Below are 72,089 nucleotides of genomic sequence, written 5' to 3'. Positions count from 1 at the left end.
GCTCTGTTTTTGCTTGTACCCATCTTCTGATAATAGAGCCCTATCTTTTACAAATCACCTCTCTCTCACTCTTAAAACATGCTGTTTTTGTGGGGCTAACCACACTCCTCACTCATGGGAGGGCTAATACTCCTCCTCATCATGACCATCACCATCATCATCGTCAGCAGCAGTAGCATTGTGACAATTAAAGTGTCTAATTTATTGAGTGTGTAATATACACCAAAATTTGTACTAAGCACTTTATAGCTCTTTTGATTTTTGCGATACTCATGTAAGGTCAAACTCTTGTCTCCATTTTACAGATAAAGAAAATTATTCACAGAGCTCACATCGAATGTACTGAGGAAGTAAGACTTGAATCCTGTCTATCTGGTTTTGCAGTGCCAAGATCTTAACATATGTTAAAATGCCCTGGCCCAGGCCAGTTACAGTGTTTCTTATACTTGGCCATGGCAATTGTTTGACATTGGGGTATACAGTCCAAGCCCGGCCAGTGAGATCCTTCCCTAGGACTTAGGCCGGAGATGTTAAAAAAGAGATATACATTTTTGTTGTTGTGTTGTTGGGATGCTAAGCTGGTATGATGTGAGTTTAGAGCTTCTTGTGACCTTCTTTCCCCTTCTGGGGAACTTTGTGTCTGACAATGATTAACCAGTGATGAAAGCGGAGCTTAGAGAGAAAGACTTTTCCTAAGAACCTCACTTAAGCATTTGGATCTCTACATATTCAAAGCTAGACATTGATTATTTTGCTTGTAATAATTGGTTTTCTTTTCTTCAGCTAGATTTTTAACTGATACATACTAAAATATCACCTGATATACACATTTACACACTTTCCCCACATGACAGTCAAAATACCTTGTTTTCAAAATACCTTGCAGTTCCAGCAGTTTATAGGTCAACTATTGTTGGAAAGAGTTCTTTGGTTAAACGCAATTCTGTTTATCTATAGCTATCACCTGGTTATCTTCATTATTTCTGGGATGAATCCTTAAAGAATCCATTCAGAAGCCAGCTATCTGTTTGTAGATTAGCATACTTACAAATTAGTCTCTCCTGGTCTGATTCACAAAAACCTCAGGTTCTGCTTTCGTTTAGTATGACCAGTAACAGGTAGAGTCAGGAGGGCTCAAATTGAAGACACCATCTAGCAGGCTTCAGCTTGGCTTGAATCATAGTGTCTGCAAGGCTTCCGTGGAATTGAGGCTTGACAGGCAGAGACTGACCAAGACAACACCAGAGGCAAGGCAACAGATCAGACAGTCTGTGGGTTACTTATATACAAGATTCAAGACCTGATAACAGCATGAAGCAGGCGGAGGCTGAAGCTACATCAAGAACACAGAAACAAGTGTGGCAGAAACCACGGCCTGGTTCTGTTTTTGCTGTTTTTCCCACCCAGCATCCATTCTTCCTTCTAGTATTACAGCATTCCTAATCTACTAAGAGACCTACTCTTCCCTCACTCCTGGTGCATGTATTTCCAGAGAAGCTTAAGCTGACTCCTCCCTAGGATCCAAGGTGAAACTTATGTGCTAGGCTTAGCCAGTTAGTGCATTTTATCTCCCAACTACTGGGGTTGGTTCAAGGATGGCACATGACCTAATTTAGGCTAATCAGAGCCAAGACAATAAATTCCAAAAAGATTGTTTGAGTAGTTGGGAAAGTAGACTCAATATTTGCAGCTGGACCTGAAACCCAAAATTGTGTAAGGGCTGATCTGCTGCCACCATTTTGTCACCATGGATTCCCTGGGTTTCAAGTCCACACAGAGGAAGATAAAGTTGTGAAACTGAAGGAAAGAGAAAAACTAAATCCTCGCAAGGAAGGTGGTTACTAAGTGAAGCAATTCTGCTGCTGGGATTATACCCTAAGAACCCTGAAACACTAATCCAAAAGAACCTATGCACCCCAATGTTCATAGCAGCACAATTTACAATAACCAAGTACTGGAAGCAACCTAAGTGCCCATCAGCAAACAAGTGGATCCAAAAACTATGGTATATTTACACAATGGAATTCTATGCAACAGAGAGAAAGAAGGAGCTTATACCCTTTGCAACAGCCTGGGTGGAACCGGAGAGCATTATGCTAAGTGAAATAAGCCAGGCGGTGAGGGACAAATACCATATGATCTCACCTTTAACTGGAACATAATCAACAAAAGAAAAAAGCAAACAAAATATAACCAGAGACATTGAAGTTAAGAACAATCTAACAATAGCCAGGGGGGAGTGGGGAGGGGACAGTGAGGAGAGGGGATTACAGGAAGTACTATAAAGGACACATGGACAATTCAAGGGGGAGGGTGAAGGTGGGGGAGGGAGGGTGGTTCAGCTGGGGTGGGGTGGAGGGATGGGGAGGAAAGGCATACAACTGTAATTGAATAACAATAAAAATTTTTTAAAAAAGAAAAAAATTTAAAAACAAAACAAAACAAAACAAAAAAAACCCTAAATCCTAATGACATTGTTTGGCCCTACATTCAGCTGAACTTGAAGCCATCAACTCTACCATTAGACATTTTTTGTTTTGTGTTTTCAGTTACACCCATTTTTATTTAAGTTAGTTTTGGTTAGGTTTCTATCATTTGTAATCATATGGGCTCTTGCCTGATACAGGATTGCACAGACTCTATCTACTTACCATACTTTTTATCCATGTACATATTTTGATCCAGGATGGCTCAGGCTTCATATAAATGCAATTGTTGTACATTTTAAAAAGTAAGTTCATAGAGGTCATGCTCTCTGGATGACAGCACAGAGAGAAGGCACAGTTGAACCTAGGACTAGGTTGATGGCATGACCATGAAAATGATGTAGGAAGCCCTCAAAAGCCAGATACCTTCTCTAACACAGAGCTTCTTAGATAGAGATGGTATGAGTGATGCTTCCAAATGGATGGCTAGCAGTCCTGAAGAATGATTCAGCATTCAAACTCGGAATGAAGATGATAGGATGTTCAAACATGGTGTAATTCCTAGACACAGGATCCCAAGGACTGTGAAGAAAAAGAGGGGTTGTTTGAAGCCTCAAAGGGATTGTCAGCTAATTGATGAGACCATTGGATATCAGTATTCACTGAAAACTTTTGAGACTCCTGTGTCTCAAGTATCCTTTAGTCTATTGCAAGTCCAGCCACCCCATGGCTAGAATTTTATTGCCTAGGATGCATGAGTAGTCTGTGAGGTATACTTCAGTAAAGTCCTCTAGACTTTCAAGATTGTCTCATAACCTTGGTCTTAGTGTTTTCTGACCTGGTTTTTCTGTGGTTGCTGGTTCAGAGCATATGAGGGATGTAACCCATTGGAACCCTGCCCAGTTAGCTGGCTCATATGAAAACTCACCCTGCATGGAGGAAAGAGATGCCTTGTCCACAGCTTCATGAAAACTTCATCCTGGGCTAGAAAATAAACTGAGCATTTCTGGGTCATATTGTACTGGACTCCAGCACTGGTACAAAGGAACCGGGGTTAGGACTCTACAGCCTCAGTAAAATGATCCTGAAAGGTCTGGCCATGGAGTATCAGGTGATAGACCTGGTTTGTGCTCGTGGTCTTCTGTCTTGTACCAAATACAATGTGGGAACTGCCATCCCACCACAGAGGGCTGTAATAAAGGCAATGTTTAGGGGTGGAGTCAGCAGTCTGAGTCACAGTGGGCTGGAACTGAGATAAGGCAGGTTGTTGGCAACGACAAAGAGGAAGGAATTAGAGTGGACATATTCACTGGTGGAAGTTGAGTGATGGCTTTGTGTCATATCAGATGGACAAGATATAGAGGCTGGGCTCTATATTTAAAAATCAAGGCCAGGGAGTGTATAACATATACTGGGCTTGGTCAACAAATTAAATGAGCACTGGAGAAGCTGTAGAAACAGGAGCATGATTGGAAGCAAAACAGGGACCAACTCTAATGAGCAGACCAGTTGCTTTGCCAGCACACTGTAGGCAACTGCAGACTTTTATCTTCCCTTATTCCCCTCCTGGAATTGTTCTAGGCATTAGAAATCGAAGGTCCTACCTATTTCTGAATCACTTTTCCTCAAGAGCCTTGTGTGCTGTTCGGTCATCTCTAGATGGACCGCTAGAAGGCTGCGCTGGGAAGTTTGATTCCTGTGGATGCTGGGGAGGGAGCAGGGGCTTGTTTTTCTGAAGCCTAAAATTTCCAGTGGATTCTTCTTATCTATACCCACTTAGTCATGGGATGTGAGTTCTTGAAATCTTGGTGTTTGTTTGTACCTTGGCTATTTCTGTCAGAGACATTACTTTTAGAGCCTTGTTTTCTGGGGTAGTAAGACTACTTAAAAAATATGAAATTTCTCAATGACCATAATTATTTGATCATTTTAAGTGACAAAATAATGTATAAATGCTACAAATGGTTTAGGGTTTCTATCTTTCTTACTTACAAATAGGGTTTGGGGTAATTTGAAAAAATAAACATTCATAAACTGAGGCTGCTGAACTGGAAAAAGGAAATTACAAAGTATGCAGAAGGAGCAAACCAAATGGGTTACATTATCTGACACATCTAAATAAACCAGCTCCTTGGGAGATACAATCTTTTTCCTGGTACTAAAAGGAACATATTGTATATGTATATGTCCAAACACAAGGAACACAGAACCACTTACTAAACAATATCTTCAACAGCAGTTTTGGAGACAATGGAATAGAGTTCATGAGTATGAGCTCTGACGACAGGTGGCATAGTTTAAATCCCAGGTCTGCTGATCTCTGCTTGTGTGACTCCGGGCAAGTTGCTTAGTCCTTCTAGACCTCAGTTTTCTTATTTATAAAATGGAGACAATAATAAAACTTCTTTCATTTCAGTGTCAGGAAGATTAAATGAATTAATACATAAAAAATTAGAATACTGTCTGGCACATGGTGAGTGTCAATCAATAAATCTTCATCTTCTCCTTGTTATTTTTTATATTAGTCCTAAATAGAGACTAAGCACTAGTCCAACAGAGCACTAGTTCAAGAGTGGTCCAAGGGTGTCTACAGATATGCTGAGAGGCCCTAGGTTAATTATGTCTTAGATTACTTCCATACTCTTCTTCATCCTCCAACTTTTGGGGGAGCTTCCTTTCCAAAGCTTTTCTTCTTTCCCACAGCCAAATTCGCAGTGCCATGTGCCCTCACTATCCCTTTCCTGGCCTGGGATTCCCCTCCACAATATTAATTAATGCTTCCTATTGTCAGGTATTCCTGTCTGTTTTTCTTTTCTCCCATCTCTTCATTTATGCTTTGTCTAAACAAGCCTTTCTCAAGTACCAACCCCTCAGGAAACGACAAATAAATGTGATGAACTAATTCAAGCCAAGTTGTTTGTAATGGTTAATTTTATGTATCAACTTGGCTAGGCTATGGTGCCCAGTTGTTTGATCTGACACTAGTCTAGATGTTTCTGTAAGGTATTTTCTAGATGTAATTAACTTTTAAATCAATAGAATTTGAATAAAGCAGACTACTGTTTGTAACCTGGGTGGGCCTCATCTAATCAGTCAAAGGCCTTAAGAGAAGAGACTGAGATCTTCTTAAGCAGCAAGGAATTCTGCCTCCAGATCATCTTTGGACTCAATACTGAAACACCAACTTGCAGAATTCCCAGCCTGACGACCTGCCCTACAAAATTTAGACTTGCCAGCCCCAACAGTTGCATGAGTCAATTCCTTAAAATAGATAATCTGTCTCTGTATATACACACACATTCTATTGGTTTTGTTTTTCTAAGGAAGCCCAGCTAACAGAGTATCAATAATGGCTAAATGTCTTAGTGTTCTAACATTTTAATAAGAGCTCAACTTCAAAAAGTGAGCAATGTGTGAACATTTCTAAATCCTAGTGAATTTGGAATTTCTTCATACAGGCCCTAGCAGCCTATTCATGAGACAGGCTCTGGGCTGGTCCACACTTGGACTCATTTCCTTCTCCCATGAAGCCAAGCATGGGCTATGGAACAGTGACTTTAGCTATTGACACATACCACACACTGTTCTTTTAGTCTGGGTTAATGTTTGGAAATTATATATGAATAAAAACAGCCTTCCTATTGCTCTGTGTCTCTGCTTTGAATGTGTAATACACCTACTCTCATTTATCTTCATCATAATAGCCAGGTAAACATGGATCATTTTTTCCATAAGAGTCTGAAAAGAAACAGAATCAAATGTTCCTCTGAAATTTCTTGGAAAGCAGCCAATATTCCCATTATAGTAGAGCAGAAAAATCAATCAGTCTAAAATCAAAGTCTTTTTCTTTTATCGCTTTTCATGGGGGAGACTGTCATTAATATATCTGTCAGACTCATTATTGTTCTTAGAAAGGTAATATCACATTCTTTCAGAAATGATGAGCAATGATAATGCACGGGCAAGGTGGACTTTAGAAGAGAAATGAACTCCGCCTGGGATGTGATAAAATATCAAATGGTTTTGGTTTCTACAATACAGACCATTATTATGGGATGGTGTTTTCTCTACATTAAAATGTAGAAAATTTGTAGTCACTGATAAAACATAGTTACCACATTTCTTTTTTATTGGTGCTTTGACAATCACTTATCCTGATCTATCTTTGCTTGCTCATTGGCTCTTTTTCAAGTTTTGATCTGCCTGTGAGATCACGGAGGTTCATGTGCTGCAAGAAGCAGAGGTTGTGATTTCATATCTTCAAACAGAAACAGGTGAACTAGGCAATCCTCTCTATGAGAATGAGGAAGCAAGTCTGCAAAAGAGGAACAACAAGCAGAGAAATATGAAGAAAAGTTTACTGCCTTGGGACCATGACTCACCTTTGGAAGAAGACTTAACTAACCCTAGAGCTGGTTGAGAGTTAACTTTTCTGGGAATCAACAGGAAAAGGTCAGTGTTGGCTAACAAGGAGGTGCAGTAGGAGCAAAAAGGGAAAATGTAACGGGGAAAGATTTGGGGTGTGGTCTTCAGCCTGATCCCAAGGGGGAGTGTAAGGTATTGATTGTCAAGTGCTGTGGAGCTAGCCACCAAAAGTGAACTGTTGTTTTATAAGAAATAATTTAAAAGGTAAACTGTCTTTAATTAGAAGTAACATGTTGGTATAGTTATGCAAAATACTAATTAGTAAGTTTATCCCTTACCTCTGTACTTGACAAATCCCTTTGCGTAGATCCTGAAGGCCTCTTGTGCCTTAAGCCTGTAGATAGTGTCATTCATTAGCCACCTACTGTGGCAGCAAAAACAGAGGCTACAAACACTGGACAGGAGCTAAGTGAGAACCCCAGCATCTGGAAGCAGATGGTTGGGCAGGTCTTCCCAGCTCTCACCAGACGGATGCATGGGGTTGAAGGGTAGGAGAGGAGGGAGGGTGGTGCAGAATGCCCCACCTGTAACAAGGAGCTTCCTTTGCCCAAACTGGCAGTTTGGTGTATGCTAAGTGGCCACCTGCTGGCCCCTTGCTGTTTTACTATGGACAATGCCCATTCCATGACTTAGTTACTCATGGCACCCGATGAATAGTTAGTCTTGTCTAGCCTGGAGGGCTGCTGTAGCTCCTATACTAACTGGTCTCTTGTATTCCCTTTCACCCTCCAAAAGTCAGTCTCCACACTGAAACAACAATGATATTTAAAAAAAAATGTCCTGTGCTTAAAACCCTTTGGGTCTTCCCATTTCCTTAGGATGAAAACAAAATCTTTTTCTGTCTGTCCGACCCTGTGTGAACAAGCTTCTGTGAAGACTGCTCTCCCACAATCATCCCTTTGTCTTCTGCGCTCCAACAACTCTGTTCTTCTTTCATTCTTCAGGTAGGCCATGATTCACCCAGCCACATGGCCTTTCTTTGCACATGTGGTTCCTCTGCCTGAGACTCTCTCCCCCACATAATCTCCTGGTCAAAGCATAGTGTTCCTCTATTTAGACTGAGCATCACTTTCTCTGAGAAACCTTCTCTGTCTGCTCAGAAGGAATCAGGCTCTTCCTGCCAAATGCACCAGTAGCAGTACAGAGGGCTTCTTACTGGCCCTTATCACAGTTGGGATTTTATACCTGATTGTTCCTCACTTGTTCTGGGTTGTAAGCTGTGGGAAGCAAGTATTAATTGACTTCCTCCCTGCTCCCTCCTCTCTTCATTTTCTTTCCTTCCTTCTTTCTCTCTTCACTTTTTTGGACCAAGTCCACATGAGTTTGCTGAGCCCGAACTGTAGCTACCCCTCCTCCCACCCCCAGAATACTGTGTCTTCTCTTTTGGTTATTTGTCTTTCAACCAATCTCCCTTTCTAGCAACCTACCATTTACTCTTCCTCCCTTTCTGTGGGCTAAGAAGTTTTTTGAAGGAATATTGAGTTCTGGAAAGATGCCACCTAAAACTGTCTTTGTGGGACACTTCCAAGGTGAGGGGAAAAAAATCCATTTTTCATTCAGAGCAAAAGGGATTGTGTGCCTTCCAATCACATCTCAGCTATAATGTTGCTCAGGGCTCCAGCCTGTGTGGCTGATGATAAAAATATTCAGACTGGAGAGAAAGGAGAATCTAAATCATTGCCTGATATTTCAGGCAAACTGCAGGGCTTTTGGCAGTAGGCAAGAGAAAGTGTAGTCAATGATAATGGCTGATAGTGGTATTGCTGATGGGTCGTGAACTTGTCTGGCTCCTCTGTTTCTGGTTTGTGGTTCTATCCCAAGTCTGTAATGACATAAAATAATAGACCGCTTATCCTGGTCCTTCTTGTTGCAAATCACATTTCACAACACAATACGTGGAATTTATAGGATGTAAATATGTCAGTAAAAATGTATATCATGCAATAGATTACTACTGATTCAAGACCTCACACCTCATGTTCAACTTAGACCTATTTGGTTCCACTTTAAACAAGCTTTCCTGGTTTCCATTTTGTCTTCAACAACCTTCAGGGTGTTGAAATTCACTCTTTATTTCCAGATGAAAATGTCAGAAAGTGTCTCTAAACCAGAGAGTAATGAAGCCAGGATCTCTTCCAGTATTGAAAAGACAGTGCAGGGGATATAGAGCTAATAACCATAGTGCAGGAATAACAACAGGGATTGTTACAGATCTCTGCAGGTTATAAGGCACTTTTCGCATCCATTATTGTATCACAATGACACTGACGGATGCTAAGCAAAAACTGAAGGCCCCAGGCAGAGATGGGAGAGATGTTCTCAGCTGAAAATTCCATTTTACTAGAATTTCTATCATAAACACCCAGGACCACATTCTTATTTACTTTACAAACTCAAGGAGAAATGATACCTGAGAAAATTTGCTGAAGAGCTAGAGTGGGAATGATGCCCACTGTCCTAGTCTTTGGTTTAAGCTGCATGACTACAGAGACTGTTCTTAACCCCAGAGCCTTGCCAAGTGCTCGGCATTTCACATTCGCAGCAGACGTCTGTTCAACTGTCTATGTAGCAAGTAATACAATATGGAGGTGGTGGGAGGCCTCCTGTGTGGTTGGGAAGTAGGAAGGAGGAAATGTGAAAAATGAGGAAAAGTGGCAACAAATGAGCTTACATTAATTTATTTTAAAACATTTCTTCTCCAGTTATATTGTCCTTCTTAGGCTGTGTTTAAGACACCTTCTTAAATGATTGCTATGATTTCCATTTTTTTCACAGCTGGGGAAAGAAAAGTACCATATGGTCAACCTAGTCAATCCTTTTTCTGTTTTAAATATGCTTGTTTCCTCTTATATCTGAAATAAATTTATGTCTGTCTAACAATATGAGATGGTGCTGTTAGGGACAAGAACCTGAAACCATTATCGTCTAGCCTAGTGTGAAGAGTGAAGTTCAGTCATTAACCTAAAGGAAGCAACTGCACTTACAGGGATGATTCATTCTTAGTTTGTGTGAACAAGTCAAAATTTTCTTTTGACCTTCCTTGATACTGGAGGCCTCAGTTCTGCTGGCAAAATTTTCCTGGAGTTTGGATGTCAGGTTTATCCACCATTTTTCCCTTCTCCACGAGCCTATGGTAGATAACACCACAGAAATATTTTAAAGTTTCCTTAAGAGAGATGTTTAGTAAACACTAATGAATTGGATGTCCAGCTCTTTGGCATGTAAGGACCAGGAATTGTATGGTCTACTTCGTGGAGCTGAAAGCTGAATATAAAGTGAACTATCTAGGTGGGGGAAGTGTATTTGCACAATAAAAAGGCTGTGGTCTGACTCTCCTTTGAGACTCAACAACCATCTCTGCTGTTCAGGCTTCTTATATCCAGCACTTCTGCTTATATAACTTCTTTCTCTTTCCCAATTCCCAAGTTATGCTATGGCCCTGAAGATACAAACGCACACTGACACAACACACACGAAGCGATTCCATAGTTAGCCTTTGACAATTGCACAGTCTTTGTCTGCATGACCTGTTAGATCCACTCCACTATTTTTGAGTCTAAATTACTCACTGCTAACTTGTAGTGAGTGTGTCCATTTATTTATTTTTTTACATTTGTGTCTTGAGGATGTTCTTACTTATGCCATAGTATAGATCTAGAAGGAGAAATGTAGGGAGATATAAGGAGGATGATGCAAGTTATGTTTCTATGCCCAGGGGCAGCAAAAGTAAGTTCACAATTCTGACCACATTTCTTTTAATATATATTACCGTTGTTAGGCTAGCAGTACTTATGTACTAAGAAAAAAGCACTGCCGATTGAACTATGACACAATGCTTTCTATCATATCAATTTTAAGATACATGCTAATTTTAGGGATGTTAAAATGAAAAAAATGGGCAAAATGGATTATGTGTATCAAACCTCTCACCAGTGATGTGCCATGCCCAATCCATGCTACAGTGTCAATGAAATGAACTGTTATTTTTAAAAGCATTCTGTTTTACTACAGTTATTATCATGTGAATCTTGAAAGTACTGAAAGTCCAGAACTTGTGACAGCTGTTTTCACGTGTATTGGATGGACACGATCTAATGCTCAGCATTTGACTCATATTACTGTTTCACTCAGCTTCTATGAGCCCATTTATTTATTTTAAATCCAACATTCTTTCTATGAGAATTTCTTTTAAAATAATAGCCACTCTTTATGCCTCCCACAAATAACCGTCCTTGCACGCTTGCTGCTGAGTCGGCACTGGCAGTTAAACACAGTCTGTTTCCCAGGGCTGTCCTGGCTCTCGTATCCAGCAGGAGGGATGGTGAGGCAGCATGGGCCACAACATTGCAACTCCAACTGGCCTTGGTTATACAAGCTCATCAATCAGACTGCTGTCAGTCTGCATTTAAAAGTGCAGTGAGGCTTATGTTTTCTGAGAGAAAAATTATAAAAGTAAAGCCTGCTTCTGTTTTTCATTTTATAATGGTAAACTGCTCAGTTAAGAATGTGTACATTCCAAGTTGTGAAAGATGACTTAAGAGCCACTGTGATCACCTTCATATGAACTGTCACGGAATTTTGATGGATTGCTTACATATCAGTCAGCCCAACTCTCCTTTGGGAGCAAGGCAGGAACCATCAGGAGAGGGGCAGAGATAGAGAATATTCTACATTATGTCGTTTGTGTGTGAAACACTAGCTATTATATGCTGAGCACTTACTATGGGTCATGCACTGTTAAAGGCATTTCATAAGCTTGAGCCACTTATTTCTTACAACATATACAATGGGTGGATAATATTACTAGTGACACCTCACAAATAAGGAAAGTATTGAGTTGTGTATCCTTAAAATTCATGTTGAAGTCCTAACCCTCAGTGTGACCATATTTGGAGATAGGGTCTTTAAAAGGTAATCAAGTTAAAGGGAAATCATTAGGGTGGGGTCTAGCCCAGTAAACAGTTGTCCTTATAAAAAGGGTAAATTTGGACACAGAGAACACTATGTGAACATGAAGATGGCATTCTGGAAGCCAAGCAAAGAGGCCAGGACCAGATCTTCCCACACAGCTCTTAGAAGGACCCAATGCTGCTGACATCTTGATCTTGGACTTCCAGCCTCCAAATCTTCGAGATGATATATTTCTGTGGTCTAAGCCACCCAGTGTGTGATACTTTGTTATGGTAGCCATGGCATACTAATCCACTGAAGTAATACAATTTGCCAAGGATCACCTAGATATTGGGGTCTGTAGCTCACATATGAACTTCTATGTCTGAGTCAGGAGAGTGAGCTCCATTTAGCACTACTCTCTTCAGACCCTGAGTCAATGAAAGCTCTTCCTGGGCTTCATCTTCCGTGAAAATGGACAAGCACATCAGTGTGGGGTTAGTGGTTCCTATGTAACCTCAATATTACACAGTTTAACTGCTTGCCTGTCGTGTCATACTATTGGTGCAATGTTCATTAACTATTATTCCCAGGGAGAAGCCAAGGCCAAAATGACCCAGCCCATCTGTCCTACAGTCTGTAGGCCCACACTGAAGCCAGAAACAGACTACAGGGATGCCGTTGCCCAAGTCATCCTCTGGGTCTGATGATTAGGGTCACTATGACTTGCAACTGGGGTGCACTTCCAAAGACATTTTAAATCTTCTTAAAGTTCTAATCATGTCATTCAGCTGATCAGAAACTTGGATGACCATCCACCGCCTTGACCCACAGAATAAAGTCACTTATCCTTTACCTCACATGACATTGCCCTGGCTTATATATTCAATCCTTGCTAGAACACCCACACCTTTTGTCCCCACACACGGGTGCCTGCAGGCATGCACACACACACACAAATATTCTGGGCTCACAGTTGGGCTGGTTTATCCTCTTCATCCAGGATTTAGAGTCTATTCTCTTAGTCTTGGTGTTTCTTTGACCTGAAACTTCCTTCTTTTCCTTAGTTACCTATTGATGGCCCACTTACTTTCAAAGTCCACTTCAAACCTCACATTCCCCAAAGATATTTCCCCCATCCCATCAAATAGAATTATTTCCCTTCTAACTTGAAATCCCAGGGCTTCACATGGAGATAAGATGACCCTGTTATCCCCATGAATTCTTGGGGTCAGGGCCTTTGTCTTGTGAATTTCTGTGTATCTTCTATAACATCTAGAATACTCTTCTTTATACAGTAGGTATTCAAGTTTTTGTTGTATTTAATGTGGTCTCTGGTCCACCCCAATGAAGGTTTCTAAATAGTCTCCAAAAAATTCACCAACCTTCAGGAACAAAGAGCAAAGACTTGAACCTTGATCTTGATTTTCATTTTAAACAGAGCCAGCTCCTGAAGGTGGAGAATCTCTTTCTCATGTCTTTACGCTAAGACAGAGTGTAGGCCTACGATCACCAAGTGTGCCTTGGGGTCTCAATTTTGTTGTCTACCAACTTCTGAGGTTTTATTTTGTTCTGTTTCTAGAATTAATTATTTAGCACTCTAGCAGTTGATAATACAGCATATACTGTTCCTTAGGTCAGGTAACAAAATGCTAGCTCAGACACCAAGGTGGTCCCAAACAGAAAAAATGTTCATTGTCAAATTGGAAGCTTCATGTGCTCAAGGACTATTACATTGCTCTAGATTGCTTTCTTCTTAAGAAAGGCAGCACACCATCAGCAAATGAGTGGATCAAAAAACTATGGTACATTTACACAATGGAATTCTACGCAGTAGAGAGAAAGAAGGAGCTTATACCCTTTGCAACAGCATGAATGGAACTGAAGAGCATTATGCTAAGTGAAATAAGCCAGGCGGTGAGGGACAAATACCATATGATCTCCCCTTTAACTGGAACATAATCAACAAAAGAAAAAAGCAAACAAAATATAACCAGATACATTGTAGTTAAGAACAATCTAACAATAGCCAGGGGGGAGTGGGGAGGAGACAGTGGGGAGAGGGGTTTACCAGAGCTACTATAAAGGACACATGGACAAAATCAAGGGGGAGGGTAAAGTGGGGGAGGGAGGCAGGTTTGGCTGGGGTAGGGTGGAGAGATGGGGAGAAAATGCAGACAACTCTAACTGAATAACAATAAAAATTTTAAAAAAAGGCAGCACAAAAGAAATATGCTTTTAATTTTAATTAATTAATTAATTGTTTTTCTTTTTTTAATAGTTATTCAAGTATAGTTATCTCCATTTCCACCCCACCACTCCCCTCCCACCCCAGCCATCCCCACTTTCCACCCTCAATCCTACCCTCTTTGGCTTTGTCCATGTATCCTATATGCATGTTCCTTGAACCACTCCTGATCCTGTCACTTGATCTTGATAGCAACAATTGTATTAGCAGCATGATCAAAAATGTATATTCCTTTTCTTTCAATCAGTTGGTTTTGAACTTGATAGCAATTATATTCAGTGAATGGAATCTGGAACCATCTGCTTGGGGACAAATACTGCTTATACTACTTACTAGGTCTTAATGACCTTGGGTGTGACTTGACTTTCTGGGCCTCAGTTTTATTGTCTGTACAATGGGGACAGAGAACTTTTTTTAAGGACTGTTATGATGAATTAACCGAGTCAACACATAAAAAGTGCATTGCCTACTAACCAGGACATAGTCAGCATTGGATTTAATGTTAACTGTTATTATTTCAAAGTGGTCTCTTCACCAAAGGAAACAGTAGAGAATATTGCTGGTTTCTATTATGGATTCCATCTCAAACTCCTTCCTCTCTGCTTTTTTTTTCTTTTCAGAATATGTTGGAAATAATAAGCAAACATGCAAGGGATACATGTATATTTAGTTTCACATATAACCTCGTTGTTACTTCCTGACATCTTTCCAAGATATCTTACAAGTTATCAATCTCTCCAGGACAGAGTGTGTTTTCTGACCACTTCCCCTTTGCAATTAAGGACTGTGACCACTCGCTTACGCACAGACTGAGACCAGCAGCCTTAACCCCAAAGGAGGTCAGAAACTCCCAGCTCTTCCCGCCGAGGGGGCTAGCTGAGAACCCGATACCGTGTGTTTTAAGGCTGTGGCTAGACTGTGACCATAGGAACTGGGAACACCCACTAACACCCTGTTTCCCCCAGCCCCACTTCCTTCGCTTCAATGTCATTAAGCATGGTTGCAGTGTGTTTGTGAATGTTTTGAGTGGAGTTAAGTTTCTGGTGTTTATTATTGAATTGCTAAAGATTTGAAGAGAAGACAAACAGACAAACAGACAAGCGAAGAAACAGACAGAAAACACCCTTAGACTTGCAGAATGAGCAGACATGCTCTGGAAAACCTGGGGTCCGCAAAGCTCTAGGCTTGCACCAGAGCCCTAGGATTTGGTCAGTTGCTCTGCAAATAAAACCTGCCCTGGACAAACAGTGAGGAGGCTTTATTTGCATAGGAAACCTGCCAGTCTGGCCTTGCAGATAGTAGGTCACACTCAGGTGGGTGGTGAGTTTTCCTGCTTACCATCTACCTTCATGGAAGTATTGAATGTAGGGCCTGAAAGGGGTTGGGGAAGGCCATCTTTTGACTCTGAATAATAAATTAAAGGAGCTATTTCAAATAAGAAAAAAAAAAGATTTGCTGTCTCAGTTAAATCCAGGACTTTGCCTCTGCTCTCTGCATCACCTCTTCTTCATAGTATGTTGAGCATATGGAAGATGAACTAAAAAAGACTTCTCATCTGAGTGCGGGAGTACTTGGGAGTGGGGCTAGTTAGGCTGGGATTAAAAGGTCAGGTGGCATTGTGTCATCCACAGGCTTCCCCCTCTGACTTCATGGTGCCTCTTACACATACTCACCCACATAAACTAAACTCCATGTGGGTGGAGGCTGTGTTATGCTGTTTCCATCATATGCCCAACATCTACCACAGTGCCTGGCACATATCAGACCCTTAGTGCATATTTGTTGAATAATAAATGTCTATTAAGAGACATAAATGCATATTAATGGTGTGGTCTGCATTTAAATATACAGTCCCATTGTTTTTGTATGTATACTTGTGTATAGTCACACTAGCTTCTGGTTTAGTCAATATGATCACTGTGTCTGTTTCCTCTTTTTTACTGTTGCAGTAGGGACAGCAGTCTTCCAATGTCTATGGAGAGAATACATTTGAAAGCAGTCTGTGAAGGCTGTGTGTGATTTCAGAAAGAATGGACTCCAAAGACTCTTCCATCATATTTGAAGAGTCTTGTAGTATGCAGGCTCCTGCATCCAAGATTATACATCCCTTGGGAGTCTGGAATCATTTCACCCCTTTGAGAGCAGCTTAAAGTTTAAAGAAACTGAAATTGCTGGATCTGGTGAGGAGGAAGTTGAATGGCTCACTTTAAGAATATGAAAGTTTATGCTCTTTGAAGATGATGTTGAGTTCAAGAATATAAATTATACCTTAATATATGAATCAAGAGCCTTAAAATGTTATCTTTTCATTGAATAATTCTAGGAATATCGTCTAAAGACAAAATATAAAAATCAGTGGAAGTGTAAGCTCCATAGCCAGGAAAGTTCCTCATCATTATATACAGAGCCAAAAACTGGAAATAATTTTAATGTTCAGCAATGGGCAATGGCTATGAAAATTATGGGGTGCAGCCATTAAAGTGAAAAATAGAACACTTTGTTGTGGCTGTTTTTATACCATGGATATTTTTTGTCCCTAAAGAACAAACCACTGAATTTGTAAGTTGAAAAATACTTCTTTCTACCTTGATCTTACCCCAGAAACTTTAGTGATTGAGTGGGTTTTAGAGAAATAATGAGGTTATCTGATGTTTAAATAATTTATAATATAAAATCAAAAGCTTAATGATTTATTTTCAGTGTCACCAAATAGCTATGGATGTTATTGATAAGATAAACATGGCAACCAAAGAAATAGGTTCAAACCTTTACTTGTGAAGGTGATATTTATAAAGAGTATCTATTGATGAGGAGGAATACTTGTAACACTATCAAGCAAAAAAAAAAATAGAACCCCAAACTGTAGACACAGTATAATCTAAGTAATGTAAACATACTTACATAAATACATGCAGATATTCATATGCTAAATTATTTATATGGATTTTCACCAATGAGAGATTATGAGTGATTACTTTCTTCTTTATATTTTATATATTTTTCATATAGATACATATTGCTTTCATATTAAAGTAAAATTTTATAATAAAAATACTGAAAATTAAAATGACAGTATGATGGTTTGGGTTAACTATAAAGAAGAAGTTTTTTGTAAATAACTTTATTTTTAGAACAGTTTTAAATTTAAAAAACAATTTAGAAGATAGTACAGAGAGTTCCCATATATACCTCTTTACCCAATTTGCCCTAATATTAACATCTTATATTTGTATGGTACATTTGTTATAATTAGTGAACCAATATTGATAAGGTATTGTCTAGCTTATTCAGATTTACATAATTTTCACCAAATGCACCCTTTCTGTTTGGGGCTCCCATCCAGGATACAATATTACAATTAGAATCATATCACTTTGGGATACTCTATACTGTAACAGCTTCTCTGACTTTCCTTGCTTCAGATGACCTTGACAGTTTTGAGGCATTACTGGTCAGGTATTTTTCTTTAACTGAGGTATCATTGACATGTAACATTATTTTAGTTTCAAGTGTACAACGTAACAGTTAGATGTTTGTATGTGTTGTGAGATGATCACCACAGTAAGTCTAGAAAACAGCTGTCACCACTCGTACACTGTTAGAACTTATTGATGGAAAATGTTTTGAAATACTTGAAATGAGCTCTTCAGGTAAAATGTGCGGCTACTTCCTCACTGAGAGTTATGAGAAAAGGATACTTGCTTTTTTCCTGAAAAGTTAATGAATCCAAGGGGTGGGTAATTTGGACTACTGAATACCTCATGTGCTCTGAATGTCTGTTAAATTGTGCAGACAGAGCGAGGACAGTTTAGTGCTGCAAGAAATGGCCATGGTTCTTCTGGCAAGTGCTTTGCTAGCGAATACCTGTCCTAAGGGGGGACATAATAAATTTTCACATTATAATAGCATAATAAATTTTCTATTCATCACCACCCTGCTCTGTTCAAGCTCCTTTCAGGATAAGCCCCTACCCCTATTGTAGATGATGGAACCCTGAGGGCTGGAGTTGATCTACTTCTTTGTTCTGCCCTTACTCTTAATCCCTGAGGCCCAACTCTCTCAGGGATACAGATCTCGACTAAGAGAGGTCTTAGGAGAAGGCAGGAGAGTCTCCTGTGGTCTACAGTGGTCTTGGGATTCTCAAAAGATTGCCACTGTTTAATGTAGTGGTAATAATAGGACAATGTGTAACAAAAATTAATAATTTTGACTATTTTGGGACAGTATATGGAAGAGGGTGTTTTATGGAGAAGGTTGCAAGTCCCATGATTCCTAACAAAATACTACTTGGCTCAGAAGTATCTGGTAAGAGCTACTTTCACAGCAGCCTGGGTTTTCCTAAGGCCAAGTTTGGAAGAATTGGCCTGAACTCTGGGAACTCCTTACAGCTTCCCTGGACTTCCTGGGCGGAAGCTGGATCCTAGAGGTGTTTTATTGGGCTAAAAAGACTCATTTATTCTGGGAAATGGGAAAGGAAGGAGCAAAGTGAGAGAGATTGTCAAATTAATTGACACTACTTATTTGCTACAATTTGGATAAAAGTGTTCAGGAGAGGAAAAATAGCAGTAACCTGGAGCAGAGGAGTATTTCTTCTGGCTGTATGTGTAAGACAGTAAAAGAACATACCAGGTCAAGAGATCATACTCCTACATAAAAGTTTGCAGGCCTACAGAGATGGAGCTGGAGGAACCTGCATTAGATTGCTGGGGCGGCTATAACGAAGTACCATGAACTAGGTGGCTTAAACAACAGAAATTAGTTTCCTCACAGTTCTGGAGTCTGGAATTCTGAGGTCAAAATCTTAGCAGTGTTGGATTTTTCTGGTAACTACAAGGGAATGATCTGTTTTAGGCCTTTCTCCTTGGCTTGTAGATGTTGGTCTTCTCCCTGTGTCTTCCCATCATCTTTTCTTTGTAAGTATCTGTGTCACAATTTCCTCTTCTTATAAGGATGCCAGTCATATCAGATTAGGCTCATTCTTAATGACCTTATTTTAACTGAATCACCTCTGTAAAGATCCTATCTCTGCTTACAGTCACATTCCATGGTTAGGACTTCAAAACATACATTTTGGTGAGCACACAATTCAACCCATAACAAAACCCACTCCTTTATGACTATGGTAATCTTGAGAATAGGGATATTCATCCATCTCTAGTGTCTGTAGATCTGGGGTCCTCCACTCTTTTCACCAGCGAGAGAGGGCTGAAGAAAATCAACCAGCAAACACTGCATGCAAGACTCCACTCTAATAGCAGGTACTGAAGGAACCACCTACTCAATCCCAGCCTAGGTTGGACTTGCTCTCCTAAATGGAGCAGTTACTGAAAAAGCAAGTTCTATGTTCTATGGTGAATCCAAAATAGTCTGAAACTATGAAGTTGGGCAGTTTGGCTATGTGGTGGAGCCCATTAATTATAGTTTGTCCTGATCATGTTTATTTGTCTAAGCTCTTCTTGGTATTGCAGAGCTGCCCCTCTAGGACATTAAACAACAAGAAAGTGAGAGCCCATGCAGTGGTAGTCATCTACCCTGTGGCTCAGGCCTACAGACGGGAGGCCAGGGAAATAGGCTTTGTCTCACTGGGAAGAGGCTCTGCATGACATGGGTTCCCCAGGTCCCATGAGAGAGACCTTCCTGAGCACAACTATGGGGCAACAAGGACCATCTACTACCACACACATCATCCGCCAAACACTTTGCAGATTAAACTGCTAGGTCTGGAGTGAAGGGGGTGGGCAATAAGGAAGAGAAACACTTGCAAGTTCTTTCCTAAATATCTTTGTCCCTGCCCCAGACTGTGGTAAAATAGAGTAGGGACCAGCTGGCCAGCCTTGTTTGTTTAAGCTGTTGACTAATCTCTGAGTTCATGTGCTAAGCTGGTTCATGAAGTTCTTGAACTTTTATTATTCTTGGACTTTTGGCACAGTGAAAATGAAATAAGAAACTGGCACTGTCTTTAAAAGAAGCCTATGGGGTTGTGAACTGAAGTGAATTGAGTGACTTTGAATTAAGAGATTCAAGGGATTCAAGGAAATTTGTATAATGTTTGTTGACAGCTTCTCTGTGCCAGGCACTATGCTTGCCAGGATCTGGGATCAGAGTGAAAGTACGTTTTCTTCTCAGTTCTGCAACAGCTCTACTCACTTGGGCTATCTTTAGAGTCATTGAATGATACCAACCCTTAGTTTCTGTGAAACAATGTTTTAAATTCAAAATACTGATAAGCAGATATAAATCAGAGATAAAAGGGTGAATATAATCTGTGCTCTCCAATAAGGTAGCCACTAGCCTTACTGCCTGGTGAGAAGCTGAGGCAATTCAGTTCTTGTGTTGTACTAGCCCCGTAGCTGCACAAGCCTAACAGCTGTCATATTGGACAGCATAAATATAGAACATTCTCATCATGGCAGAAAGTTCTATTGGACAGAGCAAATGTAGTCAATAAACAAATATGGGTTCATGTGGAATGTCTTTATCTCAAAACATTTTGTAAACTGCAGCCTACAATACCTGGAAGGGACAGTTAAGATTGCTAATTTATATCTCAGGACTGGAAACTACCTTAAAGATTACCTAGATTAACTACCCATTGATGATTATTCCACTCCACAACATCCCCACCAAGCCTCATTCTATGTTGGGCTTGAAAATTCCAACAGTAGACATTTGCCTTTCAAGACAGTGGATTTTATTGGTGAGTCCACCTTAGCCCAAAATGGTTAGGTCTTAGAAATGCTAATTTTTCTTTGAAAATATTAAGGAATTCCATATTATTCCAAATGCCTTTATAGACAAGTCACACAATTTCCATTACAATTGTGTACAGAAAATGTAAATGTCAAATGCGTTCAGCAAGTGCCAAAAATACAATGAGGTTATGCAGTTGTCTGCCCACTTGTTCTGTGGTATGCTAGTGTAATAATAATAAATAAGTTTCAACATATTAACATAGCTACATGGATGACTTATTTCTGGTAGTTATTTTAGATACTTCTTATTAATTTTCTTTATCAAAAATATCTTACCATTGAAAACTGAGAATTTTCCATATAAAAAAATAAGTTTACCTTTTATCACACCCACATCTTAAGAATGGTAATCAATCATGATAGAAATATTTCCATAGAATGTCTCCGTGTGAGTAAGCAGGGCATACTGATGTAGTCCAGCGTTATCTCAAGGTCTTGTCTTTGTCAACTCTCAGGTGCTGGGCTGGGCCAGTGCACCGCCAGGGCACACCAGTTGTGACCTTGCAGCTGCCCTACTGTGTCTTCCTTACTTGTGTCCTAGTTCTTCTGACTCCTCCTCTGCCCTCACTGACTATGCTTAACTGCAGCTGGCTATTGCTTACTACAGAACAGATCTCATTGCTTTAATTTTTTTAATCTCTTTTCATGCACACTGGATTTATGTTTAAAGATGAGAACCTGAAATGACTATTCTTCTAAGATTCCTAATTATTGCCACTAAGTAAATGCATAGACTTTGGGACAACTCTTTTTCTCAGTGCCCTTCTTCGTACATTCCTGTGGATTGGTGTTGACAGAAATCTAACTGGCTGATAAATGATGCTGTGTGTTAGTCAAAGTAACAACAATATGTCAACAAGAATGATAAAAGAAGTAATATGTGTACATTAAACACTATTCTAAAGATTTGGGGTATGTTGAGTCATACTATATTCATCAAGCCTCATAGGTTAGATATTGTTTTCTTTATTTTAAAATGAGTTAGCTAAGGCATAAAAACATAGGCCACCCAATCTGTAAGTGGAAGAACCTTGATTTAATCACAGAACACATGGCCCCAGAGTCTCTGTTTTCAACCATTTTGTTTCAGGATAGATTTCTAAAGTTTTCACTCTGAAATAGAGCAGGGATATATGCAAGTTAAACAATCGCTTATTTCTTTTTGAAAAAAAGATTTTATTTATTTTTAGAGAGGGGGGAATGGAGGGGAAAGAGAGGGAGAGAAACATTGATGTGAGAAATATTGATCAGTTGTCTCTCCTATGCACCATGACTAGGGACCAAATCTGCACCCCACGCTTGTTCCCCTGCTGGAAATTGAACTGGCAACTCTTTGCTTCACGAGGCAACACTCAACCAACTGAGCCACCGGTCATGGCAATGATCACTTATTTCTATCCTTTATTTTGACGGGGACTTTGGTGAAAACCCGTGTACTATTTTATGAGAGGCAGTTTAGTATGACAGGAAGAACATAAGATCTGTAGTAAGGGCTGATATGACATTTGCTCAGGCATTCAATACATATTAGTTTGAACAAAGTCCCATTTCAGTATTTTCAGAAATGGGTTAAAAGCTTAAATGTAAGACTCAAAACCATAAAGCTCCTAGGAGAAGATAGACAGTAAACTCAGAAAAACTATTATTAAGAACAATGTCAGAGAGTTTACTGTCTGTTTTCTCCTAGGAGTTTTATGGTTTCTATAGTTACATTCAAATATTTAATTCATGTTGAGTTTATTCTTGTTTCAGGTGTAAGAAGGTAGTCTCATATTTTTGCATGTATCTGTCTGGATTCCCCAATAGCACTTATGGAATGAACCGTCTCTATCCCATTGTATGTTCTTACCTCCTTTATCACAGATTGATTGACCATAAAGGTGTGGGTTTATATCTGGTCTCTCTATTCTGTTCATTGATCTATGTGTCTGTTTTTGTGCAGGTACTACATTGTTTTGCTTTGTAGTATAGTTTGATACCAAGTAGCATGATACCTCCAATTTTATTCTTTTTCCTCAGGATTATTGTGGCTATTTGGGGTCTTTTGTAGCTCCATATAAATTTTAAAATTATATGTTCTAGATCTGTAAGAAATGCCACTTTGATAGGGATTGCATTTTAATTACGTTAACTCCTAATAATACAGCCCAAATATTTAATCTCTGAAGGAAAAAAGAATGCTCAAGAAATGAATTGCAGAGTATCAGGCACTTCAAATTCAACATGTCTAAGATACAACTCATTGTTCTTTGAACCAATATTCTTACACCTGATTTTTCACATTGAGACAGTCATCTGTCTAGAAACCTGAGTCACCCTTGACAATTTTCTCTTTCACACCCCTGTCAATGTTGCCCTTTCCTTCTAAATATCTCTGTGATCAGGTACCACTTCTCCATTTTGTCCCTTTATGCTTTAATTCAAGAATCCATCATTTCAGTTTGGACAATTGTAGCTACTGACTAACTGACCTTCTTATTTCTGCCTTCTTTTTCTTACATGCCACCATCCTCAATTAAGTCAAAATAAACTTAAACAGTCAACTGGTATGTTGTTCTTTTGCTTAAATGTTGTCAATGGCTACCTCATGTTCCATGATAAGATCCAACTCTCTCAAGAGTTCAAAAGACTCTCCAAGATCTGGCCCAAACCTACCATCTCAGTTCAGTCATCCTGCAGTCAGTGTATTCTCTTCCCCAAATGTGCAGCACTCCTTCTTTGTTTTGTTGACTACACAGACTCCTATACATCTCTGAAGACCCAGGCTCATTAGTACTTTTGTGAATACCTCTTTGACTAACCCCCAACTCCCCACAGAGGTATCTGAACCTTCTTTGATTACTTGTAGCATTTTCTTCAGACTTTCAAGACAGCTCTTAGAGAACCATATTTTGATTTGGCTTAAATATCTCTCTTACCTACTAAATTATGAGGGTAGGAAACATTAGGAACTTTTTCAGGCTATTAAAAATGCTCATTAAGTGACCAAATGGAAGAGACTCAATGTCTTTAGCTGAAGGTTTCAATGCAATTTCATAGAAAGAGAAAATTTATAAAATCAAATGGTTATGGAATATTTTGTTTAAACTGTCTAGTAAGAGAATATTAGGGGTGAGACACTTTTTATATCACTAAATTTAGATTACGAAATATTTGTTCACTATTGCAAAGACACTGGGGGTATATATATATATATATATGTATATATATACATATATATATATATACATATATATATATATAAAATATTTGTTTACAGCAAAGATAGCAGATAATAGATTATTATATATGGTACACTACATATATATGTTCAAGTAATGCAATAAAAAGAAGGAAAATCAAAGACTTTTGAAAATGAATAAACAGTCCTGGCTGGTGTAGCTCAGTGGATTGAGCACTGGCCTGTGAACCAAAAAGTCACCAGTTTGATTCCTGGTCAGAGTATATGCTTTGGTTGCTGGCCAGGTCCCTGGTTGGGGTTTGTGAGAGGCATCCAGTCAATGTATCTCTCACACGTCTATGTTTCTCTCCTTTTCTTTTTCCCTCCCTTCCCTCTCTCTAAAAATGAATAACTAAAATCTTTAAAAATGAGTAAACATATAGAAGTAGTTAGATAAATAAATTAAACAGTGTGAGGAAAATGACATTTGAAATAGAAAGTTTAAGTGTGATCTGGATTCACAATGACTTCATTCTCTCCAGCATCACATACCTTCTATGTTCTTTATCTGTATTCATGGTACCACTACCCACCCAGTCACCCAAGCCAGAGGTTCTGGCATTGATCTCACCAGTTGACTCTCATATCAAGTTCTATCTATTTTATCTCTTAAATATCTAAAAAATAATGCCCACTCTGTTAGGGTTTGCTCTATCCATAATCCTATTGTGTGGGCACTCCTTTTACCATCCTTATTTTATTTTTTAGGTATATTTTCTTTATTATGCTATTACAGTTTTCCCAATTTTTTCTCTACCCTTTATCCCCTTCCAACCTGCAACCCCCTCCTACCAACATTCCCTTTCCTTCCATAGTTCATGTCCATGGGTTGTACATATAAGTTCTTTGGCTTCTTTGTTTCCTATACTAATGTTAACCTCCCCCCATCTATTTTATGCCTACCAATTATGCTTCTTATTCCTTGTACCTCCCCCCTCATTCTTCCCCTCCCCTCCCCACTGAAAGTCCTCCATGTGATTTCTATTTCTTTGGCTCTGTTTCTGTTCTCATTGTTTGCTTAGATTTTTTTTTTAAGGTTCATTTGTTGATAGTTGTGAGTTTGTTGCCATTTTACTGTTCATAGTTTTTGATCTTCTTTTTCTTAGATAAGTCCCTTTAACATTTCATATAATAAGGGCTTGGTGATGATGAACTCCTTTAACTTGACTTATCTGGGAAGCACTTTATCTGCCCTTCCATTCTAAATGATAGCTTTGTTGGATAGAGTAATCTTGCATGTAGGTCCTTGCCTTTCATGACTTGGAATACTTCTTTCCAGACCCTTCTTGCCTGTAAGATTTCTTTTGAGAAATCAGCTGATAGTCTTATGGGAACTCCTTTGCAGGTAACTCTCTCCTTTCCTCTTGTTGCTTTTAAGATTCTCTCCTTTTCTTTAATCTTGGGTAACATAATTTTGATGTGCCTTGGTGTGTGCTTCCTTGGGTCCAACTTCTTTGGGACTGTCTGAGCTTCCTAGACTTCCTGGAACTCTATTTCCTTTGCCAGATTGGGAAAGTTTTCCTTTTTTATTTGTTCAAATAAGTTTTCAATTTCTTGCTCTTCCTCTTCTCCTCTGGCACCCCTATGATTGAGATGTTGGAGCACTTAAAGTTGTCTCATAAGTTCCTAAGCCTCTCTAACTTTTATTTTGAATTCTTGTTTTTTCATTCTCTTCCAGTTGGATGTTTATTTGTTCCATTTGTTCCAAATTGTTGATTTGAGTTCCAGTTTCCTTCCCTTCACTGTTGGTTCTCTGTATATTTTGCTTTAGTTCACTTTGAGTAGCCTTAATTTCTTCCTTCATTTTGCCACCGAGCTCAATCAGTTCTGTGAGCATCCTGATTACCAGTGTTTTGAACTCTGCATCAGATAGGTTGTCCATCTCCTCATCACTTAGCTCTTTTTCTGGAGTTTTGATCTGTCCTTTCATTGTGGCCATACTTCTTTTTCTCAGTGCACCTGTTATGTTGTAAGGGGGTAGAGCCTTAGGTATTCGCCAAGGCAAGGCAACCCTCTTTGCTGTGTTGGGGCACTGTCTGTGGGGAGGGGATGGAGAGGACACAATGTCACTTGCTTGCTCTGCTCTAGCCCCACTTTCCCATGAATTCTCCTGTGAGACTGGGAATTTCTCTTGCTGTAACAACCCCTGCAGTATTTTACAGCTAGTTTTGAGTCTTTAGTTTCCCGTTCGGCCAACCTCTCCTTGCCCATATGGTCCACCACCTTGCTGTGCTTCCTCTCAGCTCGGCTGCCCATCTCTTGTCTCTATCCCTCCTACTGGTCTGGGTGAATGTTTCTTCTTTAACTCCTTGGTTGTTGGACTTCTATGCAGTTGGATTTTCTGGAAGTTCTAGTTGTTTATTGTTTTTTGATTGGTTGTAATCCTTCTTTTGGTTGGTGAGGAAGTGAAGTGTTTCTACCTACACTTCCATCTTGGCTGGAACCTCACCATCCTTATTTTATAAAGAGGATTCAGAGAGGTTAAGTAAATTGTCCACAGTTGCATGGACAGGAAGCAGTGGAGTTACTCTTTTAACCCAGACAGACTAGCTCTAGATAGTATGCTTAACCTGGCACTTGGGTGACTCTCCTCAGGCATCCTACCCCAATCAGTCAGGATTAGATCTTCCCTCCCTGCCCCTCCTGACACTTGCCACCCCTCACTTAGATGCCTACACCTTCTTCTCACAGGTCTCCCTGCTTCTAGTCAGTCACATCTCAAATCCAACCTCAACTAAGCCCTCAAGTTCAGATCTTTAAATTGCTCATCCAATATCACTTTCATACTTAAAATCTAACAGTGGCTTCCTATTAAAATTTTTTTATTTTTACTTTTGCTATTGCTGGAAATAATATGTTTAAGTATGCTTGTTACTTTCGATGATAGAACTTTTTCTTCAAATAAAAGTTTAGCAAACACCAATAAAATATTTAACCTGACCAGCTCAGATTGAAGCTCTCACCTTGTGATGGTCTGATGGTTCATGGAGGGGCTCTAAGGAATCCCTCAGTGGGGACTGGAAAGCAGCATGAGGGATAATTGAGAGAGCCAGGCCAGTAGTGCCTGCATTAGCTAGCCAGGTAAGAAAAAAACCCAGAGGTCTAAGGGATAACAGACAGAACAAGTTGCTAAAGAATGTGGGGCTGGGCACAGAGGGATCCCCAGCAGTGGTGTCCCAATACCCAGTGCTGAGTACTCTAGGCCTCATTCCTTTCTCTGCGCCATGAGACTTTCTTCCTTGCATGCAATTCCCAGACCTTCTCTTGACTATTTTCCATACTTAGTGGAACTAGGATGCCCTGTGTAGACCCTCTCCAAGAGTTGCCACCATCCAATAGACAGTGGTTCTCAAAAAGAGGTTCTCACACCCAGGGCTCTCTGAGACCAGTTCACAGTATTCTCACGATTGAAGTTATCTATATAGTAACACTAAGTTCATAATTTGCATTTTTTTTACTGTGTAGACATTTGCACTGATGGGTAAAATGTTGGAGCCATAGCACAGCTGGTGCCAAATCAAACACGGTTGACGTGAACTGTGTTGGTGGTCATTGTATTCTTCACTGCTATACACACCATGGTTAAAGAAAAGCCAATTTTACTTAAGGTTATCTTCGATGAAGCAGTAAAAATTATTTTATTGAATCTTAACACTGGAATATGCATTGTTAAATATTATGTGAAGCACTTCTGCTGTATAACTAAGTATAATTTTCATGAGGAAAGCACTCATGTGATTGTGTGAGGTGTAAGATGAACAAATGCCAGACAGACTCGGCTTTTTGGACCTGGATATTTGGCAGATATTGTCTGGAAAATGAACAAAGTGAGCATGTTGAGTTAAGGGAAACAATCGGCAGCATTTGCTGCTGATGATATAATTCAAGCTTTCAAGGAAAAAATAGAATTTTTCAAAATTCTTATCTGACACTGAACTTAGCTTCCTAATACTAACACTAATAATTTTCCTGATAAAATTAGTGGTGATATTAATGAATGCAGGTTTTCATATTTTATAATAAAAACTGTCAACATTTGGCAGGTCTATGGAACTCAGTGAACAGATATTTTCTAAATGACCAATGTTTGATGCAAAATTATCTCTGGGTAAGAGATCCATTCAAAGAAAAAGATAGACCAATGGGTGTTATTATAACAGAGGAGGAAAAATTCACTGATGGTTTTAGATTCCACAGTGCAACTAACGGTTAAGAAATGACCACTTGTTAAGTTTGGGTGTAACAGAAGAGGAGAACTCCACAATTATTTGGAAGGCAACTAAACTATTCCTTCCTTCTCTAACCATGTGTTTGTGTGAGGCTTATTTTCATCATACAACTCAAGAAAAAAACAGTGTATCACATCAGAATGGGTACAGAACACAGATGATAATACAATTGTCTTCTATTAAAGAAATTTACAAAAATAAACAATGCAACTCCTGTCACTAATATTTTAATTTTTATAGTTATTTTTCATAAACTATATTGCATGTTACCTCAAATGAGTTAAGGAAGTTCTGTTTGGATTTCTAATATGGTAGATAGATATAACCCACATTTAAAAAGCTTTTTGGTGTCATTGATTTTTAAGAGAGTATAAAGGTCCTGAGACTAAAAGTTTTGAGAACTGCTACTATGTAGATAATTATATAAAATCTGAAAATGACTCAAGTTCAAGTTTTCTTGAGTTTTATAAACTTGCTATTAAAATTCTAAAATATTAGCACTAGAAAAACATATTATTATTACTCCATAATGTCTGGGCATCTTATGCCCTAAATTTGAAGTATGCTTTCCTAGTTTAATTAGACTATCGAGGTCCCATTTGTTTACTCTTTCCTTTATGTCCCCTGATCTAGGGGACATATCAGTGAAAATATTGCGGAACATATTGTGGGATAAGTGAGATTTTCCTGCCTATGTTCTCCTCTAGGACTTTTATGGTATCACCACTTATATTTAAGTCTTTTATCCATCTTGTTTATTCTGGTGTATGGTGTAAGTTTGTGGTTGAGTTTCAGTTTTTTACGTGTAGCTGTCCAGATCTCCCAACACCATTTTTTGAACAGGCTATTTTTACTCCATTTTATACTTATGCCCCCTTTGTTGAATATTAATTGACTACATAGGGGGAGGGAGATAATGGGGGAAAGAGAGGAAAGGGTCATCAAGGAATATGTATAAAGGACCCATGGACATAGCCAAAGGGGTGTAGGATTGAGGGTGGGAGGTAAGGGTGGGTGGGGTGGGGAAAAGTGGTGGTGGGAAAATGGAGACAACTATATGCGAACAACAACAAAAAATTGATAAAAAAATAAACAATTGCCAGTTGGAAAAATAGATTATCAATACATTTCAAGAGTGGTATTATTTGGGGTACTTTCCTCTCTAGCACTTAGCTTTCTGCTCAGCTCAGCCCTTTATTATTGGAATGCCAGATACATTTGTTTATTCTTTTACTTGTTCATTTATTTTAAAAACATTCATTAAGCACTGTATTAGGCAGTAGTACAAAGATAATGACTTTCCTCAGGGAGCTTACAATCCAGTAGGTGAGACAGAGAAGTAAATTAAAGATTGTAAAGAGAAGTTTCACAGCTATGATCAACACATGAGCATAGTGTAATGAAGAATCATAGAGCCCAACCTAGTGAACATAAGGACTAGGGGTCTCAACTGAGTGAAGATAAGCTGGTGATCAGGTGAAAGAGTCACAGAAGGGTCATCCTGGTGGAAGAGGCTGGATGGCCAACGGTATAGAGGTAAGAAATGGGAGAGTGTAAGTAGTGTTGTGATGCTGGGGCACAAAGTATGAGACTGGAGGGGGAAAATGAAGAAAGGAAGTAGAAATCAGAAGACTCTATAAGCCATGCTAAGGAGGTTGAGAGTAATCTGATCGACTAGTGGTTGTTTAAGGGGGCTCCATAAAGCCCTAGCAAGGATTTAAAACCACAGGTCTGCAGAAATGCTTTGTGGGGCCAAGCATGATGCTTAGAATTGATTCGAATGCATTTATCCAATTTGCCACATTCTTCAACATTCTCCATGGTCTTGTCTCTTGTCTCTTCTCTTCCTGTCTTTCATTCCCCATATGTCCCCTGGTTACTGACTATTTTGCTGACACTTAGGCCATCTGTGTCTTACTGTCCACTTGTGCCCTACATGTGTCTCTCATATAGTTTTTACCAAATCTTCTTGCTTAACTGTCCCCCCAGACCCCCCCAAGAGATAAATAATTTCAGAAAACAGTGAATGCCAAATCTCTTTTTAGTAGGTTTGTAATACATATTTGTACATTAATGCCACTGATAAGATCTGCATTAAACATAAAACAACTAATGCTGCTTAACAGTATTTCCCATGCTGACCTGACCATGGGATCAGCCATTTATTAAGTGAGTGTCAACTAACACCTGGAGCAGCTGTTTTCACAGTGTGGCCTTGGGATGCCCAAGAGTCTCTGAGATCCTCACAGGGGTTCTGTGAAGTCAAAGCATTTCATAACACTGAGGAATTGCTTCCCTTTTCCATTCTCATTCTTTCAAGAGTGTACAGTGGAGTACTACAGAGGCTGCGTGATATACAATATTATAACAAATGAAATACAGAGGTGGATATGAGAATCTATTAAGCCAGATACTAAAGAGATTTTCAAAAATGTAAGAGTGTTACTTTTCTCTCTACTTTAAAAAAAAAACTCTACTACATTAACATGCCAATAGGTTAAAAACCCCTTAGCTTAGATTTCTAATATGCCAAATATTTACAAATACAACTCACATAAACACAAGTTCTTTGGGGTCCTCATTAACTTTTAAGACCATAAAGGAGTGCGGAGGCCAGAGTTTAGACATTGCCGACTTAGCAGAATTACTAGTAATGGATAGCTATTATTTTTGCCTGTCCATCAGCATAGCGTCAACTCCTTATCTTTTTGATACCTGCACTTTAATATTCCTTTGGGAATTATTTCTTCCCTCCTGTCAGCCCATGAGGTTCAGACTGAGGTAACTCAGTCTTCAGGCTCATGGGAAAGGCACTTTTGGACTCAGGCCTGTACCAGCCATGCCTGAATCTAGACCTAACCCTACATTTTCAGATATATGAACTACTAAATTGTCACTTGTATCCAAAAGAATCCCATCTTAATGAGCCAGGGTACCAGAAAATTCAGTTTGAGAAGTATTAATCTAGTTAGGTATTGTTTGTAGCTGAGCAGTGATATAAACTTGAGTCTTCAGTTGTGTCCTTGGTCTTGGTATCTCTTAATATATATTAGTTTAGTAGGGCCTTGACTTAATTATTTTGATTTTGCTCACAAATTAATTGATATAATGATAAAAATATTAATGAACTCACATACAAGTCCAACGGGGAAGATATAGTAAACAAATAATTACAATAACACAATCATCCTCTGTTTAAGGTAGTACCCTGTTCACTTCCTCTTTGGGTAGCTTTCCTTAGGGAATGGTTTTAATCACTATCTTTGCCCAAGAAACAAGCTTTCTCTGACTCTCCAGAATAGGTTAGACCACATTACTATCAAGATGTTTTCATTGTTCTTGCACTTTGCCTTCTAAACAGTTATCATGGTTTTAGTTAATATTTTGTTAGGTGATTTGTTCAACATGCTTTTATCCCCTCCCCCCACTACAGTGTAAACCTCATGCTCTATTTTGACTGCCACGTTGTTTCTAGAATCCAGCTTAACGCTTGGTTTATAGTGGGTTGCCACCAATGTGTCTGCAGAGTGAATGAATGAATGCATGCATGTCATAATAGGAGAAGTTAAGGGTGCTACAAAAGCATAAAACAAAGGGTGCCAACCCAAGCTTGGGGAACAGAGGACTTCTGGAGAAGGGACATTTGAGCCGAGAGAAAGGACAGTAGGAGAGTCACCCAGGTATGGGGAGATGGGAGAGAAGTGTACTACAGCTGTGGTAGTATTTGGAGCTGATGTAGAAAAGGAGTCTTGAGTCCAATTGTGAAGGTCCATTTAAGGGTTTTATCTCAAGAGTTTAGACTTTATACTTAGAGGTCATTGAAAGATTGAAAATAGGGAAATGATAGATCTCTTTGCTTTAAAAAGGAAACCCTAATCCGTGTGCACAAAAGGGTTCAGGGGTAAACAAGACTGGAGGTAGTGGGAACTGTCAGGGGATGCGATCAGATAAGAAGCGATGCAGCTCTGACTGGACGTGGGCAGAGGCTCTGTGGGTCCTCTCAATCATTTTATTCAACATGTATTTACTCTGTACCTACTGTGTACCAGGCAACAATCTAGGAAATAGGCATATAGTGGTGAGTAGTACGAATAAAGTCCTTGAAAATATGGGGTTTATATATTAATTTGGGAGTACAGAATGTCGACAAATGAGTATGCAAATAAACAGGCAGAAAGGTTTATTACATTTGAAGGAGCAACAAATAGACTGAAAGTGGAGTTTCCAATCTAGCTTATGGGTACCGGAATGCAATGGGATGGTATCTTTTGGGTAATAAAGGAAAATCACTGCTAAGCAGTAGGAGTGTTACACGAAGAAGTCTGTAGAAAAGTAATATGGGGTCCCATACCTGAAGCTACTGGCTCACACATACCCGCACATGATTCAGACATCTGAGGAAACTTCTTGCAATCTGAGAATCAAGAGGTCAAGGAATAAAACCATGACAAACATTGGGACAAGGTGTCAGGGGCTGCAGTAAAGGCATTGTGGGTTAGTTGTTATAACAAAATCTTTGATTCTTATAAAGGTTTAGAAAAACTCTGAACTACAAAAATGTTTCCCAAAAGAAGGACAAGAAGAGGAGGAAAAAAATCCCTACTTACCAAAATGAACAGAGTAGAAAGACACCCAGGATTGCAAGGAGTAGAATTATTTCTATATTAGAATTTGAATATAAATGTTAGAAGCACTTTTGAATTTGAACAAGTCATTTATTTTGTAAGGGTGCTCTTTTATTCACCCTGGTTGCTCCTTCTCAATGTGTGCTGAGTTCTAAGTGCTCAATTGAGGTCAACAGCTTTAATAACTTAGAGTTATGTCTATAAGAAAGAGATAAATCTTGCTTATAGAAGTGCCCATTAGAGAACTGCAGAAAGAGGACACACCATTAAAAAGCATTAATGAAAACTGGAAACATCCTAAGTTTTTATAGGTGTTTAAATTGGCCAGAACCTCCTTTACTTCCTGAAGATGTATGAGAATTTGTGAGCAATGTTCATATTTTCATGTTCCCACCAAGGGGCACAATTCTGAATAGAGGCTTTTAAAAAGACCTGGAAAGTTTTCTTTAGCAATGAAACCACAATTTAACTGCACCAGCAGCTTTGTGTAACATCCCTCTTTCCTGATTGACAGTTAGATGAGCCCTCCTGGGGCTGCCTACATGGGACATAGCCCTCTCTTATCTTTAGGGTTCTGAGGGAAATAACTGCCAAGCTGTAGAGGTGGCATGTGGCGAACTCTGAAAAAATGTAATATATGATTCTATGCATTGATATGACGCTAAAGGTCCTACCCCTCTCTGTGTACCTTTCTTTCTTTTTTTAATGAAGTCAGAGTTGGTGCCTATAGGCTCTTTGCTGCCACATTCAAAACCTGCATTGCTCAAAACCACTTTGAGGGTGCAGAAATAGGGATTTGAAAAGGGGGATTTCTGGTTTTCTAAGTCTGCCAAAATACTAATTAAGAACATACATTTGGAACCATGATAGAAACTGCCTTCTCAGGATACCTGAGGATGGTCCTTTCTGATTTTTTTTTTCCCCAGGGGTGAGAGGAATGAGGAGGAGAGAGAGACAGGAAGTGCTCTCAGAGGTCACCAAGTCCAACTTTCTAAATCTCATACTGGAGACTGAGGTTCAGAAACGCAAACTGCCTATATCCTTAACCAAGACAGGCATCTGCGTATCTCCTGGCCCATCTCTCGAACTTCCAAAAGGGCATCTGAGGATGGACAAGTTGTGTCTGTAACCACCGTAACAACCCACAGCCTCCTCCTCTCAGCGCCCAATGGGGAGGAGACCTTTGAGAGAAGAGAGTAAGAAAGGAGGGTGAAAGGAAGAAGGGAACCAGAGGTGGGAGTGGAAGAAGCAGCCTCACCCAGGGCTGATTGGCTCCCGAGGCCAGCCCTCTCCAAACGGTTTATAAGAGTTGGGGCGGCCGGGCGCCCTGCCCGCTCGCCCGATTCGCCCGGGAGCAGCGCTTGGTTCTGAGCGCCCCACGTCGAGGCCCGCCTGGCCCAGTGCGGGCTGCCTTTGGAGTTGGCAGATCAGCAGCGGAAGAAGCGAGAAGGAGGTGAGCGCCGGGGAGAGCGGGCGGAGCGCCATGCGCCGCGCCAGCCGAGACTACACCAAGTACCTGCGTGGCTCGGAGGAGATGGGCAGCGGTGGCTCCGGGGCCCCTCACGAGGGCCCCCTGCACACCCAGCCGCCGCCCGCCCCGCCCGCGCCGCAGCAGCCTGCAGCCACCTCCCGCTTCACGTTTGTGGCCCTCTTGGGGTTGGGGCTGGGCCAGGTCGTCTGCAGCGTTGCCCTGTTCCTCTACTTCCGAGCGCAGGTGAGTGCTGGTCTCCCCAGGAACGCGCGGGTCGGGTGCACCCACCTTATTTCTGTCTCCCGCACTGGTGGGAAACTGAGTCTAGCCTCCGGCTCGGCTTTTCAGATTTTCCAGGAAATCATTTTTGTGTCCTGAATTGTTGCACATTCAGGACACAAAAATGATTCTAAAGAGGGAGCGTCCGCTCGGGGACAGCCTGGCACCGGGTGGGACGCGCCGTCCGCGGGTCTCTGCTCACGCACCAGGCCTTCCAGCGCGGAGGCTGGACTCTCCTGGCGTCGGGCGTTTGAATTTCCCCCGGCGAGACAGCATTGGCCGCTCACTTCTGGAAATGATTGCATACTTTCCCTCCATCCATTTCTCACTGAGAGCTAAGAATTAACGTGTGTCCACTTAGGAAAAAAATGAGCGGCTTCACTTAAGCATCGAGCCTTTCTTTCCCTTCCCGCCCACGAGAGGGTTTGGGTACCTGGGGCTGGCTGCATTGTAGGTATGCTACAGGCTGCGGTACTAGTCCTACCAGCAGCTGCAGGAGCCCTGGGTGGTGATGCCCAAGTCACCAGGACGGCCCAATGGTAGCGCGACCAGAAAAGCCTTGTCTGGCGACGGCGGCTCCGCTTGCTCAGGGTAAAAAATGAGGGAAGGACCCTCAGGCCTTCCCACTTAAGGTGCGCAGAGGAAGGAAGCAAGGTGTATGTAATGGTGAAGTTCTCTCCCCTGACACAGCCTGGATGCTATCTAGCCAATAACCAACCTTTTACAAGATGAGGAAGGCAGCTTGGGAACTGCAGGGAGATAGAAAGGAAGGGGTAAATTTGTAATATTATGCTTTCTGGTGGTTTACACTCTTGTGTTTTCTTGGAAATTGCAGTGCAGTTGGTTGGATTCATTCAAATATTCTTGTCTGGTGCTGTGAACTCTTTTCTCAGAGGAAGTGGAGGGCTGACTGTGCATTTTTTTTTTTTTTTTATGGGAAAAGAGAGTTGGGTTTGGACTTCACTGGTTTTCAGATTCAAAGGTGATTACTAAACCCAACCAGATGCATCAAAACGTGGCATTGCTTGGGTTGTAAGGGTTTTTGACATATGCCAGAGTGTTGAACTGCATTACTTGATATCATAGGCTTTTTGTTACGTTTTCATTATCCACTAGTTTGCGATTTGTAGACCTAGTTTCATTATCTACTTAAAACAGGGTAGAAATAATATGAGCAATACTTTAGAAAGTTTGTATTTGCATAGTAATAAAAATTATTGAGAAAATTTTTTCTAAAAAAACTGTGAGTGGTTTACTTGCAACACAAATCCATATGAAAGTGATGAAATGTTTTTCTTCCATTGGAGCACGCTGCCGTCAAGAACGAGTGGCTTATCCGTTTTCCTAGCCAGCATGTTGTTTTCCCCCCATTTCAAGCTTGTGTATTAAGGGCCTGCACTACACATGGCACTACTAAGTTCTATGGAATACGAGTTAAGAATCATTTATTCAACATACAATCTAAACCTACTTTGTGCATGGCATGGTGCCAGCTAATGGAAAAGCTTACAACAAAACACTTAAAACTGTTAGTCAAACAAGACAGCGGCATTCAGGGAGGGCCAGAAGATGAAGTAGTTTGCTACCTGTTACCTTTCCTAACACCTTTGGTATAGGGCATCTTCACAGCAGTAATAGTGACGTGAGTGTTCAGCATTGAAAGAGCAGTAGGGAATAAATGAGTTCTAGGGACCAGGAGCAGCTTACACTGGCAGGAACCATGGAAGTCAATGTGGCCACATAGGAAAGAGTGACCTGCTGGGCTCTTACTACAGCTGCTCAGCTTTTTGGTAGAAATTCTCAATATCAATGGTCTGGTGGGATGAGGGGTATAGCCTTCGCATGGTCACCTGTCATAACTCAGCAGTCTTGATGTCACGCAGATAATAGTGAAACTCTCAAAACCCTGTCCCCAAAGTAGACATGTTAGTCAGCCTAGCTAGAAAATTTTTATTTAGAGAATGTAATGTTGTGATATTTCTGGGGACAATTTTCCTAAAGGATGTGAAGATCGGGTTTTTCTAAGACATGCAAAATACAGGGTCCAGCACAAATAATGCCCCTTTTATTAAAAAATCTTTATTACAAAGTCATAAGCATGTAATTTTGTAACAGAACAATATCACACTCAAGCACACCATATGACATTTCAGGTGAGATATTCAAATTAAAACTATAAATTTTTACACCTGTATTATTACCCTACCAATCACACTCAAGCAGGCGTTACTTTTGCCAGACCCTGTGTATTCACCATTACTCTAAACCCAGTTTTGTGCTGCACTTGTAAAAGGCCATCTCCTTCAGCAAAGAAGGAATATCAGGAGCGATGTGTTCATTAGAATACACCACTAGATCTGGTTGCCTTTTATTAAAAATGATATCTAAGGTTGATACCTGGAAGAGGCCTAATGATTTAGGGATACGTTTTGAAGGAGTTGTCAATGAAATGCTATGAAGTCTGAATTTTGTTTCAGAACAATGGTGGAGAGGGCGAGGGAAGAGAAGTGGTTATTAGAGATGAAACAAGTTTGGTCATGCCTGGGCAATTGTTGAAGTTCATGATGTGTGTGTGGGAGTTCACTCTACATTTTACCCCAGTTTTATATGTGCTGGAGGCCTTCTTTCAAAGTTCTAGCTAAGACAATAAATTCAGTTTGACCTGGCACTAATTTAACATTTTAACTTTCCTCCACTCTATTGGATTAGAACTTGGTACCAAATAAGAGATAGTTTTTTGACTTCCACTGAAGTTGTGGCTCAACTATTGCACTTGGGGTTTCTGAATACTTTGAATTAGAATGAAATCATCTAGTATCAGGTAACATTGCAGTTTACTAGTAAAAAGGGCCAGTTTTATTGTTTTTGTTTAAAGCAATAGGAGGGAAGCCATACAAATCTTCAATAAAAAACAGCTAAATTTAGTTTTAAGTGCATTTAGATGAATGCACAGAATAGTATAAGAATTAGTGACTTAAATTTTTTTTCTTCTCAATTTATATTTGAATAGTTGAAATCAGCCTCCTTGTTTGCAGATCGCAGTGCTTAGATTAAGAAAAAAGGGTACTAGATCCAGTGTAGACTGGCTTTTCCCCCACCAACCTTGCCAAACAAAAAATAGCATGTGGCTTGTGCTATATACTTACCACATAGTATTCATACTTAGGTTTACAAAAACTTCTTTTTTTCCAGAAAGTTGCTTGTAAAATGTATGCGCACTTTTAAAACATCCCTACAACCATATTCAAAGTTTAGAGATAAGCTTTTCAGAAAACTCAATCTCTGTTGCCCTTTCAACTCCTTCCCCCAACCCCCCACTGTGCGCACCAACTCTGGCTGTCTGCTGCCCAAACAGGAGAGCAGCCACTACTGCAAATCTGATGCAGAGGTAGGTGTACAGGCTGCCTGTGTGTAAACCAGATAAGGAAGTGGCACAAATGTCAAGCATCCTGCCCCATTTAAACCTACAAATGATTAAATTTCAGGGAAGTTTTGTTTTTCATTCTTTTTTTTTAAACAACTGAGTTTATTTCACATGAACTACATCATCTGATAAATGCATTAAAGACATCCATTTTAAATCAGATAGTCAAGATTTATTTAATCTTTTCAGACATTTCTAAGTACAATGAATTCATTTGTAACTAAGCTTACGGTGATTTTTGATTAATTTCTGTGTTTCTCTGTTGAGTGTAAGTTCCGTGAGGGGAAGGATTGTCTGTGTCGTTCACTACCTAATTTGCAGCATCTAGCCCAGTAGCTGGCTTGTTTAATTTACTGAAAAAGCTTTTCAAATGCTTTGCAACATTAGAAGGATATCCATTTCTAATTTGTACCATGTGAATTATCTAATTAGTGACTAAAATAGACTAAAAAGTATCATTTTTTTTAGTCATGTGGATTCTCTGTCCAGACTCCTTTGTTAGGAGATAGGTTGTGGGGGTAGGAGATACATTTTGAAACAGTGATTCTCAACTACACATTTAAAAATTAAAAAAAAATTTTTATTGTTGTTCATTTACAGTTGTCTTCATTTTACCTCCATTACTCCCCCTGGCCTTACCCACCCTCACCTCCCATCCTCAATCCTACCCCTGTTTTGGGCTTTGTCCATGTGTCCTTTATACATGTTCCTTGATGACTCTTCCCCTTTTTACCGTTATACCCTCCCCTCTCCCCTCTGGTTACTGTCAGTTTCTTCTTTATTTCAATGTCTCTGGTTATATTTTGCTTCCTTTTTTGTTTTGTTGATTAGGTTCCACTTATAGGTGAGATCATGTGGTATTTGTCCCTCACTGCCTGGCTTATTTCACTAGCCTAATGCTCTCTAGTTCCATCCATGCTGTCGCAAAGGGTAGGAGCTCCTTCTTTCTTTCTGCTGTGTAGTATTCTATTGTGCGAATGTATCATAGTTTTTTGATCCGCTCGTTTACCGATGGGCACTTAGGCTGTTTCCAGCACTTGGCTATTGTAAATTGTGCTGCTATGAACTTTGGGGTGCATAGGTTCTTTTGAATTAGTGATTTAGGATTCTTAGGGTATAATCCCAGCAGTGGAATTGCCAGGTCAAAAGGCATCAACTGCACATTTGAAACACCTTCCCTTAGGGATGTTGATTAAATTGGGGAGATTCTGGGAATGGCCTTTTTTTTCCTGGACAGAGAGGACAAAATCTTTGCATTGTAGTTCTTTGCATCAAATCATTAACCATTATTAAGTTCTGCATATTTTGGTACTAATTGATGTTACTTGTTAAAACATTTTAAAATTGGTGTCCAAGGAAATTTGAAGTCACTTCAATAGCAGAAATCTATATTTGTATATTTGACATTTGAAAGCATTACTTGTAAACTTTAATGTGCATCAGAATCAGTTGGGATTAGTAAGAATGCAGATTTCCTGGCAGTGAGTGGGGGTAGGAAGCTGTGATTCTGCATTCATTCCTAACAAGCTCCTCCTGGGCTGTTAATGCTGCAAGTGTTTGGGCTACACTTTCAATAGTGGGAATACTTGGGACCACTGTTTCTGTTAGAATGATGTATAGCTTGTTGGCAGGACTTGAGCTGAACCCAATTTAGGGTCCCCAGGCATTTCCCCATTGACACCATATTATTCCTTAGCTCAGCGTTTTTCTGGTGGTGAGCTACCAAGGAAGGACCTTGCATGAATCTTCTTTCCTGAGGTCTGAACTCAATGACCCTTCATATCAGTTGCCCAGGCCTCTCTGCTTTTGTGGGAAACTTACTGGCATAAGTGAGCTTTTTTTTTTAAAAGCATGAGATTGAAAGCTTTCCTTATATAAAAACTCAAATATTCCAATTCATAATAATTATTTTAAACAAAATATAAAAGTAAATATGGATTGCAAATACTTTTGCTTTATGATATCTTTCCCATGATTATAGATAATCCTTATATTTTGCAATACTGGAATGATAAAATTTATATTAGTGATGCACATTTTTTGAAAAACTATCATTCCATCTTGAGAATTTCAGGTACAGATAAGATACTTTCCAGTTTATATCTGATAGTTCTTTAATAAATTTGAACATCTTTCTGATTACTTTTAAAAAAGATAATTAAACCTGAGAATAGAAACTTGGTATTATTGGCTGAGCTTTGGTTACTGTAAACTTATATAATTTTTCCTTTTTATTTTATTTGTCTAGTCTGTATCTACTAATAAGTAAATGTACATGAAATGCCTTGAATTTTTGAAATAAAAGGACAAGTTAAACTATTATGATTAAAACAATTAAAAGCTAATTATCTCTACCCTTACTTAGCTGTTGAAGCTGCTACAGAGGCATGTCAGAGCCCTGGATGGAGTAGGCAGAAGAGTTTAAGAAATGAGTGATACTAAATGCTTTTGCTGGCACCTGTTTCAATCAGATGGCCAGATAGTAACCTGATGGGGATATTTTGGGTGCGACAATACCTCACATTACATGAATTTTAAGGTCCCCTCAGTACATATCCATATAGTTTGCTTGACCCCATGCAGCCCTTCTCATCCCAAATGACACCATCTCACTCACACACATGCCCAGGCGCCCGCGGCAGCTGTGCCTCTCCAGGTTGAGAAACACTGATAAGAGGTTCAATAAAAAGGCAAATTATCTCTGGCTTCAGGTTTTCTTTGGGACTAGGAAATGAATTTCTGTTACCCTGTTTGGCTGATTAAAATCCACGTTATTTTAGGAAAGAGGTCAGACAAACATGGTGGCTAAATAGGATGTTAATTTAAGTTGATTTATATAGGCTTCGTGCTTGGAATGTTTAAGTGGGCTTCATAATCCCATCCAGCATGCTGCATATGATTTAAAGACAAAAAGCTTTCTCTACCTGCACTGGCCAAATGTGATTTCCTTGATGCCCCATCCCCTATGAGGACTTCTACCTTGTCAGCCAATTTTGACAATTTCACCATGAATCCACGTGTGTGCGTGTCGAGAATGATAGTTAGCTACTCATAAAAATAAATTAGAAGCCAATGTTTTTACCAATTTGAGGGTAATTGTATTAACTAGTAATTGTTGGGGACATAAAGACTCTTGCAAAAAATATTTTTTTGTTCTTAAGGCACATTTTATTAAATAGGAGACAGATTAATGTTAAACACTCTAATGTCCTTACATTTTTGTTTCTCAGATGGATCCTAATAGAATATCAGAAGATGACACCCACTGCATTAATAGAATTTTAAAACTTCATGAAAACACAGATTTGCAAGACACAAGTCTGGAGAGTCCAGAAACAAGATTAATACCTGATTCGTGTAAGAGAATTAAACAGGCCTTTCAAGCAGCTGTGGGAAAGGTGAGTCCACGTTGAGGTTATAAGTCGAGGGCCCTCATTGATTCCACTAATAATGAAATTAAAATAGTCTAAGTGCTGTTGATTTTGTTCTTTTTTATTTTAAGCATTTGTAAAGGAGCTAAAGAGACTTAATGGATTAGCAGAATTATTTTGAAGTTGTTGGTTGAATATGGCAACCAGAGACATTCATGTTTATAGAAATATTCTTTTTTTTCTCTTTCCTCCCCCTTCTGCCTCTCACCTACTCCTCAGCCTTCTTCTTCCTTCTTGAGTCATTGGGTCAGTCTGCTAATTTTAATTCCCTGCCATAGAACCATTCCCTCACTTCAAAGGACTCTGCTAGCTATTTCCTTTATATTTGGTTTTGTCATGGTAGGATCTCCTGTTCTATATCTGTTGATCCAGGGTTCTGTTGAGAATAATTGTGACTGGTCCATTGTTGTCATTTTTAGTGAGGAGGTAAGCAAACAGAACAGGACATGATGTGATGGGAGAGATATTCTGTGTCTATTTTTTCATTTTCTGGGAGAGCTGGGTGAGAAGAGAGGAAATGGGGACAGAGAAAACCAGTGACTTCTGTTATGCTGACAGCTTCCATTGAGAAACACTGTAATAACTGCATGTTTTACTCTTCTGGATAAGGTCACATGAGGGCCCATCAGTCTTGGAATTATTTCGTTTACTGACTGGGTAAAGCCCAGGGACTCCAGTGCCTGTGCACCTGCATGGATTCTTACATCCACACGTACAGCCTCTAGTTTGCAACTCCCTGGGCTGTCTCTGATCATCTTACAGTAAATCCTGAAGTTCTCAAATTCCTTAAATCTAAATTAAATTTGAACTGAGTTTATTTTTCAAATCTGCAGGTAGTAATAGCATTTTTTAAAAAGAGGATTTGAGTTAAAGGCAGGGAGATAAAGCTGTTTGTATAACCCCTAAAGTTGAGATAACACCAATTTTCAACTGACTTTATCATTTCAAGCATCACAGAAAACAAAATGTTGACTAAGAAATTAAACACAATTGTCATAGATTCTAGTTGCACCTTAACCTTTTAGATTACATTTAAAATGTTAGAAAAAGTGCATTCATATAGTCAAAGTGCAGATCGCTCTTATATCTATGACAACGTATTGCTTGTAAGTTTTAAATTTTCATTATAACTAATGTATAGGTGCTTAGCTTTATGCAGTAGATGCATATTTTAAAATGTGGGTTTAAACTCAATCTTGCTTTCTTACATTGTAATTTTTGAGGTATAGCAATAGCAATTCTGCTAGTCTATTTGTTTTTGTTTTGCTTTATGCTTCATTTTCATTGGTCTGTTTTTCATTCTATTTCTCCAATATTTAGTAATCTCTCTGCAAACAATTATTTATGTGTACTAGAGGTAATCTGTTATTTCAAAACTGAACCCCTGATTAAGGTAATTCTGGTTAGGTAAATGATTATTTCCTAGTTTTCTGTTTAGATCCACCCAGCTATATTCTTACAATGAGGGGACACTTTTAATTCCACTGGCTTGGCTTAAAAACTGTCCTTTTTGTTCCTTCTGAAAAAATAAGAATGCAAGTCAGTCCAGGTGATTTTGAAAATAAGTAATGTTAAGAAGAATCGATACCATTGGCATTTATCTGAGAAGGCAGGAATGGTTCATCTCAACAGGTCACAGGAGAAAAACATTATCATGTCATAAATACTAAGAAGTGATTGACAAAATTTTTCTTTTATTTCTGATGTTTAAAATGCTGTAGGAAATAAAACTAGTTGGATTCTTAATGTTATCTGAAATTGCTCAAACTGAAAGTTACCATATGGTGAAAAATAGAGGCATTTCTCTTAAAGGCAGGAACACAGCAAAGATGCCCAGTATCCCTATGTTATTTACCACTCAGAGTGTACTAGCCAGTGTAAGTACACAAAAGAATGCAATATGAAAATGTATGTGTGGAGAAGGCAGAATTTGTATGTCATGTGATTGTATTTGTGGGAGAATCAAAAGGAACTGAAAGGCTACATGCAAAAGAAAATGGTTTATAAAAGTTAATATTCACTGGCTCTCCTCATCTCAAGCAATAATTAGAAAACATAAATGATAGTCAATTCATAACTTTAAAATATCCCTTAAAATAAACTTAAAAAGTAAGGTACAAAGCTTTCCTATAAAACTAGGAGACTCTAGAGTAACTTTTACAATGGATTGGAGAATGTCAAGAAGTAATCATGCAAAGTCAAAATCCATGAAAGACAACACCAACCTTAGAGGAGAGAGTATTGTGTGTGTGTGATAACTCAATGTAATATGAAAAGATTTTATATAAGTGGCCATAGTTTGAATTATTCAAAAAGGTTCTGGGACTATTTATTTACAATTTTCAATAAATTTATAATGTATTCCATAAATTTAATACTTATTAAAGAGCAATAGCCTTATCTCATGTTTTATGGGAAAACAAATCCCAGGTGGAGAGAGCGCTCGGTGGCAAATGCTGCTCCTGGGCAGTCAGGCAACACTTCTGTGGCTTCAGTGGCCTTTTCGGCCCTTACCTGCCCCATCAGAAAGCCCCAGTTCAGTGTCCCTTTCCCTTTGAGGTTTCTAAGTGACTGCCAAGATAGTAGATAAACCAATTTGTACTTAAAGATGTTGATGAGCAATAATGGCAGAATTTTTACTATTTTAGGAGACTTTTGGAGACATGGTGCCTCATTCCAGATGAGTAATGTTAATTATAAGAGATTCAGTACCTGGCAAGCCAGGAGAAAGATTTGTGGGCAGACAAGAATAGTGAACTGCCCTTATTAAAGGCACATAGTCTTAATTATATTAATAGGGTGGTATGACTCACAAAATACGTAGAACTTTATTTTATTAGTTTCACATTTGTTTTGGTAGTGATATAGGACTTTACATATTAATCACAGGTAATAAATTACACAGGTAATCCTTCTTTAAGAGTGACTCTCACGACATATCAGTGTGTGTTTGGAGATAGAAGATTTCTTCCTCCAGATGAGAGGATCTTTAGGAAGGAGATGAGCACTATTCATGCCTTACCATTAGACTCAACCACTGTTTGCTAAGTGCACACACTTACTGTCCCATAGTGTGTCCTGTGCCTGGTGATTTACACTTCTCTTACCCTTGCCAAATAGTGATTTTCCAGATGTGCTATCCTTTGATAAGGATTATTAGTTAATGTGACATTCTACACATCTTGCCAAAAATAATCAGATTTCTCATTTCTTTTGCCAATGCTGAAAATAGGATGGTTGTATCAGGCATTTATAAGTAGGTTTGTGTCTTAGTTTTAGTTCTAATATAGATATTGAGTGAACCCGTGAAACAAAATTACATGTGTGGCTGCAATCATTATTGAGAGATCAACCCCTCTAGTGGTACCAAATGCTAGACATAAGCACAATATCACATTGTATGTGTGCAAAAAGTGGTGTTTACCCAGCCCGTCTTTGGTCAGACAAGTAATGCTGTTTTTCCCCCTTTTTTGTTTGTGGCTGGGTTTTCTTGGCTTTTTTCCCCTTTAGCAGAGAACTCCAAAGCCTCTTAGTGATCCAGCCCTACCAACCACAATTTTCAAAGTCTATCATAACAGTCTATGGCAATAAAGAAAACACTAGTACAAATATGGTGTCCGATTTATAAAGCAATTCTTGTTTCCAGCCTTGGCAGCCTCTGTGGCTCCTGTCAGCCCAGGAGCAGAGCTGTAGTTCAGGCCTGAGCATGGGCCTGCCCCACACAGGCAGAGGGGGCATCTGGTTCTTAGACCTCCTGGCTGGTCTCAGTGGAAAGCCATCTGTTTAGGCATTAACAGTACATTCTGAGAACTTGGGGCTCTGACTCTCTTTGATTAGAGTATGCCAGATTATTGATTTCACATTGGATACCCATTTGTGAAGAACTTCCTAAAACTTACTTTCAAATATATTTGAAAGAACAATATGCAAGAGAGAGATCAATTCACTAGTTACACAAACCCTTTACTCTTCAAAGTGAGATGTTCAGCATATTCAAGATCCCCTAGGACATGGGAAAGAAGCATGGGGACATACCTGTATATGTATTTTTTAGTATTAGCTTTTTAAATTTAAAAAAAATTTTTCTTTTTCTTTTAAAAATATTTTATTTATCTGTTTTTAGAGAGGGGAAGGGAGGGAGAAAGAGAGGGAGAGAAACATTAATGTGTGGTTGCCTCTCACATGCCCCCCTGCGGGGGACCTGGCTTGCATCCCAGGCATGTGCCCTGATTGGGAATCAAACTGGCGACCCCTTGGTTTGCAGATTGGCACTCAATCCACTGAGCCATACCAACCAGGGCTTGTGTTAGCTTTTTGTAGAAACTATGTTTTTGTGACTATTTTATAATGTACCTAATATACAGGGGTGGGCAAAAGTAGGTTTACAGTTGTTCGTATGGAAAAATAATTAATACATAAACAATAAAATACAAGAACTGTATACCCACTTTTGCCCACCCCTGAACAGGCTTTTTAAAAAATTTGTAGTTAAATACATAAACATCTAGGTTTGGGAATATTAATTTTTATCCTGAAAGAGCTGCACAATCAAAAATATTTAGCAATCATGAAACGAATCCACACACTCCATCAGGACAGGAGCCACAGCCATTTCACTTCTGCTTCTCCCATCACACCTAATTCAGTTTCAGGAATGAAGGGAAGGAGCAAATAAGTATTTGATGACTTACTGAATTCTGTAAACTAATATTTTGAAATAAAAACAGACATTAAAAGTAGAAAACTCAAAGAGCCATTTGAATGTCATAAACCCAGTTTTCATTTATGTGATGTCCTTCTAATGTTACAGTTGATAATTATTAATATTATAACCTGAGCCAATAATGAAGGTTAATTTCTTTGTAAATTATCTTCATCCTGATTTCACTTTTAGTCACATTTTTCTTGGGTCTCTTTACCTCCTCATAGCCCGTAAACTATACAGAAGCAGGCCTATCATGTGAACTAAAAACATAGCTCTGTCTCCTTTTATGAGTACAATTTTATAAAATTCTCCAATTTCACTTCAGTATGTGAAAACCAATGATGATAACAACAACCAATAAGTTATCTTGTTGGCATATTCTTCATTAACTACAGTTAAGTGTTGAACAACACAGGTTTGAACTGCACAGGTCCATATGTATGTGAATGTTTTTCAAATAAACACTGTAAGTGTATCTTCTCTTCCTTAATGTTTTCTTTTTTTTAAGTATATTTTATTAATTATGCCATTACAGTTGTCCCATTTTTTTTCTCCCCTTTCTCCCCCTCCTCCTACCAGCATTGCCTCCCCCTTCGTTCATGTCTATGGGTTGTACATATAAGTTCTTTGGCTTCTCCATTTCCCATACTATTCTTACCCTCCCCCTGTTTATTTTGTACCTACCATTTATGCTTCTTATTCCCTGTACCTTTTCCCTCATTCGCCCTCCTCCTCCTCCCTGCTGATAACCCTCCACATGATCTCCATTTCTGTGATTCTGTTCATGTTCTGGTTGTTTGCTTAGTTTGTTTTTGTTTTTTAGGTTCAGTTGTGGAGAGTTGTGAGTTTGTTGTCATTTTACTGTTCATAATTTTGATTGTCTTTTTCTTAGATAAGTCTCTTTAGCATCTCATATAATAAAGGCTTGGTGATGATGAACTCCTTGAACTTGACCTTATCTGGGAAGCACTTTATCTGCCCTTCCATTCTAAATGATAGCTTTGCTGGATAGAGTAATCTTGGATGAAGGTCCTTGCCTTTCATGACTTCAGATACTTCTTTCCAGCCCCTTCTTGCCTGCAAGGTTTCTTTTGAGGAATCAGCTGATAGTCTTATGGGAACTCCTTAGTAGGTAACTGTTTCCTTTTCTCTTGTTGCTTTTAAGATTCTCTCCTTCCCTTTAATCTTGGGTAATGTAATTATGATGTGCCTTGGTGTGTGCTTCCTTGGGTCCAACTTCTTTGGGACTCTGAGTTTTCTGGACTTCCTGGAAGTCTATTTCCTTAGGCAGATTGGGAAACTTCTCCTTCATTATGTTTTCAAATAAGTTTTCAATTTCTTGCTCTTCTTCTTCTCCTCTGGCACCTCTTTGACTTGGATGTTGGAATATTTAAAGTTGTCCTAGGTGTTCCTGAGCCTCTCCTCATTTTTTTGAATTCTCATTTCTTTATTCTGTTCTGGTTGAATGTTTATTTCTTCCTTCTCCTCCAAATCGTTGCCTTGAGTGTTGGTTTCCTCCCCTTCACTGTTGGTTCCCTGTGTATTTTTTTTTATTTCACTTTGCATAGCCTTCACTTTTTTCCTCTATTTTGTGACCATACTTATCCATTTCTGTGAGCATCCTGATTACCAGTGTTTTGAACTGTGCATCTGATAAGTTGGCTATCTCTTTATCGCTTAGTTGTTTTTCTGGAGTTTTGATCTGTTCTTTCATTTGGGCCATGTTACTTTGTCTTGGCACACCTGTTACATTGTAAGGGGCGGAACCTTAGGTATTTATCAGGGCGGGGCAATCCACATCACTGCACTGTGGCACAGTATATGGGGGAGTGGTCTGAGAGGGAACAATGCTACTTTCTGAGCTCTTGGTTGGCTTTCAGTCACTTCTTTTGCTACCCACAAGCAAATTGGGACCTTCTGGTGGTGATTCTGTGGTGGGTGGGTTTGTGTGCATTCTAGGACCCTATGGGTCTCTCCAACAAACTCTCCTGTGAGGCTGGGAGTTTCTCCTGCCACCTCACCCCCACAGGTTTTTACTGCCAGTGGTTTTGAGGCTTTATTTTTCTGCACTGGAACCCTCAGTTGCATGGTCTATCTCACTCCCAGTTTATCCATATGCACATATGGGACCGCCTGCCACCACCTTGCCACCTCCTCTCCACCCCGGCTGCACATCTCCGCCCCTCCTACCAGTCTGGATGAATGTTTCTTCTTTATCTCCTTGGTTCTTGGACTTCCATACAGTTCAATTTTCTGGCAGTACTGGTTGTTTTTTGTTTTTTAATTTGTTGTTGTCCTTCTTTTGGTTGTGCAAAGAAGCAAAGTTTATCTACCTACACCTCCATCTTGGCCCCTGATTTTCTTAATAATGTTTTCTTTTCTCTAGCTTACTTTGTTGTAAGAATAGAATACAGATAACTTGCAAAATATGTTAATCAACTGTTTTTGTTATTAGTAAGGCTTTATTAACCTACATTAACAGTAGGCTATTAGTAAAGTTCTGGATGCTGGTTTCCCAAGTCCCCCATTTTTAAGGAATCCCTGTATTTCCTGGAATCAGTAAGCCTCTGACCCTGCAAATACTTACTGGAAAATGAGAAATAAGACCAGAGAGTCATCATTTTTGAACAATTAAATCTTACTTGAAATTCTTTTTTCTTATTTCCTTGAGATCAGTACATACTTAACCTTGTCTCCTGCAGAATTCAAAATGTGAATGGAAACTATCCCTTGATAGTAAGAACTTTATCCCCAAAGATTCACATGCTTTGATCCTCAATGAAATATTCACTGTTATTGGTATAGACCATGCTGCTGTAATGAAGAGACCCATCATTCAGTGAACTCAATAAAAGAGAAGTGTTTTCTCTTGCATGCAATAATATAGAGGAGAGCAATTTAGGGTTAGTGGGAAGACTTTTCCATCCTCAACAGGTCCCGTCCATCTCTGGGACCAAGCCCTTTCTTTATTTGTTGTCATTTCCAGACAGAGGAAATGGAGAGAGCAAGAAAACCTGAGGGCAGTACCTGGGAATTGACACATCCTCACCTCTAGTAGTATCCTATTGGTAGAACTTATGCAGAAGACCAAACCTTGCTGCTAGGGAGGCTGCACAATGTTGTCTGTAGCTGAATGGCAGTTGCCCAACAAAGCTTGAGGAAGGGGATTTCCTATAACTAATTGAGAAAAAAAGGGAGAGAGTGGATTTTAGGGGACAATGGGCAGTCTCTAGTATTCACTAAACCATATTTAGGCAGGCAAATGAGGTCACTATGTGAGCAAGAGTTAATTAACTCTGAATACACAAATCCATGAAAAATTTGAATGGTCAAGATTTTATTTTCTAAAGTTTAAAATACTTTAGAAATATTTAAATTACAGGAAAAAGAAATTTAAAAGTAAATTTAATACCATATAGCTTTTTGAGGAACGTTCAAAAGTCTGGTTAGGCATATGCCTCTGTGACCTTTGAATAAAACTTGAACATCATCTGCAGGTTTTAGTAGGTTTTTTGGATTCAAGAACATTAATTTAAAACCAGAAATTTCATCAAAGTGTTTATTTTTTCTGTATGTAAAGCTGATCCCTTTAGAATTCCTATGTCAATTATTACAAGAAGCCTATTTCCATTTTTAAAACTAAAGTACATGGGGAATTAAATAGAATTTGAGTAGACCTTAGTTGCTTATGAAATCATAATCATTAGAGTTGTTGTATAGACATTATTTCTTATTTGCTTCCTAGTAAGTGCACACTGCCCCCCCCCCAAAAAAAAAAGACAAGGGGAAAAAATTAAACTCCATTCATCATCTCTGCCTTTGTGTGTAAGAGTATGTGTCCCAAGAAAGTTTCTTGTAAACCCACAAGGAAACTTTGGGTTGGGGCACTGATGTTCCCAAATCAAGATGTTAGTCATGTAGTGGTTTTCCAATGGGATTTCATCTCTGTTTGCCATAACAGTTTTGGGAACTGCAATTCAATCAACCCCAGTCATATCTAGCATTTATAAAAGCTGTCTTTATGGGAAAGCTGAGGTAAGACCCACAGAATTTTCCTATAACTTCAAGGCCATGTACTGCCTTTGCCCACCCATGGGTTATTGGCTGTAATGTGCTCAACTGAGGGGAGACCTGGGACAAAAGGTAGGGTGGTTTGCAAGAGGGAAATAATCAGTGAGTGGTGTCATCAAAGGTGGGCTATCTTCATGCTAGAAGAACTCCAGAATGGAAGAAAATACACACTGGATTGACATTTTTAAAGAAAAAGAGAAGGGAAAGGCCATGCCAGAAAGAGGAGCATCTAATTACATGGCATGGAATCTTGCACTCAGATTTCTGAAGCAAACAAAATGGAAGGTCCTGGGTTGCAGAGGAGGGTGGTGAAACACAGACTGGGTGCTCTACCAGGAGTGGCTCATCCTAAGAGAAGTACAGCCTGTGGGACTGGAGAGAAGGTGCCCAAGGCATTGTTTCCCATACTTGCTGGTCCTAATCATCTGGGGTCCTTGTTTAAATAAATAAATAAATAAATAAATAAATCCCATATCTGTCACAAATACTCTGATTTGGTAATTCAGGACTAGGCTCTATGATTTTGGAAATCCTTTCCCGGTTGGGCTGGTCTGTATTTACAGGAGGGCTTCGTATAGTACCCGGCACTGAGTAGGTGTGTAAGCATCCTAAGGAGAGGTGAGAGCTGCTGAAGGACAGGGAAACTGCTACTGAATGAAGTGACTGTGTTTGAGAAGTAGGATCAAGCCTGTGTGGTGTAAAAAGGTGGGTCTGAGACATTGCAGAGAATAATCTATATCTGAGATGAGCAAACAACAAATGGTTTGATTGAACGTTTTTGAGGTTCAGGGTCTGGGAGACTTTTACTCCCACATAGTTTACTCATCACTAGGGTGCTGCACCATTCCTCAATCTTTGTCCTTCAAGAACACTAGGTGGAGGTGGTGGTGGTAGTTGTAGTAGTCGTAGCAGTGGCAGCAACGGTAGTAAAAATAATAACATTATCATTATTTTTGTTTAGACTGTAAGGCTCATATTCATTAGGAAGTTTTGGTGAGCTCAGAATCTCTCCTCCCCAGTACATCTCATCTGATCTACCCTTCCATGGTATGGTCATCCCCATCACCCTCAACTGGAAGCCGGAAGACGGTCTTACACTCTTACTCACTAACTGTTCACCCCACCCCCATCCTGTGAATTCTACCTTTTCACAAAACCTTTACTACTTCTCTCTATTCTGTGTTACTACTGCTATCTCCTTAATGTAGGTGTCACCACCATTTCTTGCCTGGGTCAGTGCAGTGACCACCCTGTCCATGGTTTCACAGCCTCTAGTTCACTTATTCACAGCTGAATAACTTCTAAAATGCAAATCTGAACATGTTGCTTCCTTTGTTGCTTAAAAAATTCTTTGGTGATTTTCTTTTATTGATTATGTTCCAGTTAAAGGTGAGATCATATGGTATTTTTCCCTCACTGCCTGGCTTATTTCACTTAGCATAATGCTCTCCAGTTCTATCCATGCTGTTGCAAAGGGTATAAGCTCCTAAGCTCCTTCTTTCTCTCTGCTGCATAGAATTCCATTGTGTAAATGTACCATAGTTTTTGGATCCACTCATTTGCTGATGGGCACTTAGGTTGCTTCCAGTACTTGGTTGTTGTAAATTGTGCTGCTATGAACATTGGGGTCCATAGGTTCTTTTGGATTGGTGATTGAGGGAAAAAAACCAAACAAAATATAACCAGAGACATTGAAGTTAAGAGCAATCCAACAATAGCCAGAGGGGATTGGGGAGGGGATAGTGGGGAGAGGGGTTTTCAGGAACTACTGTGGAGGACACATGGACAAAACCAAGGGGGAGGGTGGAGGCAAAAGAGGGAGGTGGGTTTGGCTGGGGTGGGGTGGAGGGGTGGGGAGAAAATGCAGATGACTATAATTGAACAACAATAAAAAATGTTTTAAAAAATTCTTTGGTGAACCCTGGAGTCATCAGGCTAAGGTCTGAGCTACTGAACATGGACCACAAAGTCCTGTGTGTCCATGTTCCAGCCCAAGTCTCCAGACTCACTGCCTGCACCCCATCTCATCACTCTGCCCCTGCTGGTGCTCAGTGGCCACACCAACATGAAGTGCTGGCCCCTCCTGAACCTGGCTGTGCCAGCTGCCTCTGCCTCCCTGCTGTGATCCTGGGGACACAGCATCCTGAGCACCCCATGGGACTCCTGGCCTCTGGCAGCCATCACTAGATATTATGGAATGGATGGGTGAATGCATTATGGGTCTTTGTGTGTGGTCCTTTCTATGCCATTTCAGGCTATTCTTTGTAATTAGTTTTCTAATTGTCTTTCAAAATTCAGCTCAGGCATTACTTCTGGAAGGAGGCCCACACTGATGCCTGGCTGCCCACCTTGGGGCTTAGGAGTCCCTCCTGTGCATGCCCAGGGCTTCTTGTATTCACCCCTTCAATGCATCAGTTGTAAGAGTCTGACGTTGCTGGGGCTCACTCAGATGTGAGCTTTGCAAGGACATGGCAGGCTCAACGAAAGTTTAAAGAATAAGTTTACTGAATAAGGGAGTGATCTTTGCCCATCCCTACTGTTATTGTCATCAAGTGGCTGGTTGTTCAATATTGCCAGATGCTAGCCCAGAAACATTTGCAAAGTGCTAGAGGTCATTCCGAAGCATACTGTTGTTCCTGCTTCTTTGAGAGGGCTGCTTCTTGCTGCTTTGGAGCATCCACATGTTAGGAACCTTGAGGCGGGAGGCCCCTCACTGGCCACTCTGCCCCTTTCCTTCTGGGCCTCATTTGTCCACAGTGGCTGACCTTGTACCTCTGTTTCTCTTTGAGTCTCATCCTAGCACCAGAAACACTTCTGGGAGGATGTGTGAGAATAAGCCTTCTTCAGAGAAGATGCTTTGTGAATGTCGACAGCTGCCCTCGTGTCAGGGGCCATGGTTATGTTTCAAGTGGCAGAAGAAGGCAGAGACACAGTACACAGCAGGCTGACCAGGACGCCACACTGCAGTCACTCTGCCAAGCCCTGACACCACACTTTTTAAACAAGTGTGGTACTTTTTAAACAAGTACTGTTGCACAAGACATTTTAAAATTGGGCTGTTTATGGAGACTAATAATGCTGTCTTAAGACTGCTTTATGAAAACCTAAGGGGACCTTTAATGGTAGAAGAAGCTTTGTCATTTAAACCATGAAGGTTAAACAGTAAAAACTAATGTCCTCTTCCCAGCATAGCCATCACACCGCTGGGAAAGCATCCCTCTGCTTTAGGAAACAAGGGCACTCTCTTCTTCAGCCCCTTGGTGGGGAGATCACATTATCTGTTTGCAAAGACGCCTCTTTTCTAATCGGCCAGCTTCTTCGGAGAGAAATGAGCCCTTGGGGACTGTGCTTGAGGTGGCAGGAAGAGGTCAGTCCACATTGTGGTAAAGTTCTTCCCCAAGAATTTTCAGGGCCACCAAGGGATGGTGGCAGGTGATTCAAGCAGGAGGTAAAGAGATTAGGAGGCTAAGAGCGGGTACTTGAATGTGAGGGAGGTAGTATGCTCATTAAGGCTTTATCTTCTGGAGAATTTTTCAAATGAGTAATTTATATTAAGAAATAAATTATTTAAGGATCAAAATGTAAAGTTAACAATTTAAGTCCGAGATGGCTCTTATCTTCAGGATTAGTGGAGCCTGTGCTCCGTCTACCCTCTCCCTTCCTGCTTCCTGCTGGTGTGCTCTCCACCCGCCAGTGCTCCATCCCTGCAGTGGGGATGGTGAGGACCTGCCCTCCCTGGACCCCAGCGCTCCTGTCTTCTCCAGTCCTGGAAATCCATAGGGCTCTGCTCCAGGGGGCCTGGGCTGAGACACTTCACTACACAGCTCATAGTATATACGTAAGTGACAGATTACATTCTGATCTGAGTTTGACTTGAGGTAGTTTTGAATGGTCACTATTGACTCTTCATATGGGACTGGGGGGTCTCCAGCTTCATCCAGGTGCATATGAAAAGTCCCTCCATGTTCTGTGCATTTGAAGGTTAGTGTGAGCCTTGGAAGAGGAAGAAGGCAAGAGGCTAAGACACTGATTCTAATCCTGTCTCTGCACAGCACCTGGTGGGTATTCTTTCTGTGCCCTGTAAACAAAACTAGCATGGCAATAAAATCTTTACCATAAATGTGAGCCATCTGAGGGAGCAGCTGTACACAAGTCCACATGAACCGGAGGGCAGGATGCTCCCGGGAAAACTGGCTGTGAGTAGTTCCACGTGGCTGGCACCTCTGGCATCTGGGGGTATCCTTAGGGGCAGTGGGGCTTGGGGGGCACAGGGGAGGAATAACAGGAAAACCTAGAACAGTAGCCAGCCTAGTTGTACAAGGCCTGTTAAACAAAACAAAACAAAACAAAACAAAATTAACTTTCTTTTTAAAAGAAATTGCTCATTAGGTCATTGCTGGCAAAAAAAAAAGGGGGGGGGTGGTTTGGTACATGGAGTCTACCAATAGCAGCATGACCAGGTAGGAAAGACAACACATCCGTCTTCTCGGCGTTTGCAAGGATTTCTATACATCACGTGGTGCGAGAGGGGAGAAAGATGTGAGTCCTCTGGGAGAATTTACATTAGCTACAAGCAAGGGAGGGAGAAAGCGAAAGGGGGCAGCTCTGGGATAGGTGGAGTCTACAAGAAGCGTCTACTCCGGTGGATCGGCTCTGGGCTGCATCCAGAAAGTCAACAGGTAACAAGAAGTGGAGGCTCCTGGAGTTGGACGGTGTCCGGCTCAGAAATCCGTGGAAATAGCCACCTGGAAATCAATCTGAAGTTCCAACAGACATTCGAGAATGTAAGCAGTCTTTTGTCTGAGCTGGTCCACAGTTATTAACAAGGCTAAATGTTGTGTCTCTTTTACTCTCTGGCCACTGTGATTTTAATTTAGAACATCTCAGAATTGTCTCTTTGTCAGGCCTTATAAGCCCTGTAAGGAATGAGAACTTGTTTCTGAAGTGTACAGGCAGCCCCTGAGGGGTTTTCAGAAGAGAAGGGATTTGCTCCTGTGTGTACTCTCGGTCTGAGGAGAGCAGGAGACCGGGAAAGGAGGTAGAAGGCTGTTACCTTAATCCTAATGAGAAATGTGAAACTTGAAGAAAAGCAGTGGTTCTCTGGCTGGAGAAGAGGGGATGAATTTCTGAGCTATATACAAGGTGGAAGTCTGCAGGACTTCTTTGCAGGAATAGGAAACTGACTATTCATTTTCAGAAACAACACATGTGTGGCATTCATGTGCTAACTCGGCTGATGAATACACTGTTCTTGTAACTGGGTTGGAGAAGAATTACTTGAAGGCTATCATTAAGATGTTAAAATAAATGCATTACATATGTTAACAAGTGTATGAACCCTGTATTATATCTGGCAAACGGGGTGTTAAATCCTTGTTCAACCAGCCAGATGTCCCTGCAGCTGCTGCTGGAATTGTGGAGGGAGGCAGCCACCTGAGACCCTGGCTAGGAGCTGGTGCCAATGGTTTCCGAAGCATCTGGCTGTACAAATTGCTTCTTCTATGCTCAGATTGACGGGTACCACACGGATCACACAGTTCACATCACAATGCACAGGTGGGATTTTCAGTCTGATAAACCCAGACTGCACCAATTTGACCTTTTCAGGGAATCTTTATAGCTGGGGATGTCATCAGTAAGAGCTTAAATCTGTTTATAGTATTTTTTTTTAAGACAAAGAAGGAAAAAACCCACTGAAGTCAAACAAACTTAAGACCCATTTAATAACATCACTCTTGAATTGAAATGTTATCAAAATCTTGTTCGGGGCAGTTATCCAGCTGAGTCTGCAGAGTCAGGCTTAGTTGCCATTTGCTGGAAATGTTGGAATTACCTGGAGTGAAATTCCCGTAACTGCTCAAAGGATTTAAAAGTACTCACAGGTATTTTTATTCTTATGTAGAATAACCTCTCCTAAGTGGCCCAGACTTACCAAGATTGAGCAAGTTCTGGGGTGTCTCTCTACTCCTGATGTTTGGCCAAAGATCCTCAAACATGCAGAGAGATGAGCATCAGCCTGGCGGGCCCCAACAGACTGAAGACGTGGTTTGTTCTCCTCGTGTTTTCCTTGTCACGCCCCTGGGAATTGCACTTCTTGGATGTTGAGTTCAGGAGAAGTTGAAGAAAGGCAATGTTAGGGACCACAGTTACACAATCACATTGATCTTCTGTGTACTTTCTTTCCTGGAGGTTAAATTGTGAAATTCCAGCATTTTTCTGTGAGTGAAATAAAAGAGATTTAAAAAAAAATCATTATCGTTTGTTTTCTGTCTGTTCAAATGTACTTTTGACAGCAAAGGTGAAAAGTTAATGCAGTCTAAATATAAAACTACCACAATGAGAAGATTTTTTTTAAAATGTTGTGAAATTTCCTCATTTCTATTGTTTTCAAGACTTTGGAGTGGGAGAAGACAGTTCCAAATCTGCAAAGCCTAGCTGTGGCGCCTCAGGCTTGTCGATGTTGGACAACGTCCACTAGGTGGCAGTATGTCAGAGGCTTTCTTTTACCATTGGATTGGCAGCGATTTGTTTGGCTGCCTGCCAGTGGTTCAGTTTTCCTTTTTGTCCTGTTTTGAAGGGTGAAATGAAGCTATCATAATTTAGGCGGAAATTATGTTTATCTAAAAATGCATAAATTCTCTGAAAAGCCTATTTGTTACAGTGTGACCATAAATAAGTTAATTCATTCATGGGAATTTTCTTAGTAACTTGTAGGTAATGATCCTAAGTTGTCCTGGGTAGTTGATAGAACCCAGAGGCAATTATTTCTGTCCCTTGCATGTAGCAGATGCTAAACATGTTGTATTCTGAGAAGACAGATTTCTGGTCTTCCTGGGGAACAGGACGTTGGGTTCTTCTTAGTGGCTCTTAGCCAAGAGAAGATTGCAGGGAGGGCCTTCTGTCCCTCCTCTTCACCCTGGAGACTGTTTCTGGCTTCTGCTGGAAGCTGTTTGCTGGGAGTATGTCAAAGCTATCTACACTTCTGTGCAAAACTGTGGGCATTCTGGTAGTGTAGACAATGTATAATTGAATTGATGTTTATCCAGAGAGTTATCTGATTGGTTTTTAAAAATCAATGTACCTGGATTTAAAATAAGATAAAAACACTTTTAAAAAAGATTTTTTTATCAGACTAATTTGTTCAAAGGAGAGGAATTAGGATATTCTTTGTAGTGTTTTCCCCAAATTAGATAATTAGAATTTTCTGAATTTAAAGTAACCAGAAACAACATCTGAATGATAAGACTGGGGAATAAAGAACTCTGCAAATTTTAAAACACTTAATGTGACAGAAGTATAGAACTAATGTAGAAGAAAATAAATGTTAATTCAAAGCTTAAAAAATAAGTGGAATTGTCAGTTGGAGTGAATTTGGATACTCCTCCAGAAGGGTTTCCTATAATCTTGAAAATGAAAACATTAATTAGGAGGGAATTCAAGAAAGATCCATGCATGCCTAGATGTACATAACAAAGTGTCTGATTTTGAGAAAAATGACAAAACAAAGTGGCTTCTCTCTGTGGAGTGAACTTGGAGATGTATGTGATGCCCCTCTCTCACACTCAGGATCTGCACAGCTTATTTGGGGGGCTTCACCAGCCAAGCTGTGAACATGGCTCAGCCAGGGCTGAGCCCACTGTTTTCAGAAGCCCCTGGGAGTTCTGAGACCATGTTCCCTGATGTGGAGGCTCTTTTCATCGGATCCCCACTCAAGCTGTGCCTCCCTTCTGAGTTATTACTTCGGAGAGGGAACCACGCTCTTCACAGGGGTAAGGAAGGAAAAAAAGATCCTTTTTCCCCTCTGCCCTCCTAATTTCTCCAGCTGGAGCCCTGCAAATTAGACTGACAAAAGACAGGTGGACAAGAGAAAAGTGTGCAAATATATATGTTTTATGTGACATGGGAACTTTCCTAAGGAAATGAAGACCTGAAGAAACAGTTAACCTGAATGCTCCAACTAGGTTTCACGAGGAGCGGAAGGGTGCGGGACGATGTGACAGGACAGAGGAGCATGAGCTGAGGGCAGGGGACCGGGGCGAACTTGGCAAGGCTGTTCATTCTGATTTTTCTCAGCATCCTTTGGTCTTAAAGATAAGGGTGTTTCTTTCCTCTAGGTTTGGAGAGCACATCTCTTACATGAGGGTCTTCCGACCTGCTTGGGGGGAGAAGGAGGCAGTCCGGTAGTCCTTCCTGCACTGGCTCTTTCTCAAATTTGTTCAGCTTTAAAGTATTCAATATGCCAAGGTGCCGTTTTGGGGAGTAGCATGTGCTGAACCACATCACTGGCCACTGACACTTTTCTCTCAGCTTTCAGGGTTATATTTGATGACTGTGTCTTAAAAAGGGTTATGGGCTTTTAGCTCCAGAAGAAGAGTTGAGAGGCATAGGGTCCATTCCCAGCTTTATAAGGCGGTTCTTACTGCCTCCATTTCCCAGTCTGAAAAATCAGGTGAATAATAGTTACCTAGCCTCTGATACTAATAAATATTAAGTATGACCATAGCAGGGAAAACCCTTTGTTGGCTATGAATATGAGATTATTTAATTTCATTATGTGGAATAGATATAAAGTGTGTGGGTATAATGCATCTATGACTAAATAGAGATGTCACCAAACAACTTTCCACAGGAATGCTCAATAGTAACGATGTTTCTCAGTACCTGCTACATATTAGAATCACCTGGGGGAGCTACTTTTAAAAACTACCAAGTCAACATCTAATTGAGTTAGACTAGCTGGGTTTGGAGCCAGGGTACCCCAAAAGTGTAGTCTTAGAAGAAAGTTGTTTGTGGTTATTATCTATGCAGATTAATAATATCAGTCTTAGAGTGCAAAAAATTTATGGGTGGGAGGATACAAGAACAGATATTGAGAATTTACTTTTTTGTAGCCTAAGGTTATAGACATATTATTTATCCCCCTTTTCTCATGGAAACTTCTCTGTATTGTTTCCCGAGAGGAACTGCAATCTGTGGGCACACAGCAACAGATACGACATGAAAGCGGCAGTACCTCACGAGTCTCTAGCTAGAGTTTTAATTCATCCTTGGTTATGCCACAGGTCTTTTTTTTTTAAAGCACACATTGAAAGTGCTTCTGAACGGTGCTGGTTACTGGATTTTCCTGTAACAAAAAGGCTCTGTGGCAGTTCTGACCTAAGAACCGCTGATTTAGTGGGCAGGAGACTTCCATTTCTGGGAGGGAGGGAAAAAACTTTCCCTGCCCGCTCCATCAGTGACTTGAGCCTGTGCTTTATTGACTTAGGTCTCATGCTTCAAGAAATTCTCAGATTAGCCCATCTTGATGTCTTTTGGGGTGTGAGAGGGATTGCTGCTTTCAAATTGAGGCCCCGGGCCTGCAGCACCAGCTCACCTATTAGAAATGCAAATTCTCAGGCTTCACGGCAGACCTACTGGATCAGAAACTGTTTCAACATGCCCTCTGAGAGACTGTGAAGAATGCTGAAGTCTGGAAACCACTGAGCTAGCACAACGTCTCTTTCCTTGTTTATGTTAACAATAAGTGTGTTTCTCTTGGTAGAAAAGCATGAAACAGGAATTTGTAGGCATATGCCATACTTGACTTTGCTTCCTTTTCCTCTCCTCCTTCTTCCCTCTGATGATGTGGCAGAGCCAAGCTAGAGGGAAAATGAGGGGCACAAAATCTCCACATTTCTCTCTCATGAAGGTTCCTATTCCAACTTTTTAAGAGATAGTAAACATATATTGCATATATAAATGTATAAAGATATATTGTATTATAAATATATTAATATATATACTATATATTTATATATATATCCATTATAAATGTATAAGGAAATATATGTGTGTTTACATTTATACATGTGTATATTTTACATAAATACATACAATTTATAGAGATACATTGTGCATATATAAAATCTCTGTTGTAAATGTAGGAGAGACCAAGCCAGGAAATTCCAGAAATCAGGATACTATTGGGAATCCAAAGTTTATGAGTGAGACTTAGGAGAGAGGAGGTCATCATGGGGAAAAAAGTTGGCTGGCGTGGGGAGAAGAACAATGCCTGGTAAGGGCCACTGCCTTACACAACTCGAAGGGGGCAGCATTTGCCTAGACTTTCCTGTCAACGATGCTCCCAGAGCGGTGCAGTGCATTGCCATGGGTCGAAGCAAGGGCAGGAGGTGGCCTTGGATGAGCCTCTAAGGTTTCTTTCTAAAAGTCAGTCACACTGCCAATTCCTTAGGATTTTAGAATAGGTAAATAAAGACAGCTGTGCTGTCTCCTCCAAGGGTCTTCACAAATGCAATAGATTTTCATTTATCTTGGGGCTCCTAAAGATAGAGCAAAGAGTCGGTGTTGTCTCATTTCTACCCTTCTTAACTGTTAACATTTGAAGTTGTGTTATTGGATCTCTGTCTGACTGTCTGTCTATCTACCATCTTTTTCAAAGCAATTACTTCCAGACACTCAAAGAACTTAAGCTATATGGCCTATCTTTTAAACAACATGGAGGAGGGATGGTTAGTTAGCATGTGTGATCATCCCAATGATAGAAATTAGGAGTCTCTCCAGAGCAAATCTAGTATTTAGAAATATGAATTTACAGATACTGCTAAGTGCCTACATGCATTTTCTCACTGAATCTTCACAATCACCATATGATAGAGTTACTATTAACATCCTCAATATAAATAGGTGGCTGAGCAGGGATTTAAACCAAGGCCAAAGCCCAAAGTGTTGTTCACTCCACCTATTTAATGGTAGCTAAGATCTTTTTTTTTTTTAAGAAGGCAAAATGTCTTTATTTTTATGGTATCCTTCTCTGGATTCAGTGCTAGGAAAATACAAGTGATAAAAGCTTGCCATTACTTCCAATTTACTTTATTCCTCATAGCCAATAAAAAAGGTTTCTTTATTTTGCTATTAAAAAAAAAATCTTAATTGTACTTTTTTCCATTACCATTTAGCCCCCTTATACCTCCCTTTCCCCCAACAATCACCACACTGTTGTTCATGTCCACGGGTCCTTTGTCCTTTTTGCTCCATCCTCTACCTTCTAACCCCACCCCCACTACTAGCTGTCATCTTCTCTCCATCTATGGGTTTATCTCTGTTTTGTTTGTTAATTCAGTTTGTTCATTATATTTCACATATGAGCGAAATCATATGGTATTTGTCTTTCTCTGACTGCCTTATTTCACTTAGCATAATGTTCTCCAGGTCTATCCATACTGTTGCAAAAGGTAAAATTTTCTTCTTTTTTACAGCCAAGTAGAATTCCATCCTGTGAATGTCCCATGGTTCTTTCATCCACTCATCTACTGATGGATACATGGGCTGCTTCCACATCTTGGAGATTGTAAATAATGCTGCATGAACATAGGGGTGCTTATGTTCTTCTGAATTAGTATTTCAGGTCCTTCAGATATATTCCCAGAAGTGGGATCACTGGGTCAAAAGGCAGATCCAGTTTTAATTTTTTGAGGTATCTCCACACTACTTTCTACAGTGGTTGTACCAGTCTGCATTCACACCAACAGTGCAAAAGGGTTCCCCTTTCTCTACATCCTCACCAGCACTTGTTGTTTGTTGATTTATTGATGATAGCAGTTCTGACAGGTGTGAGATGGTATCTCATTGTGGTTTTAATTTGCATTTCTCTGATGATTAGTGACATTGAACATCTTTTCATATGTCTATTGACCATCTGTATGTCCTCTTTGGACAAACAGAAGTGTCTATTCAGATCCTTTCCCCATTTTTTAATTGGGTTGTTTGTTTTTTTTGGTGTTGAGTTTTGTAAGTACTTTATAAGTTTTGGATGTTAACCCCTTATCAGATGTATCGGCAAATACATTCTCCCATTCCGTGGGTTTATTTTGTTGATGTTTTCTTTTGACATGCAAAAACTTTTGGTTTGATGTAGTCCCATTTGTTTATCTTTTCTTTTGTTTCCCTAACCTGGGGAGATATATCCAATTAAAAATTGGTATGAGCAATGGTGAAGATTTTGCTGCCTATGTTTTCTTCTATGATTTTTATGGTTTTGGGTCTAATACTTGTCTTTGATCCTTTTTGAATTTATTTTTGCATGTGGTATAAGAAGGTGGTCTAATTTCATTTTTCTACACGTATCTGTCCAATTTTCCCAACGCCATTTACTGAATAAACTATCTTTATCCCACTGTATGTGCTTGCTTCTTCTATCAAGTATTAATTGGCTATACAGCTGTTGGTCTGTTTCTGGGTTCTCTATTCTGTTCCATTGATCTCTGTGTTTATGCCAGTACCAAGCTGTTTTGATTACTATGGCCTTGTAGTATATAGTTTGATACTAAATAGTGTGATTCCTCCAACTTTGTTCATCTTTCTCAGGATTGCTGTTGCTATGCAGGACCTTTTGTGGTTCTATCTAAATTTTTGAAATATTTGTTCTAGTTCTGTGAAATACATCATTGGAATCTTGACAGGAATTGTGTTGAATCTATAGGTTGCTTTGGGTAGTATGGACATTTCAATGATGTTAATTGTTCCTAGCCATGCACACAGCGTGTGCTTCCATTTATTTGTGTCTTCAATTTTTTTTTTCAGGGTCTTACAATTTTCCATGTACAGGTCTCTTATATCCTTGGTTAGGTTTATTCCTAGGTATGTTATTCTTTTGGAAGCAATTGTGAATGGGATTGTTTCTTAATTTTCCTTTCTGTTAGTTTGTTATTGGCATATAAAAGTGCAGCTGATTTCTAGATATTAATTTTGTATCCTGCTGCTTTTCTGAATTCATTTATCAGCTCTAGTAGTTTCTTGGTGGAATCTTTGGGGTTCTCTATGTACAGTTTCATGTCATGTACAAATAAAGACAGTTTTACTTCTTCTTTCCGATTCGGATGCCTTTTATTTCTTCTTGTCTGATTGCTGTGGCTAGTAGTATGTTGAATAAAAGAGGTGAAAGTGGACATCTCTGTCTTGTTCCTGATCTTAAGGGGAACACTTGTAGTTTTTGCTCATTGAGTATGATGCTGGCAGTGGGTTTGTCATATATGGCCTTTATTATGTTTACGTATGTTCCCTCTATTCTCATGTTGCTGAGAGTCTTGATCATAAGTGGGTGCTGGATATGATTCAGGTGAGCATGCATTCACCTGTTGGATCCCCCGTTCGCAGGGTTTAATTAAGATACACAATTACCTACTCTCTTTACATGCTTGTGCTCTTTCCTTTTCTGACTCATGCTTCTAAACCCCTGTTTGCAGCAATATTTTAAGTTAATTATTGGTACTCTAAAAGCTCTTAGACTTCCATGTAGTGCTTTAAACAAACTATGGCTTTTTAAAATCAAAACTAACCACTGGGAGCTAGGTACCTCTCTCTTCCCTGTAGTGTTATAACACACATTTACTAATGAAATAGACTTAAGAAGAGCCTCTGTAAAGATTTAAGAGGGTCCTGTATTCTGTGGTAGTTGTCATTTTCCTAGATAACTTTATCTCCATTTGTGTACCTGCTACAAATGTTTAATTATGTTCAATTATTCTATGTTTTATAATTTACCTTGTCTTTTTTCTCTCTTACTGTCCAAAGTATTTTGATAGACAGTATTTTGTTAGACAGTCTACTTATTAAGCATATCAACATAATTCTTTGAGGTGAACTTCCAGATATCAAATAGTTATGATATGATTATACTTCCAGCATATTTTAAAGGAAAGAGGATTATTTATGGTATGTCCAACAGTCCTGAATTCTTACTGCTTTATCAAAAATATAAATAAATTCTTTCTTTTTATTTCAGGAATTACAGCATATTGTTAGATCTCAACATATCCGAGCAGAAAAACGTAAGTATGGCTCTGTATGAATATCTAAAATCTCATAAAGTCACTACTCTTTGGGCTAACATGGTTTCTCTCATATCCAGCTACAGTGGAAGGTTCATGGTCAGATCTGGCCAGGAGGAGCAAGCCTGATACTCACCCTTATGCTCATCTTACTATTAATGCCACTGACATCCCATCAGGTAAGTTGCATTTGTCCCCAGCTTAAAAAAATTTCAAGTCACTTATCAGCCCCATTTGACTACTCAGACCTATTATTAGCCCGTTACCAAGTTTTTGAGAACACTTAACTTCTAGGTCAGAAAAAAGATCATTTAGTATTCAGTGGGTGATCCACATTGTGGAAACAGTGATTCTCAATCATGCCAGAATGGACATCACCACAATATTCATTTTCAGATCATCAGATTTAAATGATTGCCAGTTGAGATTGCATAACTGGGAAGAACAATCCCTTATTACGCTCATCTATATTTACCCAAGCTGAAGGTGACACATCCCTGTTGATGACCTGGGATGTGCATGAAGTCATCCAGGTAGTCATATACTCAACCATCTCCTGCAGAGTTCCAGGTACGGGCTCAACAGAGTGGTATTTAAGAGGCAGTATCTCTAGAAAATGAAACATACTCCTCTTTCAGTGGACAGAGATCTGATGATCTTTTGGAAATGAGGAAGCCCAGAGCTCTGTGCCCGTCATGTACCTGAATGCCCCAGAGCCATTTCCTCATGTAATCCTCACTGCTTACTTTTGGGATATTGGAGCATCAAAAAGATTACAAAGAACATTATGCTAGAGTGACAATTGAACATTATTGCTATTATTATTGTTACTATTATTATGCCATTTATTCAACACACTATGTGTATCAGGCATTTTACTCTGTATTCATTATCTCTAATCCTTGCTACAACCCTGCAAAGTAGTGATTATCATTCAGATTTTGCAGACAGGGAAACTGAGGTCCACGTAGTTTACCTGCTCAAGGTCACAGTGGTAGCAGGATTAGAAGTTGAATTCCACTCTAGTTGATTCCCAAGTTCATGCATTTTTATATTATAGGTTATTATCTAAGTACCTTGTGGCCAATTGGATTTCTCAGAGGGAAATAAATTTCAAGCTCTTATGTTCCTCTTTTTTTCTGTGAAAAGTAGATTGATGTAGTTCTATTAGGCAGGGGCTCTAAGTCTGACTGCCTGGTTTGTGACCCTACTGTGCTATTTACTGGCTGTGTGACCTTATGCAAATTATTGGAATCATTTGTGCCTGTTTCTTCACTGGGTTAGTGATAGTATCTACTTCATGGTAGCTAGAAAGATTTAATGAGGAAATGCACTAACATTCCTACATGGAAGCTGACATTTAGTAAGTGCCCAGGGAGCACAATTTGTTATTATTATTTGAGTTTAATTAAATAATTATACATATTCTGTTTTGTTCTAAAAATGATTTAAGGCCGATATTTCTTGGAGTTAAAAAAATCCAGGTTTTAGTAAACAATTTTGAAACCTGTATCATCATAACATGAGCTATGAAGCGATTTTTCCTGACTACAGACATAGAAAGTGAGAAACTGACTCTTTAGTTTTCAGAAGATTTTCCTAAACTACTCATTCTGTTGCAGATACTTGCTTCATAAACAAATTTTCTGTGTGTGTGTGTGCACCTTATGGTAGAGCTACAGTAATTTTCTGAGTGTAAAACTATTTTGCATGTTAGCAAAGGCAATCAAATTTATACGGATGTATCAGCTGTGTGTGCTGTGAATGTACTCTGCGTCTATCTCTTCAGTTCATTTTAAAGGGCATATGATAAATATTGCATTAGACTGTGTGCCAAAGACTGTTTGGCAATAACAAGCATGTTTTACTTTCAAAGCTCTCTCTCCAGGCACCTTGCATCAAATCATTGCCAAAAAACAAGGCAAAATTTCTGGTTATTTTCCAATGGTTATTGAGTTTGAGACTGAGTGATATATGGTAGTGTATGCTTCTCTTTGAGAAAATAGAATTTGCTCCTCTGGCTGAACCAACAGCCCCTTGAGTCCAATTTATCTTTATATCCCAGTTTTGGCCAGTACTAGATATTTCAGAGGAAGATGGCCTTAATTTTGCATGTTCATTTTGGGCCTCCGCTTAATACTTAATTACGCAGAAGAAAAATCAGAATCTTCCATCTATTGACTGTTAGCTTGTGCATTGGCAAAGCTTTTTGAATAAAATGCATTGAAAAATGTTTTGTGAGGTCAGAATAAGTGGCTTTCTTTAGGGGGATCCTCAGGCTAAAAATTTGTAGCGGCCTCTTCTCCAACCTAACAGCCATGACCGTAGAGACTGGGGGACTGGGATGAGAGTTCATCAGCATGCCTCATTAATGATGGAAACCCCAATTTGCTTTGAGAGGCCCTTCAGCATGACCGCAGCATCATCTTCCATCTTGTCTCCCACGGTTGTCTGTTCAGGAGTCATCCTTTCTCCTCTGTGCACTGTGTGTTTTCCATCCTTCACTTGAACAGTTTGCCTCACTGACAATACTCTCTTTTCTCAGCCCACCTACGTTTGATCCAAGTCCTCCGTGTCCTCTGGTTCCTTTGTTTTTTCCCTGGGCTGACCTCTCCTGATTGCCATTAATTTCTGGAGCTTTCACTGTCAATTGCTTCAACTGAACTTCACCATGGGCTATGTGACATGCAGGAACGAAAATGTTATACTTTTCATTGTATATGCCCAGTTCTCGGTTTCTCCACTACTGGTGGTCAGTGCCTTGAGGGTATACTGCTTGATAGAATTCTCAATTCTGGGCAAATGGAATGCCCATAGGAAGCACAACATCATTTATTAAATGGTTGATCAACTAAATTGATCAGTGAATGGATGAATGAGTGGATAAAAACAGAGAACTGTTTCTTAGGAAATGACACTCCTTCCACCTGACTTTAGTTAACAGTGGGGGCAGTGTGTAGTCAAGGGTCCCATCTTCTCCCCTCTCCAGTTCATATTCTTTCCTTCCCTACCCAGGTCGTATCTCTGAGTCCTTGGTTTAACATTAGCATACTTATCCCATTGATAGGGTAGACTTCACCTTTGCCATTTTGCGGCTCTCTAACAGTCATCATAGGAGATAAACTGTAAGACTATAATTGATTGCATAAGAATTGAATTTAGGAGTAGGGTGAAAAGGAAGGAAATGTGATAATTTGAGGTGGAAAACATCTTTAATCTTGTTAGCTTTGCCAAGGGATTGTGTAGCTATTTATCAGTCTGGCAAAATTACGTTACTGGTATTTATGAGGATGTGATGCATAGTCTTGTAGTCTCACCTTGACTCACTTGGGACCATGAGATGGCATTTACATTTGGGATGTTTGAATCTGGAATGACCTGTGGTAGGACCTCCAGTGAAAAAGGACATGTGTTGTTGTGGGTCCTGGAGGCAGCAGAGCCTGTAAAGTCTTCTCAGGCTCATGCTGGCACCCTCCCATGGATGAGATGTGGATTTCAGTAAACATACTGTCCTTGGACAGAAGGATTCCAACTGCAGGCCTTCACTTCACAGGCTTAATTGTGGGTTGCCCCACTGTAGCTTGGCCTCTGTGCATTTTTTTTCATTTGCCCAACCACCTCTGGTTGGTTCTTGGAACAGCCTGGTTTTGAGGTCTCCAGACCATATTCCAGGCTGCCTAGTGGTCCTCCAGAAACCATAGAGCATTCTCCTTTTTGTGGCTCTCTAGAGAAAACTGCAGGTGTTCAAGACTCCCCAGGATTTGGACTAGTCTGGGAGGATAGCCAGTATGGTTCATTGATTCTGAAAGAATCTCCCCAAAACCCACTATAACCAGAGGGTTACCAGATCTGATGGATCTGTGGAATCTGCTTTAAACCTAAGACCCATCATGGGCTGATTTGTTTTTTGTGGGTGGTAGGCAGCAACGAAATTCTCTTTAGCTGCTTTGGCTGCAGAGGCTAACCCAACCCCAGTCTTATACTGCTCAGCTCTGTTTTGCCGTGTTGAAATCTTAACAGATGCCAACCTTAGTTTAGTATATGTATTTACAAGAGCTTTTGGAGGATAAATGTATTTTTGGACTTTCCACAGCATAACAACTTTCCCCCCACTAGTTGATACCTTGTTGAATAATAGGTGTTCCTATAAGCAAAAATGATTGATTAATTGGGTATAGAGGTATTGACAACTTTTAACCGAACACAATACACTAAATACCTAAGCTGTTAAAACCATTGGATACGCTGCTGATTTAGAAGATTGTTTAGGAACTTGCAGTGCTCCAGAACGGCAGCGTGAGGATTGTTGTCTCCACATTTCAGGGTAGGAAGGGGCTAAGAAGGAATTCTGGTCCATCAGGAGGGGTTCTGTGACACTTTGGTCATGAAGGATCCTGTGAAGTTGCGACGCTGGGGAGTGCAATGGCAGGAATGTTTTCTTCTTGAACTCCCTTGGGAGCATCTTTGCAGTCCTGTGAGTCTGGGAGGCAATCGGATTTTTGGAGGAGGGGAAAATCAACAATGAGAATAGAGTTTTAGAAATTTGACCCTTTGGTCAAAATTACTGTGACCCAGACTTTCACCTCCTTCTACATACCATTTCCATGAATTGAAAGAGAAGATGGAGTCTGTGAAGTATGAAAGTTCTCTACCTTTCCTTATTTCCTGCATCCTGTCTCAGCTGTGTTTGGCTTGTTCTCTTCCTTCAACTATGAATGACTTTCTGCTTCTGTTGGCTGCATTATATTTCTCCTTTGAGTTCTCAGGCTCAGTAGCAACTCAACAAAGTTGTTCTTGATTGCTTTAGGGGACCATCTCTTCTTCCTTTGACTTCCCGTAGCAATTAGCTGCACCTTTCCTATCAGGGTTCATGACTGACTTCCTACCTGAACACATACCATATTTATCCCCGGTGTACTGTAGGCTCCTCAAGGGCAGGAAGAATGAGTGCCTACCAGAGAGCATGAAGTACATCTTAATGTATCTCTCCCCTTTTAGAAAATAAATTGTGAAAAGTTATTTTCCTGTTTGAACAATGACTGTTATGCTATGTTTTTTTCCAACCTCATAGGATTGTGAGGATGTCCTTGTCATTGAAGGGGTGGATTTTAAGTGCTGTACCTCTCCTCTCCTCAGGTTCCCACAAAGTGAGGTTGTCCTCCTGGTACCATGATCGAGGCTGGGCCAAGATCTCCAACATGACTTTCAGCAATGGAAAACTAATAGTCAACCAAGATGGCTTTTATTACCTGTATGCCAACATTTGCTTTCGACATCACGAAACTTCGGGAGACCTTGATACGGAGTATCTTCAGCTGATGGTGTATGTCACTAAAACCAGCATAAAAATCCCAAGTTCTCATACCCTGATGAAAGGAGGAAGCACCAAATACTGGTCAGGGAATTCTGAATTCCATTTTTACTCCATAAACGTTGGAGGGTTTTTTAAGTTACGGTCTGGTGAGGAAATAAGCATTGAGGTATCCAACCCTTCACTACTGGATCCAGATCAAGATGCAACGTACTTTGGGGCTTTTAAAGTACGAGATTTAGATTGACCCTCATATTGTGGAGCATTATCATGTATTTCTTAGGATGCATGGGAACTATGCTTTTAAACAACCCAAGAAAGATGTATATAGGTGTGTAAAACTACTAAGAGGTATGGCCCACATGGTATAAGAGGACTCTGTCTAAACTTTTGATGCTGTAGAGAACATGTGTATTTATAGCCAAAGGAAGATGTTGGACTTAAGGTGTGTTACAGTCTGAAGGGCTTTCTTACACAGTGGTTTTTAATTTTCTAATGAATTCCTAGAGTTCGACCAGATTGGAGCAATTATGGAAAACTGCATTTAGGCCATGAGAGGGGTTAATTCTGTGGATCTAGCCCTTAGTTATGGCTACTATGCAGCTGAAGTAGAGAGTGTGTTTGTTATCTAATTGCAAATCTGAAGGGTTATGTTCTTTTGAATTGTTACATCATGCTGGAACCTGCCAGTAAATACTTTTTTCTAGTGAGGAGAGAGAATATATGTATTTTTATATAATATCTAAAGTTATATTTCAGATGTAATGATTTCTGTGCAAAGTATTGTAAATTATATTTGTGCTATAGTATTTGATTCAAAATATTTAAAAATGTCTTACTGTTGACATATTTAATGTTTTAAATGTACAGACATATTTAACTGGTGCACTTTGTAAATCCCCTAGGGGAAACTTGCAGCTAAGGGAAATAATGCTGTTTGTTAATATCAACTGTATTATATTTCTTTACTCTTTTTAACTTAAGATCTTTCAGACTTGTCAAATCTGTGCAAAAAATATTAAAATGGATGTCTCGAATAATAAACTGGATGTTAGCCACCAGATGCCTTTCAAATTTAGAAGCTAATTGACTTTAGAAAGCTGACATTGCCAAAAAAGATACATAATGGGTGACTGGAATCTGTTAACAGTATTTATATAATTATTGAACAGGTGTTTTTTCTACAAGTGCTGAAAATTATAAATTTTACTTTCATTTTAAACGGAAAAGTTATCAGTGACTTAGCAAAAGAATCCCATTTTTTAATTTAGTGGAAGTTATTTTATACTGTACAATAAAAACGTCTTTGAATGTTAAAACATTTTTTGGTACAAAAATAAATTTATAAGAAAATCTGCCTTATGATTTTGTGCTTCTCTGTAATACCTGTCTTACTCTGTGATCTTGTCCTCTCCAATATTGTAACGTGGCTTCTATCTTTCCAAAGGTAACAGAGAAATGCAGATTTAATTAAAACTAGGAACAGATTCAATTAAATTAATTAACTTTGGAATTTGAAAAATACTTTGTGAGGGATTTGTATGCAAGAATGTAGCCAGATAGAAAATAGAGACTTCTTTACTCAAAAAAGAAAATTTTATGTAATACTTATAGGGAAAAAATGGTGTTTTGCACAAGTTCGTAATGCCTTACAGAACAATGGTTTGACCTGGAGGAATCCTGGAACATTTAATACTTTACCAGAGTGAAGAAGGATTAACAGTAGACTGGATGATCATCCACATGAAAATGTATGTGGGTGAGCTGTCCAACCCAAGCTAGTTATTCACATGAGAGAGAGAGAGAAGAAAATGGCTACTCGGGGAGGCAATGGAAGCCATAATTTAAGGCACTTGGTTATTTGTGGATAAATGTTTCTTGAAGACTGTGACTGGATGGAAGGAGAAAAGAAGTAGCAGCTGTTACAAAGAAGAACTTATAAAGAGCAGAGCTTAGATGGAGAGACTCAATCATTAGCCAATTTTTTATACACCTATTGTTATAAAACTAATAGTAAATCTAATGTAGATTGGTACAAAATATGAGTTAAGTATTATATAACCCAATGGCTGAGCCCTGAGTTAAGGAAAATTAATTTTGCTAAGCAATTGGAGAATCTCTTTGCTCTCCACTGACACAGTCTTGGATTGAGAGCCTTATCAGCTGCCTGTGCTCCTATAATGTAATTCTGTCATTTCCAAAGGTGAAAAACATTCATTTGTTCATTCCATGTTATTTGTTGAGCACCAACTATGTGTAGGCACTGTGGCAGGCACTGGGGATACTACAGCACTCTTTCTGCCCTAGTTTCCGTTCTGGTGGGGTAAGTGATATGGGCATGTAGAGCATGCCATGGGAGCAGCGGAGATTAGCACTGAACCCAATCCAAGGGACCACAGAAGGCCTAAAAATGAAATCCAGCTGGATAGGAGGTGGGCTGAAAGGCTCCAAAAGTGAATTTAAAATATCCATTACTACTTTAACTTATTGAAACTAACTCCCTCAAAGATGAGCTAAAACTCCAAGTCTAGGGATGGAAAGAACCTGGATCTAGTGAGACAATACATGGGGGTACCAGCCAGACTTGGGAACTGACGTGGCAGGTGGTCTGCCATGCTAGGAGAAATCCTCTACAGAGAACCCTGACTGTAATGTGAACTTCTGTGTATATTAAAGGGATTTCTAGAGCGTTACTGGAATGAATCTATGACAATGAAATAGTATATACACTGGCCTGTGTCTCAAAGGGGGTAACT

The 72,089-nt window shown here is 39.7% G+C and overlaps 1 protein-coding gene across 1 annotated transcript; it reads left to right on the top strand.

Moving 5' to 3' along the window:
• The first annotated feature begins 34,131 nt into the window (after positions 1–34,131).
• Positions 34,132–70,647, top strand: TNFSF11 (TNF superfamily member 11). The gene is made up of 5 exons (XM_024567374.3): positions 34,132–34,529; positions 41,220–41,387; positions 63,977–64,022; positions 64,103–64,201; positions 69,159–70,647. The coding sequence occupies exons 1-5, from the start codon at positions 34,299–34,301 to the stop codon at positions 69,578–69,580; spliced, it is 966 nt and encodes a 321-aa protein (XP_024423142.2). The 5' UTR covers positions 34,132–34,298; the 3' UTR covers positions 69,581–70,647.
• The last annotated feature ends 1,442 nt before the right edge of the window (positions 70,648–72,089 follow it).

This window comes from Desmodus rotundus, chromosome 13 (assembly GCF_022682495.2).
Source record: "Desmodus rotundus isolate HL8 chromosome 13, HLdesRot8A.1, whole genome shotgun sequence".
Lineage (NCBI taxonomy): Eukaryota > Metazoa > Chordata > Mammalia > Chiroptera > Phyllostomidae > Desmodus > Desmodus rotundus.
This window is presented reverse-complemented; position numbering and strand designations above follow the sequence as displayed.

Bases quoted from the DNA above. Each gene is read 5' to 3' on its own strand.
- TNFSF11 (XM_024567374.3), top strand. From the start codon at position 34,299: ATGCGCCGCGCCAGCCGAGACTACACCAAGTACCTGCGTGGCTCGGAG. The intron at 34,530-41,219 runs GTGAGTGCTGGT...TTTGTTTCTCAG, and splicing joins TCCTCTACTTCCGAGCGCAG to ATGGATCCTAATAGAATATC. The intron at 64,202-69,158 runs GTAAGTTGCATT...TCCTCTCCTCAG, and splicing joins TGCCACTGACATCCCATCAG to GTTCCCACAAAGTGAGGTTG.